At 33.1% G+C, this 56,162-nt stretch overlaps 6 protein-coding genes across 7 annotated transcripts; 4 read left to right on the top strand and 2 right to left on the bottom strand.

The window, feature by feature from the left end:
* Window positions 1–1,249: 1,249 nt before the first annotated feature.
* On the bottom strand, window positions 1,250–6,417 carry LOC129881019 (geranylgeranyl transferase type-1 subunit beta). Its single transcript, XM_055955330.1, has 11 exons — window positions 6,079–6,417; window positions 5,189–5,264; window positions 5,034–5,092; window positions 4,793–4,932; window positions 3,582–3,637; window positions 3,425–3,501; window positions 2,811–2,856; window positions 2,333–2,457; window positions 1,968–2,038; window positions 1,804–1,891; window positions 1,250–1,693 (listed from the first exon to the last, which is right to left on the bottom strand). Exons 1-11 carry the CDS (start codon window positions 6,295–6,297, stop codon window positions 1,544–1,546), a joined length of 1,107 nt encoding a protein of 368 aa, XP_055811305.1. The 5' UTR covers window positions 6,298–6,417; the 3' UTR covers window positions 1,250–1,543.
* Window positions 6,418–11,421: 5,004 nt separating this feature from the next.
* LOC129878586 (dof zinc finger protein DOF3.6) lies at window positions 11,422–13,141 on the top strand. The gene is made up of 2 exons (XM_055953470.1): window positions 11,422–11,588; window positions 11,773–13,141. The coding sequence occupies exons 1-2, from the start codon at window positions 11,538–11,540 to the stop codon at window positions 12,616–12,618; spliced, it is 897 nt and encodes a 298-aa protein (XP_055809445.1). The 5' UTR covers window positions 11,422–11,537; the 3' UTR covers window positions 12,619–13,141.
* A 15,239-nt stretch (window positions 13,142–28,380) lies between these two features.
* On the top strand, window positions 28,381–32,237 carry LOC129881018 (KIN17-like protein). The gene is made up of 2 exons (XM_055955329.1): window positions 28,381–28,535; window positions 30,876–32,237. Exon 2 carries the CDS (start codon window positions 30,919–30,921, stop codon window positions 32,110–32,112), a length of 1,194 nt encoding a protein of 397 aa, XP_055811304.1. The 5' UTR covers window positions 28,381–28,535; window positions 30,876–30,918; the 3' UTR covers window positions 32,113–32,237.
* A 636-nt stretch (window positions 32,238–32,873) lies between these two features.
* On the top strand, window positions 32,874–37,660 carry LOC129881017 (very-long-chain enoyl-CoA reductase). 2 transcript variants are annotated; one of them, XM_055955327.1, is made up of 5 exons: window positions 32,874–33,015; window positions 33,149–33,241; window positions 34,185–34,224; window positions 36,005–36,759; window positions 37,328–37,660. In XM_055955327.1, the coding sequence occupies exons 2-5, from the start codon at window positions 33,173–33,175 to the stop codon at window positions 37,394–37,396; spliced, it is 933 nt and encodes a 310-aa protein (XP_055811302.1). In that variant the 5' UTR covers window positions 32,874–33,015; window positions 33,149–33,172; the 3' UTR covers window positions 37,397–37,660. The 2 variants fall into 2 exon arrangements, with proteins under 2 accessions (XP_055811302.1, XP_055811303.1); XM_055955328.1 differs by having other exon boundaries at window positions 32,902–33,015; window positions 33,128–33,241.
* Window positions 37,661–39,730: 2,070 nt separating this feature from the next.
* Window positions 39,731–42,493, top strand: LOC129881016 (actin-58). Its single transcript, XM_055955326.1, has 5 exons — window positions 39,731–39,822; window positions 40,779–40,851; window positions 41,087–41,480; window positions 41,571–42,184; window positions 42,264–42,493. The coding sequence occupies exons 2-5, from the start codon at window positions 40,792–40,794 to the stop codon at window positions 42,327–42,329; spliced, it is 1,134 nt and encodes a 377-aa protein (XP_055811301.1). The 5' UTR covers window positions 39,731–39,822; window positions 40,779–40,791; the 3' UTR covers window positions 42,330–42,493.
* A 3,337-nt stretch (window positions 42,494–45,830) lies between these two features.
* LOC129881015 (uncharacterized) lies at window positions 45,831–51,646 on the bottom strand. Its single transcript, XM_055955325.1, has 10 exons — window positions 51,480–51,646; window positions 50,956–51,004; window positions 49,726–49,832; window positions 49,582–49,627; window positions 47,899–48,033; window positions 47,681–47,770; window positions 47,429–47,560; window positions 47,236–47,319; window positions 47,055–47,119; window positions 45,831–46,371 (listed from the first exon to the last, which is right to left on the bottom strand). The coding sequence occupies exons 1-10, from the start codon at window positions 51,590–51,592 to the stop codon at window positions 46,185–46,187; spliced, it is 1,008 nt and encodes a 335-aa protein (XP_055811300.1). The 5' UTR covers window positions 51,593–51,646; the 3' UTR covers window positions 45,831–46,184.
* Window positions 51,647–56,162: the final 4,516 nt, after the last annotated feature.

Below are 56,162 nucleotides of genomic sequence, written 5' to 3'. Positions count from 1 at the left end.
AATTTCAGAGTTCAAACTCAAAATCTTCGATGCTAAATAAGCATTCATTTCCTTTAGATCTGGAAAGTTCTTTTTACCTCCCCCAACCCCCACAACAAACCTCAATCAACAAACCTCAATATTGAGTTTCCGAAGTTGGTACCCAACCCGATTAATTTTTACTTATGTCGAACAACTTTATTTAGAGGTAAAATGTTCTTTATCAAAATATTCTCTATTTTTCGAACTCAAATTCAATATCTCTAGTTAAATATGAAAGGTAACTATCTCCATGGACATTTCCCATATTTTCCAATAATCCAGATATATTTCGAATGTTTGAAGCCCTACCAACATGAAGTGATTTTAGATAAATGATCACAATGTCCATATTTTGAATATTCTACTATTTTATTTTTGATTGTCGAGCCTGATCAACTCGACTCTTTTCATCACACCTCTAGATGAATTCATGTGTACCAAAATTTAGAATTGTCATTTCTTTTAAGTACCTTTTTTTAAAGTGATTATATAAAGCTGGGCCAAAGAAAAGGTACCAACTAAAACATAATGACAAAAGTAGAAGAGATGAAAAGAATAAATTTTGGAGTGTGATGAAATATTGGCATTTTCAGTAAAGAAACAAACATGTACACTTGCCCGTGATTATATCTCGTGTTGCAGGCCGAAAGGTAAAATTCACCTTAAAGAATCATTTGGTCCATTTGCCTTTACCAACTTTGTTCATCCTTTTTGTATTACTATATAGTATCAAATGAAAATTAAATAGACATCGCGAATAACAAAAGGTTGAGGAAATACGTTTGGTTATGGTGGAATGGATATTATCCCTCAGTCCATGATTGATCAGAAGTCTAAAATTCGTATCCTGGAAATGAAAAATACCAGGATAAAAAGTGTTTCCTCATTGCACAAGTTTCACGTGGTGGGGGAGGGGGTCACCAGACCCTGTTTACACCGCAAACCACGATACAACAATATATCCTGTATAATTTCACAAAGTGAAGTTCCACGACCCATGATCAAATTCATATTTTTTTTGGATAACCGAGAAATCCCCAGGGCCAATTGTGCAAGGTTCAAAACTCGTGGGATAATGAGTCCAGTCTTTTATTGTTCTCCACTTAAATACTAGGCTTTTGTTTACGGCAGGTTCCGAACCCGTGACATGCATCTAACCTACATGTCACGCATTAAGCTCTCAACACTAGACAAATCCATAAGTATACAGTCTGGATAAAGCGATTACTTATGAAAAAGCCACCATCATTAACATCTCGGAGCAGAATGTCAAAAATGCTACAAGCCTACAACAATTAGGCGATCACTTTCAAAGGTAACGAACATAGCAAGGTGAAAATAAAGTTGTATCATCAATGCCAAAAATTATCTTGAATCAAATATGATATATAGTTTAATAATACACAGAAAATACGAAAAGAAGTAGATAAAAAAGTATCAATACTTCTTAATTCTTATCTCCAAGCAACTTAATTGTACCCGGGCCTTGAAAATCCTTGTGATCATGAGTGCGGGGTGAGATTCATAGCAGCTGCACAGGTCCATTTGTTATACCCAGCTCAGTGCAGATTGAATTGAGGCCAGGTTCCTCTAACAGACTAAATGCACAAAATCCATAGTAGGCGTGATAAAGATCTGGCAGCTGCTCTGGAGTTTTACCAAAACCACCATACTGTAGAACCACAAAAAAAAAAGTGAGACTTTTAGCAGCTGAAAAAAAAGTCGGTGCTAATGTTCAAGCAATCATAGATGAGACAAAAGAAAGAGGAGTAGCCTTAGCACCTGGGATTGACAGGTGAAAAGAAATTTACGTAAGCCTTCATAGTTGATGAACTTGTGAGCCCCTAAGATCTTTAGAACTCCTCCCACCCTAATCAAGGACGTCAACTTGTCAGGCCAGAAGAAATAAAAGTGATATCTACTGAAGATGAGGAATTCGAACGCACCAGAAAGCATAACAGGTGTCAGTAGCTTTGTTTAGTCTACCTTGGAATCCACCATCAGTGGCTGCCTGTCTCTGCAAGAAGCAACATTGAGTCATACCAAATGCAAGACAGAAAGCTCGCATGGACCATTTCTCGGTCAAAGGACCAGATTTAAGGATTGAATTTGTACAAATAGTCATCACTGCTGGAGATATTTTCTCCTACTTCCTTACTTTGTTCTACATTACATTTACTTTTCTGTTTGTAATCTGGACCAGTCTCCACTATCTTTAAATCATTATGTTTATTCTTTGGAGAAATACTGAAAAGCATATTTAGCAGAGCAATATAAGAACCTGTTCACACAGTATTCGATGAAATTTTACCTGTAAGCTCCAGTCTAGAAGCAAGGGAACGTTTATAAAACAAGAGGATACATTCTTCGACAATATATCATCTTCAATTAATCCCATCAATCTGAGAGATGCAACCGCACAAAAAGTGGCACCACCTGTGATACTAAACAATCACCCTCTATGAGAACTATTATATTAATAGGAAAATGAACCATCTTTCACTCTACCACTTAAACTTTTGACCCAAGTTGATAAAAGGAGAAGATAATAAAAGAGATATGAAGAATAATTCTACCACCCATTTTTTTTCCAGATGAACTTGCAATAGTTTATTTGTCTCTCCAATCCCTACCCCCGCCCGCACCACAAAAAAGAAAAAAAGAAAGGGTCTTTCTAGTAATTAAAATCATCAAATTCTAATATGAGACATCAAAAGAGTGGACATCACTTGCAACAATGGTAAAAACTAGGGATCTAACAAGATGCATCAGTCGGAGTATTTACTCACCATGTGATTCTGAACTAGGAGTTAAACCAAAGCCACCATCGTATGACTGCATGAACCAGACAACAGTATTTGACATGAGAAGCATTACCAAGAATCAATGCAAAAGAAAACTCTAGTGATATGAAAACTAAAGCGATGAATCTATAACATTGACTCTTCTCACGAATAATCTGAGGAATGAGAGACTTATTAATCATAAGGGTGTCATTTATCATACTGAATCATTTCTAAGACCTTTAATCCTGAAAAGTTTCAAGTGGTTTTTCAGGTGGCAGCATTACATTGCAATGAGAAAGCACAAATATTGACCAAAACCCAAAAATTTAAAATAAGGATGTGAATGCTCAAATATTCTCTGTGAAAGTAAGAAAATTCCCTTATAACAGTCCTGTCTATGACGGCTTGTGCACCTTGACTATATAAACATAAATACTTAACTGGGTTTGTTTACAACCAATAAACTAAACATATTATTGTTGGTAATAGGAATGAATTTGTATACACCAAATATGAGATATCATTAATTCATTTAAGTTCACATCACCCGAGCGCTAACTATATCAAAGATACAGAACAAGAAATTTAGCGAAAACAGATGCTCATGCTCTGCATACCTGACAGTTTATTATGTACTCTGTGGCTTTCTCTTTGTCAATGCCACTCCAGTTTTCCAACATGGAAGAGATAGCCGCTGGTATACATGTCAGCAAAATCAATTTTCATTCTAAAGTATTTAAGTTCAATAAGCTCAATAGCATAGTATCTTCATACCTGCACAATATACAAAACGGAGGTCTGTCTCTGCCCTGCTATGAATGGGCATAAAGCTGGAAAATGAAGAAAAAAAAGTAGCAGTCAATAAAAAAGAACCTAAATAGGAATAAACTAACACCCATATCTTCTGAGATCAGGATTATGGAACACTCTTTTGCATGTCAAAGTTTTTCAATTTGTTGTGGAAAAGGAAATGGGAGTAAAAGAAACATGACATACTAATTTCACAGTTGGGACATGTGTACAGGAGCTTTATCAATATTTATATGTAAAAGATGCATCTAATTGTATAGCTCTCAAGACATGGCAGAATCAATGATGCATATAACAATCTGTATGTCCTAGCTTTCCAACAGCAATTGTTTAATGCCTCAATACATAACGAGATGTACAATTACCATGGCTTAAGTACTTTCAGCGCTTTCTTTTTTATTATTAAATTAGTATTCCTTTATCCTTTTTCTTTGCTGCCCTTCTTTTCCTTTTTATTCTTGTTTCTTTTCAGGGCACATACTCCAGGATAATTGAATTATTATTTAGTAAGCACAAAAAAAATCATTGACCTTCAGAAATAACAAAACAACAAAATCTGAAACCAGACATGCTGAGTAAGAAATATAAGCAATCCTTTTTGGCCATTACACAGTTGTTACCGAAAGATGTCTAACCAGTAGATGGTTCTGTCTGTTTTCTGTAATTCTAGGCTTCTAGCTAAATCAATATGAGGTTGCATAAGCAACGCCCACCAGCTGAAATGTGCTGCTCCACTTTGTGAATGCTATTATAACAGAAGTGGTGATCTGTAAAAGTTAGAAAGGGGTATACCATTTTCATGAGGTAGGAGCTCCGAATAGTATTATCCTTATTTGTCTCATTCATTTTTTTTCAACCTTTGCTGGAAAAAAGTTTACTAGTTACAGATTTTAAGAAAAGAAAATGATATCTCCAAATAGAGAACCAATGGGGTTGGTACCTGGGTGTAGAGTGCATTTAGCATTCTACATTCTACCATATGTGCTAGGAGAGTAAGCAAAAACAATGGTGTATAGACCCAACGGTATTTGAAGTTTAACAAAGAACCTTTTTTTTATGAAGTAACAAAGAACAAAGAACTTCGTTAGAGACAAAATAAGGAGGCTATGTTAGATATAGAATGTATCACTGATCAAAGAATTGAAAACAATAGAAAGAAAGGCCATAAAAAGTACCTCCCATCATGTTGCTGAAGATTTTTCATTGATTTGATGATTGACATGGAATCCAGTAGTGAAAAATCATAGCCAAGAGTCTTCAATATGGATAGTGCGCAGTAAGTACTTGCCAAATGACTGCAATTTGGGATTGCATCCTGTGTACGGACCATAAGACCAGTAAGTCCAGAGGAATAAGTTTTCTAGATCGGTTATCCTCAACAACAATTAACAGTTAATAATAACCACATTCTTGTACCCCATAGTCATTTGGTTGAAACTGAGAACTTCTAGAACCATGGAACCCATAAAATTGTCCTGCAAAAAAACAGAAGTCCCAATAAATTTCTCCTGTTTTCAACTTAAGGACTGCTTGCTAATCAAAGTCACTTCTCTACATTAACTGAACCATACCATTGCTCAGTTCAGCTTTGTCTTGCGGATGAGCTTGCAGTGATAAAACCCAATTAATCACCCCTTCTTTGTCAACCTGGCATCAATAAAAAGATCACTTTTGCTATCCAACTTTTCTAAACATTCAAAATTAGATAATTCTCGCTTTAGCCTTTTTCAGCAAACAGCTTCAAATTTGATTATGCCGCATTAAATTTTATTATTACACAATCTAAAATGTAGGGTGTAATGAGATGAGTCATAGCTTATTCAAACAACAGCATATAAAGAAGTAATTAGCACGGGGATTAACAGAAAGCTGGATTAATTCAAAAGTTAGTCAGTACGGGTGGATGGCTGAGATTAAACCTGTTATCGCATATAAAACCAATTTAATTCGAGAGAAGAGGCATGAATCTGGTATGATATTCTCTTCTCTCGTGTTCTTCTTCTCTCTCTCTATTTCCTCACAATCTTCTCAATCAATCTCGATTGTTATCCATGGAAACTTCCTAAAATGCTCACCTAATATCAGGTTCATCTTTTCAGGTATGGTGGTGATTTCATTATTGCGATTGAAGTGAAGAAATATTAGTTAGATCTGGATTTTTTCTCATTTAGCTGTTGTTTATTGCTTTCATTGTAATTCAACTCCTTGTCAGACTGTTTGTCTCGTATCTGTTATAATTCTATTGGTGGTTAGCACCGATGCAGTATATAACAAATTTTATAATTAGAATCATTTCAATAGATGATTGACAAGCAAATACAGACATGAATTGTGATTAAAAAAAGAGTATTAACTACACAATATAGACAAAATATATAAATATTCACTTCTGTGAGAGTAGCGAAAACATTGTTGATATCTAAAATCGACGGTGAACTGAAAAGTCGAGAGCAATACTTACGCGATCGAGAGAGCGAAGGATGTCGAGACCGCAGATGGCAAAGTAAGCAAGAGTAAGGCGATTGATCTCTTGCGATTGGTAAGGTGAAGGTAGTAGCTCAAGCATCATCTCTAAATAGCAAATATGGCGATTTCTATCGAAGAACATAGGGATAGGGATTGAATCTAGCTCAGATTCTAGATCGGATAAGCTCAGAAACGGATCATCTTTCTCCGCCATGGTAGCGATCTAGTCGGAAGACAGCCGGCGGCGAGAAATTCCGGCGACTCGGAGTTTTCACTATTTTTTTGCAATTGTTTGCATAACCCCTTTTTACTTTTTTAGTTTTTCCAAATTCGTTTTTTCTTTTTTAACTTTTAGCCGTTTGTCGGCTATTTATATTGGAGTCGAACTAATCGAAATTTACATGTATAGTGCTCATTCGGAGTAGCACTCTTTATCAAGGATTTTTTTTTCATATGATAGCTCGAAACGGAGATCTCTAGTTTACAGCTTGTTTGGATGGTGGTTTTTGTGGTATGGTTAGTGAGATAACTACGTTTGTTTTGATTGTTTTTTTAATTACATGGTATGATATGGTATGGTTTGGTTTCATAGTTTTGTAACGATAAAACCCTCACTTTTTAAAACCACCAATTTGGTGGTATTACATTGTTTTTTTTTTCCAATTATACCTTTACTTTATTTTAAATAATTCTAATTTATCCTTTATTTTTTATTAAACGTTACCCTAATATATCTATTGTTTTCACCGTCGTATTACTCATTCTCCTCCGCAATAATTTTTGAAGCTTCTAGAGATTTCAAATTGAAATTCTCTCTTCAATTGTGCTCGTTATCTATTCAATTGAAATTTTTAGGAATTTCAAATTAAAATTTTCTTTTCAATTATTATTAATATTTATAATAATTAAGGGTATTTTTGTAATTTTATCAGTTACGATACAGTGTCATACAGTCAAACCAAACGTAGTATTGTACCGTACAATACAGTACCATATCATACCATACCGTACATTATGAAATCATGGAAAATCACCATCCAAACGATGTTGGAAGGAGCTGTCACATCCACCGCATCACATTCATGATCGTTCGGACATAAAAGTTACAACTTTTTTCGTATTAATTTTTCACTTTAATGTTTTACTATGAAAAAATCAAAATAAATTATATTATAATTCAGATTTAAGTAATTGTTTATAACTTATTTTTCAATTCACTTTTCACTTCCAAGATTATATTTTAGTATAGTATATTCAAGTGTTCTTTGTAAGAAAATATACCTAATACAACTCAATTTTCAATTTCCATGGTATAAATACAAAAAAAGTACAAGATATTTAAAATTTATAACCAACGCTTACTTATTCTTTTGATTTTTCGCCTAAGTACTCGTTTTCGGAGCTTGACTAAGACTTCCTGTCATGTAAAATCCATTATAATGGAAGATTTTTTTTATTCATAAAGCTCAAAAATTGAATTTGCTTATTAACGATAAATAAATAAATCATAGGATGTCGACACTTTTCACCTATGATAAAAATTAGTCAAGTTCATTTTGGATTTTTTAAAATTAAACTAATTAAACATATGTATTGTAAAAGATATAATTTGAATCTTATCATATTAACATGTCTTATTATTCTTAATTTTCTTCCATAGAGTGTCAATAAAAGTGAATGAGAATATTGAAATTAAAAAGTTATTATTAAATATAAAAATATAAATATTTTTAAAAATAGATTAAAGTGGAATTAAGATATACAAATTGAAAGGACTTCTTATTGAGCAAAGAAAACATATGCATGTTCTTGGCCCAATTACTTAATTGTTGGGTTCCCCTATTTGGGCCTTTTGCTTAAATCCCAATAATACTAATAGCGGATTGACTTATAAGTTTCTTATAAACTGTTTTTAGCTTTTTTGAGTGTTTGACTGATTAATTTAAAATTATTTTATGCTTAAAATAAGCCTAAAAAAATAATTGGATCTGTTTGGCTCAGCTTATCTAAAGCACCTTATAAGCTAAAAACAACTTATGAGCTGCTTAAAATACGTTAAGCCAAACAAGCACTAAATCACTACTAAAATGCAGTAAATATTTATCGTGTTTAAATCAAATTATGTAAAAATAAATAATTTATAATTAAGTGATTTAATAAAATTAGAATACATGTCAATTACCTATAGTAATGTGCTAAATATTAACATAGAATCACACGTCATGCACCTATGTACATATGTCATTTTTCAATGCATTAGCCATTAGCAATATCACGATACCAATTTATTTAAATCCAATATTTTTGACGCGAAATATAACTTTTATATAAGATTCACTACTAAAGATCTAACGAATTAAATTCATAAGTTTTAAATTTTGAATATCCCCTCAAATCTAGCGGAATCAAATTAGTTGGTTGTCTATTCATTCCAACTAAGAATTTAATTATTTAATGCATTGTGTCTCTAAATAGAATTTAGAGATATTGTAATTTTTATTATTATGCCTTCATAATGAACAAATAATTTGGAATCTGCCTAAGAATAATTTCCATACATTAATCACGTGAGGTTTATTTAGAGGAACATGTTTCACCAACCAAAAGTAGATCTAAGATTTTAAACACATTTTATTTTTTCTCATTCCTCATCCGGTATCTAAAATATTCGCATTGAGGTTTGAATTAAATTCATATTCGCGTATTATATAACTCATTTCTGGGGTGATATTTTTAATATGATTTTTTTTATTGCCAAGAGCTCGAACTCAAAATTTTGATTAAAAGTGAAGTATTCCAACCATCCCATCACAATCCACGCGTTGATGAGTACTCGACATTTGTCACTTCTTAGTGTTAGTATATATATATCGAGTTGAAAGCAATAAATACATTATTTGTACTTGTATATCCTTCTTTGAGCAGATGGTCTATTAAAAATAATTTCTTTATCGCATGAAATTGCGAAGATAGAGATAAAATATGCGTATATCCTATCTTTTCAAACTCTACTTATAAAATTACACTGAATATGTTGTTGTAGTTATTGTTATTATTATTATTGTTGTTATGATAATACTTTTACCAAAATATAGATTCACACGTGTCAACAATTTAACAATCCCAATTTACAGCTCAAAAAGAAATTAGTTCCTTGTTATAGGCAATTAGTTTATATCTTTCCTTTTTAATAACGGTGGTGCTTGGAATCATCTAGATTTACATGGATTTTAATTATTTCATCAATTCTAAAATTTAAATCGAATTGAAACTATCTCTTACTTTTCTTACTGCATCCAAAAGTTTGAACGTTTTCTTTTTGAACTGCACCAAACAATTATGAAGATTTCTAAACGCGAGAAATGGTTCATTAATTATACATAATTGGTTCCGAATGTATTATATTGTCTTCAACTTCATCATCAACATTGTTTTCTCTTATGGTATCCAAAATTTCTTCTAAACTTTGGACTTCTGAACATATATTATTTTCACTCGGATAATCTAATAGACTATTGACATTCATTTTATTACGGTAACCGAAATTATTAATCACGACCTCAAATTCATGAATGTCGTTTTTACAAGAGGGTTCATTTAAATTCCTTGGAGCTTCATCTCCCAATGATGTAATCAAAATTAACATTTATTGAATATCGAGAATACTCTTTAAATTAATAAATATTAATTTATCGATTAAATAATAACTCTACAAAATAATAATATTTTATAATTTTGACAATATTAATTTAAATAGATTTTACTGTATTATCAAATTTTACTATATGTAACTTCAATGATAGATCGTCCCATGGAGCTATCCCAACTATGTGACAACCAATATAATTGAACAAATAATTGCATGGAAAAAAAAAGCTGCACAAAGGTTATTGCCTTACTTTACAACTAATAAATAGTAATAATGTAATGCATGGCAATGGCATAGAAAATTGCTTTTTGCATGAAAATAAACTCAAAAGACATAATATTCCCTTGAAGAGATTTGTTACATTTATTATATTGTACATTAATATAAATTAATTAAAGCAAGGAATTAGATTCTTAATTTTTTTTTTCTCTCTGTCCATTTCTTCTAAGTTTTGATCCACAACATGTTGCCATGCACAAAAAAACATCAAAATCTAAATTAATGGAGGCCAGTAATTTATGGAAGTCGTGATTAATTATTTGGTTAATTAAAACTTAGAAAATTATACTACTAAAAACGCATAGTTTCGATAGAATTCACTGAGAATTAGGTATTTTAAACATGTTTTTGAAGGAAATGTCCGTCAAAAATTCATATTTTTTAGTAGTGTTATATGTGTAATGTACATAAAAAAGCATAGGAGACCGGGAGAAAAGAAGAAAGACACTTTTGATGGTGACATCCCACCAACGTTTGCCTTTTCATTTTTAAAATTAAACGTTTATATTATTTTCGATTCGATATTCGGTATCTGTATTGAAGTTCGATTCAATTTAAATTCGTGTATTGCAGACTCAATTTTGAAAGGGGCGCTCCCAATAGGTTTGTTTCCATTTCTATAGGTCGAACTTGAAATCTCTGATAAAAGATAGAAGAATCTCAACCCATAACCCACCATAATTCATATTAGTAAATGTTAGAATTTAGGATTTCTTGTTTGAATGTAAGCATTTTAGCTTGATCTAATTAATAAGCATGGTGTACTAATTCTCTCCACCTTTTAAAAGTATTTTGTATTCACGATTGATCACTAGCTATGATTCTATTAGTTCTGATTCGTGTTGCACAGAATCAATTATGACGAAACGTTTTTTTATTAGGAATTTCTTATGTGTTGAAGTTGTATTAGAGAATGTACAAATATAGAGTTTAACCTCACGATCACGCATTATCAAAAGAAATTTCTACATACTTGGTTCATAAAAGAATTAGTTTAAGATATATATACATTGGTAGTACAAGTCATATTTGATCACCTTACCTGTTTTAATTAGCAGGTAATCTGTCTCATTTTCAATATGACGAATATAACATTCTTTAGAAGACTTAATTACCAAAATCCTTTATGTTAGGTGACCTGTTAATGCATGCATATATAACATACTCTACAGTAATGATGTATATAACTTAAATTTTAAAAAAAATTGTTTGTCTGTTTCATGATTGAAACAAGATATCATAAAAGGATGTAATAGGCTAATAGCTTACAAAAAAGAAAACATTATATCCTTGTTCAAACCCTAATATTTACAAGCTAATTAAGTAAAGCAAAAAGAGAAAAAATGCTCTTCCTTTATATTTCTTTACATCTCTCCTCTCTTTTGTTCTTTCTTCTTTACTCAACTTTATTTCTTAATTTCCCTCTTTTCTATCCTCTTTGGTGTATATAGTGTGATATTCTCCACCATATATCAAACTTTTACAAAAGAGAAAAAATAATATTTGAAGCACTTGCTAGTACAATAATGGCTTTCTCATCTATTCCTTTCTATCTAGATCCTCCCAATTGGCAAGAGGTAAATAAGAATTTGTATTCATCTATAGCTTCTTCACTAAAAAAAATAACTAAGAAAAACTAGTAATTTGGGGAAAAAGATAAATGTTCCCACTTTCTTTAATTTTCCAAAATCCTTAATTTGAATATACTAAATACCATATAGTAGTATTTGATTTTTCTTCTCTTTTTGCAAAATTTTGTAGCAAGCAAATCATCATCAACAACAACAACTCGGAGTTACTAATTATGAGAACTCCTCTCAGCTCTCGCCAGCTGTGTTGCCACCTCCAGTAACAACAACAGGAGGAAGAGGTGGTGGTCCAGCTGGCTTAATTAGGTTTGGCTCGAGTACAGAACGAGCCAGGCTAGCAAAAATAACACAGCCAGGGACGGCCTTAAAATGTCCACGTTGTGAGTCGATAAACACTAAGTTTTGTTACTTCAACAACTACAACCTTTCTCAACCGCGCCATTTTTGCAAGACTTGTCGGAGGTATTGGACTAGAGGTGGCGCGCTGAGGAATGTCCCCGTTGGAGGTGGTTGTCGGAGGAAGAACAAGAGAATTGGTAAAAGAACTAGATCATCAAAATCCCCAATTAGAAGTGAAAGATCCAGAAATGGTCCAATTATTACTTCTAATTATAATACTACTACTATTTCTTTCCCTAGCCATTTGCCTACTCCAAGTACACATTTGTCATTCTTGAATACCCCTTATCATAATTTCAATGACTTCAATTCTACACAAAATGGTTTGAATTTTGGAGAAATTCAACCTCATGAGGGTGATGCAACATTTGTTGACCAATTTAGACTTCAACAAATGCAACAATTTTCCTTCTCCTCCCCCTTGGAACAACCTAGTAATTTTTATCCAAATTATAGTGAATTTGGGATTAGTCATGATCTGGAAAATGTGAAGGTGGAAGTGGATAAAAGTAGTACCAATAGCCAAGGGATGAATTTACAAAGAAATAACAACTTGGGGGTAAACCAATTTTGGACAGATTATAATATTTCTAGTACTTCCACTAGCCAACTATTGTGATTTTCTTGATCCATCTTCAAGAGAAAACCATATGATCAAGCTGCTTGAGTTCTTATTTTCTTTGGATAATGGTGACGTCCTGGCCAACTTCTGCATACATTATTTCACATGCGTACCTACTGTCTCTCAACAGCACATGCAGTATTTCAGATTATTCTGCCTACCAAAACTATACAACAAACTTGAGCTTTTTGTTTACTAACTACTCTACAGGTTTCTGTTTACCGGATAACTCTGCTCATCCAGGCTAGGAAGCAAGTATGGAATTCCTTTCGATTTGCTTTTATAAAAAAGTCTCAAAGCTTCAATGGTAGGTTTTCTAGTTCTCATTTTTTGGTTCTTTAGTATTGTGTTATGAATGTGTTTAAAAAATGTAATTTTTATTTTTATTTTTTAAATCCATTGAAGATCTTCAAACATCATCTAACAATCATGAAGATGATGATTTTGATTCTAAGAGATGTAATCCAATGTCCTGTACTAAGTATGACTTGATTATATAGTGAGTGATCTTCTTCTTCAAGGGAATTTATTAACTTATATATAAGTAAAAAAAAACATTTTTTATGAATCAAAACGGATTTAATTAAACCCCTTGACTTTATATAACTCAGACCCCTTGGCTAGTAGCCAGAAGTAAATAGATGAGCTAAATGATCTTATTATTATACATTAGTCGAATGAAAATAATGGATTCAATTAAACTCATAAATTTACTTTAAATTCATGTTTTTGATAAAAAAATTTTATTTACTGGAATCGAATAATATAATATAATATTACTTGCACTTATTTCGTGAATATTCTAACACGTATATACATAACATGAATCAACTCATTATATTAACATTACACTTTCTCTTTATATAGTTTGAGTCAAAAGTAACGAATTTAATTGAATTAAATAGTACCCCTCTTAAATTTGCTTATACCTGTAACTCAATAACAACAACAACATAATAATATATTAAAGTATAATCCCATAATTGTAAAATTTGGGGAAAAAGTACAATATATGCTGCTTTTATTCATACCTTTGTAATTGTAGGATATATTGTCAGTGATGATTGCTTAGCCAAGCATAGCAAAAGAAACATAGTTCATTAAATGATACAAACTCACCCCATATATTTTTTTTTTCATTCGATGTCTATATTCATATTAATTTGAATTCATATCGTATAGAACTTATTTGAAGAAGCGTTTTCTATATATCAAGAATTTTTCATATCAAAGCTTAAAATTAAAGTTTTTGATTTACTAAAAAATATAGTCTCATCCCCTACACCATATCTTTCTGTTTTCATTAAAAAAAAATATTATTTTTCCATTTCTCTTGTTATACACTATAACTACTAGCTGTAGTACTTGTTTGTTTGTTGTATATATTGAATAGAGAGATGAACAAATAGGGGAACTAAATAAAACGCCAAATTGTGCACTCAAAACAATGCTAATAGAAAAAGTTGTAGCCTCATTATTGATACTCCTTCCACTATAATTTTAATTCATAAATAATAATATATTCAGTATAATTTTATAATTGAAATTTACAAAAAATAAAATATCATATTCTTTCTTTTAGTAGTATATGCCAAGCAAGAAATAAATTATAATTTATAAACTTCTAATATTATACTTATGAAATAATTTATAATAATATTATACTCGTTTTAGATTATAAGTTTTTTTAATTAAAAAAACTCCTTTTTTTAAATAAAAATTTAAAATGTTTATTTAATTATTTTTTTAAGGAAGGAATCTGAATGGAATTTGCTTTTGCAATAACCAAGACTAATAAATTTTACTAAGAATAAAGCTTCACAAAGCAACAGTCAAAGAAGCATCTTCCCCTCCAGCCCCACTCCTCCTCAACAAAGGCACAAAAAGATGACCAACAGAGGGAAAATATGGTAATATTTTCATATGAAAAAATCAACAAATTTTTTCACTATTTTAGTGAGAATATATTTTAACCACGTATTTTTTGAAATCCCAGTAAACTGGTTTGGTAAAAATGAGTAAAAAATTATTATCTATCGATATTATAATTTTTTTCAATTTGCTGTGAAAAAATCTTTGTTTCTAATAGTGATAAAATTAAAGAATATTTTGACATACTATATATACGGTTTAAGATGACAAAATTCAAAAGTGTCATTTACTTTCTTAAATTTCATGTGTCTAGTCAAATTAAAATAAATAAATTAAAACGAGAGGGATCAGAGTAATTAATTAATAAAAATCCTAGAGTGATGATGACGGTGAAGTGAGGTACGGTACAGTGGAAAACCAAGAGAAATGGCAAAGGAGAAGGCCCCATGTATAGAGGCTACGTTTTGTCATGTGGGTTTCGAAAAAAATAGAGTGTTCACGTATTTTATTTTCATCTCGTAAAAATAAAATAATAAGTATGAAGCATCGATAATGACGATGATAATGGTGATGCGTGAAAATACTCGAAAGGCAAAAGCGGAGCCGATGGAATAGTATCTTCAGTAGTTGACCATGGTGATGGTGTCTGGATTAGTCACTTTTTATCATTTGATAATTTGAACATTTTTGGAACCATGTCCTTCCTTAAGGCTTACGTAAACACGAGATATTTTGTACACCTAATTAAAAATTGATACCCTTAAAATTTTTACAAAGTGATAATATTTTCACAACGATGAACGAACTTTACAAAGTAGTTACAGAGAATGACCAATAATCTGTTCAACACGCTATTGAATTATATATGTTTGTGTAACGACCCATTAGGTCATTTTGAGTACTAGGGTCTTTTTATTTCATAAAAAACTCACTCCGTAAATTTTTAATAGATATTTTGGACTATTTGATAACTATAATTATTTAGTTGAGGGATAAATTTAAATAACTAATTTAATTAGTGGCTAAGTTGATAATTTATTTAATACTTTATACCAATTATTAAAACAAAAGGATAGGGTTTATAAATTATAATTACATAAAGAAATTTAGAAAAGAAAAGTTCGTAGGCGGTTGGCGTGAATACAGAACAAACTAAAGAGATATCGAGTTTTCTGGTGAGAGATTCTTTACTTTGTACACTATTTATGCCTATAATTAATTGTTATCAGGATAGATAGTAATCTCTATTTGGTAAAAATAGAAGAGAGAGGAATAAGTGAATTGATATGGGTTGAAAATTGAGAGAAGTAGCAGGCACGAGGAACAAGGGTAATAATGATGTCTATGCTTATGTGAAAATGAGATAATGATGGATAGATAAGAATTGCATTGATCATTGGAAGATTGGCATAAAATTTTATGTTTACTTTTATTTTATTTTATTTTCGTTCTTTTTCAGAAGTGCATATCATTTGTATTGGAATTCTTGAATTGTGATTATTGGATAGTTTGGCAGTAACGTTTCTTGTGTCTAGCTTCTAGTATGCATATTTCGTATATTAATTATCACATTATAATTCAAGTTTTGATATATTAAGATAAGTAATTAAATAATAGGTATATTATAGTATATGATTATAATGAGATTTATGTTATTGAAAGAAATTGAGGCTTAACCCTAAGCTTGAGATTGATGAAATTAAGTATAGATTCGAGTAAGTTTTGGGTTTAAGCTAGATATATATAGTAATATGAGTGTCTATGGACTCATTTAATTACGAATATTATATACTTGTTAGATTGAAAACGTTCTAAGGCATTGAGAAAAGGAAAGGCGTTGGAGGATTAGCTTGTTTGACTTCGGTTCTTCGATTGAAATAGGTTATGATTTATTCTATATCATAGATAGACTCTTAATAGTGATTGATATTCATTGAGTAATGTGTGAAGTTTACTATGCATTTAATTATTGTGGTTTGGATGATTGATATGTTATTGTGATTGGTTTGAAATCCCGAGGCCATGTTAGCCATAATCTTAAACTTTTCCTATCAAAAATGGTGCCTTCAATAAAAAGGCTGAAGAGGAATGTAATCATGAAGAATGATAAATTAATTATATTTGGATCGAATGTCACATTCCGACACGGTATATTTGGATCGGATGTCACGTTCCGACACGCTATATTTGGATCGGGTGTCACGTTCCGACACGGTAATATTAAGGGAAAATAAATTAAAATAACTTAATACTACACAATCTCCAATAACTCATTTTCCAAAAGAGTCTGATGTGGAGGTTTGAGTCCTCATGTGTGATCTTGATGTTGTTGACTGGTTATGTAATGGTTCATTGGTTGCCACCTGTTAAGTGTTGTTGTTGATTTTCCGCTATTACTTTATGTATATTGATTTCTATTTTGAGTCGGTCGATGATACCTACTCAGTACATGTTGTCTTGTACTGACCCCTACTTGTATCTTTTCTTATTTTATTTTGTAGAGTGCAGCGAGTGTTCCACCGACTTCGACTCGACCTCAGCTCTAGTCAGTCTCAAGATCATTGGATTTCATGGTGAGCTATCCTTCTAGCTCGTGATAGATTTTCTCGGTTATGTCATAGTGTCTTTAGTTTTCGGGCATATTTTGTTATTTATTTATTTTGGTGTTTGATATTTCCAGACTTAGTTTTAGAAATTAGATGTCCTTCATGTGATACTTTCAGATTTTGGGAAAACATATGTAATTGAGCTTCCGTGTTATTATCATATTTATTAGTTGGGGTTTGTATCGTTGGTTCTCCCACCTAGGAGGTTAAGTGTGGGTGCCACTCATGGCCCATTTTGGATCGTGACAGTTTGAATCTATCCCAGCTTACGTTTAGGTCATCATTTGATAGATTCTTATTTCTTGTTTAAATTCAGAAACTTCCCTTACACTTGCTTGATCTAAAGCTCGATATTATGGTTGTTACCTGTTGTCAAGCTCTAATATATTTTTACTGGTTTAGCTAGGTGCTTATGCTCATGTAGTGTCATCTTTAATGGGTAATATTGTTGGGCTAGGGCCCATGTTCCAGCCAAAGGCACATGACCTAATCCTATTTGTAAACGGATTGGAATAATTCTCCTAATTTGATTCTCAATTCTATTTGGAAAATGATTGGAATTATAATTCTATTTGGAGTTGGTTTTGGCTTTAGGAAAAAATACCACTTTATAAATAGGATGATTTGAGAAAATTATACAATTGCTCATTGGTAGTGTCTTTGAGAGACATTAGGCACATATGAGAGGTTTTTGAGAGAGCTTTCAACAAGAGAGAAGAGAGAAGAGAGAAGAAAAGAGTGTTTTCCGCATTAGTTTTGCCTCTCTGTCCATCAACCTTCAAATTGCGTTTGCCGATTCATTAACCGTTGGATTGGGCTGAAATTTTTACTAAGTGTTACTAATATATTAGTGTTTGATTTGTACGTGATTTGGAGGTCCGAAACTTCCCGTTTTAGATCCTGAACAGTAGCTCTGTTTTGGGTGGTTTTTCTTCCTATTACTTTTTGTTGGTGTAACTATTGCTTCTCCTTGCTTGACAATTATTGTGTAGTAATTTATGAGAATATTTGTAACCCTATTATTGTTATAGTAGAGCAATTCAGATCTCGAAGATCTTGTGATTGTTACCTTTAATTTGAAGGGTTTTTTCACGTTAAATTTGGTGTTGTTTATTTTCTCTGTTTTCAGATTTGTGTCCTTCCATCTTAACAAATATGTGTTGTCTCTGCCTATCTAAGTTTAATTGTTTAACATGTTCTGATTGATGTTTCTGCTTTGTCTAAAGCACTTGAATGTTATGTCTTATTCTTGGCTTATCGTTGGAAAAATACGGACTAACACAAAAATATATATTGTCAAAATAGTAAAAATAAAATGAAAAAATAATGACACCAAGAATTTTACATGAAAATCCTTTTAAATAAGGGAAAAACCACGGGCCAAGAGGAGCAACTGATATCACTTTAGTAAGAAATTTTACACTCGATAGTACCAAGTACAATACTCAAAATGACTACCTTACACTAAAAAAACACTCTTTTGATCTCTATCTTATTAAAAATATCGCTCACACTCTATTTTTTTCACATACTATTTTCTTATAGTCCACGGTATTTCTCACAACTTTCTAAATATTTTTTTCTTTGTCTGTGAATTTAATATATCAAATGAGGAGCTGAAGAGATCTTTTTATAGGAGCTCTTCCTACCTACCATCGCCCACTTTGTTTGATAAACATCAGCAATTTACAATTGCAAATTTGTTGAAAAAGTGGGTAGCCATTTTGGACTGAAATATCGGTTGTTCTTTTGAAAAACAATTGCAGCAACTGTTGACAAAAGGAAAAAGGGTCCATGGGATGGACCCCACAAATCTCCCCCTCCAGTCCCATGCACTAGAATAAAGTAACTTCATTTTCTCAGAAAGAGCTCATGCCAATAAGTTCTTTGCACAAATCGAACTTGTCTCTTGTTACCACCTTGGTTAGCATATCTGCGGGATTTTCATTTGTAGAGATCCTGTCAACTTGCATAGATTCGTCTTCTATCTTTTCTCGAATCCAGTGATATCTCACATCTATGTGTTTAGTCCTTGCATGGTACATTGAGTTCTTGCTCAAGTCTATCGCACTTTGACTGTCACAATAAACGACATACTCTTTCTGATGCAAGCCAAACTTTTGAAAAAGTTGTTTGAGCCATATCATCTCCTTGCCAGCCTCAGTAGCTACAATATACTCAACTTCAGTTGTAGACAGTGCAATGCACTTCTGCAACTTCGATTGCCATGATATAGCTTCTTCTAAAAAAGTAAACAAATATCCAATAGTGGATTTTCTGTTATCAAGGTCACCTGCCATATCAACATCTGTATAGCCCTTCAAGATTGGATTTGATCCTTCAAAACATAAGCATTTATCTGAGCTTCCTCTTAGATACTTGAGTATCCACTTTACAACTTCCCAATGATGTTTTCTTGGGTTGTTGAGAAACTTGCTGACAACACCAACTGCGTGAGCAATATCAGGTCTAGTGCATACCATTACATACATTAAACTTTCGACAACGGAGGAATATGAAACCTTGGCCATGCTCTCTTTTTCCTTCCTAACTGTAAGACACATCTTCTTGTTCAACTTCATATGACCAACAAGAGGTATGCTAACAGGCTTAGTGTTTTTCATGTTGAAGCGCTCCAGTACACATTCAATGTACTTTTCTTATGACAGATAAATCTTCCTTTCATACCTCAGATGAGTAATTCTCATGTCTAAAATTTATTTGGCATGACCCAAGTCTTTCATAGCAAAAGACTTACACAATTCTTTCTTCAGCTTGTCAATCTTGAAAGTATTCCTGCCCACAATCAACATATTATCCACAAATTGCATGAGCATGATAAAATCATCGTCATAAATTTTTTGTACAAATACATAAGAATCTGAAGAAGTCTTTTTGTAGCCTTGCTCCCTCATAACATATTCAAATTTTTTGTACCACTGTCTAGGAGTTTTCTTTAGTCCGTAGAGACTTTTTTTGAGTTCACACACAAAATTTTCTCTACTATTTACTTTGAAGCCCTCAAGTTGTTCCATATAAATCTTCTCTTCTAGGTCACAGTGAAGAAAGGTCGTATTCACATCTATCTACTCAATCTTTAAATTTAGACTAGCAGATAAATCAAGAACTATACGAATGGAGGACATTTTCATAATAGGAGAAAATATTTCATCAAAGTCAATACCCTTTCTTTGACTAAATCCCTTAACAACCAATCTATCTTTGTACCTGAGCTTTAAGCTGTGTTCTTCAACTTTTACTTTGAACACCCACTTATTCTTCAAAACTCCCATGCCCTTAGGCAATTTTACTAACTCATAATCGTGATTCTCATACAAAAATTTCATCTCATTTTGCATTGCTTCAATTCATTGATTCTTATGCTCATCGTCCATGGCCTCCTCATAACACTCAGGTTCACCTCCGTCAGTGAGTAACACATACTCATTAGGTAAATAACGAGATGAGGGAATACGTTGTCTTGTGGACCTCTTAAGAGGATTATTTGCTTCTTCCACAACTTCATGAGTAAGGGCATCATCAATAACAGCATCATTGTTATTATCAATATCAATATGTTGATCTAGGACTTAATTCTGAGCGTTACCATGATCATCAAGCCCACCAATATCATTCACACTTGTATGAGGAACTTGATCAAGATGGACTACTCCATCCGAAGTTGAAGATTTTAGCTTCTCCGCTTTGTCAATATCTTCAATGGTTTGATTTTCCATGAAGACGACATCGCGACTTCTCACAAGCTTCTTCTCAATTAGATCATATAGTATATAACCAAATTTATCAAGGTCATATCCAACAATGATACACTGGCTTGTCTTGGCATCTAACTTTGACCTCTTATATTTCGACATATGTACAAAGACTTTGCAGCCAAATACTTTCAAATGGTCATAGGAAATATTTTTTCCATATCAAATTCTTTTTGGAACATCACTTTGCAAAGAAAAAACAGGAGATTAGTTAATAACATGTGTAGCGGTCAATAAGGCCCACCCCAAAAGGAGTTCGACAACTTTGCTTCAGAAAGTAAATATCTAACTCTTTCCATCAAAGTCTTGTTCATCCTCTCAGCCAACCTGTTAAGCTTATGAAGAGTCTTTTGGTGTCTAATACTTTGATGCTAGCAGTATTCGTCAAATGGTCCACAATATTCACCACTATTATCAGTACAAATACATTTTAATTTTCTTTCAGTTTCTCTTTCAACTGAAGCCTGAAACTCCTTAAAGACACTTAACATATTACATTCCGTATTTTTGCATCTTGGATTATTCGTAAGCTAACGGTTATAAATTCAAGGACTTTTAATTTTGAATTTTAAAAGGACATGATTTGTTGTAGATGTCAAGTTATATGAATAATTTATGTGAAGTAAAATACATCTCAAGAAGGACCCTTGGGCCAAATTAAAATAGAAGCCATCAGATATGTTTTTCTTAAAGTCATGTTTCAGATAAGCTGACTTCGGGAGGCCATAACCTCTTTAGAATTTGGGAATTTGGGAAAACTCTCAAAATGAAAGTTGTAGATAATGAAAATATCTTTCCAACCATAGGTCGTGGGATGATATACGATATCGGAGTAATAAGATATAGACATTTTAAGTCTGATAGGCCAAACTAAATAGTGGATTCGGCCCAACCCAATTCTAATTCGGGTCAGGCCCAATGCCCACGAAATTAAATCTGATTTTTTGTATCTATTCCTTCATACTTTAGACCAACACAATTCTGGAAATTTCCAGAGAGAGAGAGAAAGGGAGTTCTTGAGAGAAATACCAAATCCGACCAAAATTCGAGTCCCAAAATCCAAAGCTCACGAAGAGAAAATTGTTGTACATCGTGTTAGCTTCAATTTGAGGTAGATATCAATCAATAAAGAGAATATTCAATGTGGTCTCTGCAAATTTAAGGTAATATGAAAGTCTTCTTTTCAATGTTAACAAGTTTAGTTAGAGTTTTAACGGATTAGAACGGAGAAAATAGTGTTATAAACTCGTTTGGTGATTTGTTGAGATTTATGGGTTAAAGGGTTGTTTTAGGTAGCTTAAATGGATGAAATTAGCTTGGTGATGACGTATAATAATGGTTGATATTGTTTTGATGTTGTTGATGAGTTGTTGTTCTTGAATTTGGAGGGATAAGGTGTATGAAGATTATGAATGTTCAAATCCGTTTTTGGAATTGTGTAGCTGGTAGTAATTCTAGAATATCTCATTGTCTAGACCTCCGATTTTAGATATTAAATATGTTTTGGAAATCTAATACACGTACCTACAACTCTTATGTTTATGTTGTAGTCTATATCTGCTGTTATTATATCGAAAAATAAGAATGAATCATAAGCAAAATTCTGTCCAGATTCTGGATTGAAAAATCCCTCATGTATAGCTGTTAGTGTTTTGATGATATCTCTTTGTAGAAAATGAGTTTTGAGTTGATTTCTTTTGCATTGGAAACTTAAGTCAGAGATCTAAACATTTCACGAAGGTCATAAAGTCCAGTTTTGCTGTTTTCATTTTCAAAATATAGATACATCTTGAGGTACTCGGCTTTCCGAATTTACTGCTTTGGTAACATGAGTCGGGTGGAAACATTCTAGGCTTATTGTCAATAATAAATCTTATTTTGTGTCAATATTTTGGATTGTTGATTTTGCTTGATGATTATATGACTGGTTTGAAAGTGGGAAAAGTGAGCGGTATAGGGGAGGTGCTGTCCAATGTTTTTTGAAATAACCTACTAACGATAGAGTACGTTTTATTCTTGTTCATAGCTTAACCATAGTGCTTAACGTTTTAATATAGGTTGAGACAATATTGGACAGCATATACATATAAACACTAAAGGTATGTAAAGTTAATATTTTCTTCTTTTGGCATGATCCATGTGAAACGAACGAATGACGTATGCTTAAATCCCAAAGAAACTCTTATTCGTAGATACACTCGGATGGCTAACGTTCTTGATTTTCAGAATTTATATTGTTATGTCTTGACTCATGTGTATGATTCCATCCATCCTAGTTAGTATAACTCATGTTGTGGTATAATTCATATTTTAGTATAATCCATAATTGGTGTGATTCATAATGACTATTGTCTTGGTTGTCAAATGATGGATTGTTTTGGTTATTCCATTAAGTCTTCGATAATGATCAAATTACACAAGGTTGCTAATGATATTCTATTCGTGCATATTGTTATGGTATTATTCACCGAGTCCTACAATAGGCCGGGTATGTTATCATGTATGGATTCCACTACATTATTCACCGAGTTCCTTACTAGAGGGCCGGGTACGTGATATGATAATATGATGTTAGGATGATATGACAATATAATTATGGCACCGAGTCACATAATGGGTCGGGTACGATATCAGTGTAACCTACTCTATTAACCGAGCCCCTTGCTAAAAAGCCGGGTATGGTATATATATACATATAACGATATATTGATATAATTGTGACACCGAGTCCCCTAACGGGCCGGGTATGATATATGATGATGATATGCATGTATTCATTTCATAAGACACAGGTATAGTGAATAGCTCCTGAATCTTTATTGCATATGTGATCTCCTTTACGGTATTTTATGCTTTACATACTCGGTACATAGTTCGTACTGGCCCCCTTTATTCGGGGGGCTGCATTTCATGCCCGCAGGTACAGATACTCATTTTGGAGAGCCGCCAGCTTAAGATTCTACTCAACGGGTTTGAAGTGCTCCATTGTCTCGGAGCCCGAACTTTGGGTACTAATCCTTATAATGTATATATTTGTGTATTTAGGGGTACGACGGGGCCCTGTCCCGTCATATGCTATTGATAATCCTCTTAGAGGTCTGTAGACACATGAGTGGATTGTATATAGATGATGTCCGGTGTACTAGTATGACTTATGTTTTTGGACGTTTACATTCGGAGTGGAAGCCTTGTCAGCTTACATATTATGTTATCTTATTTTTGACAATTAAGACTCCCTAAGAAATAGGTGATTTTGGTATATATATAAGTAACAGTTTGAGACGACGTGCTACCCATATAAATCCTATATCATGTTTAATTGCCGATTAACTATAGATAATAGGTGTGTATACGAGGGTCCAATTCGGACACTAGTCACGGGGCTAGGTCATGACATAACACTTGGTCTTTAGTCTTCAAGATATAGATCCAAAGCTTTCTTGAGCAGTCATCAATGAAAGTGGCAAAGTAGAGTGCACCATCCAAAGTCTTTGTCTTCATTGGACCGCATAAATTAGAGTGCACCAACTCAAGCAACTCTGTCTTTCTTGAAGGAGGGTTAGACTTAAAGGAGACCTAATTTTATTTTTCCACCAAGCAGTGCTCACACTTTTCTAATTTAGCACTTTGAAAATCAGACAACAATTTCTTCTTGGCCAAAACATTGAGTCCTTTCTTACTGATGTGGCTAAGCCTCTTGTGCCATAACGTTGAAGAGTTATCGCTCTTAACTGCATTTACCATATTTGCACAAGTGGAAGCCATAGTCTAATATAGACCACGATGTTTGTTACCACGAGCCACAACCAAGGAACCCTTGATGAGTTTCCATTTTTCACCGCCATTGGTACTAACATATCCTTCATTATCTAGAACACCAACAGAAATTAAGTGTAGACGAACGTCAAGTGCATGTTTTACATTGTTCAAAACTAGTTTAGTTCCAATACTAGTTTCCAAACAGATTGTACCAACACCAACCACCCTAGATACAGTCTCATTACCCATACTCAGGGTTCCAAAGTCACCAGGAGTATAGGAAGAGAAAAATTCCTTCCTTGATGTCACTTGAGATACGACACTAGTGTCCACAACCCAGCTTAACTCATCACAAGCACTATTTATCAGATCTGCATCAAGGACTGTAACAAGATCTTTGGTGGAAATGGTGGTTAAATAATTTTCATTGCCATCTTCTTTATTTTCCTCTTTTTATTTGTTCTCCCTCTTTAATTTTTGGCAGAAACTCTTTGTGTGCCCTTTCATGCCACAATAATAACACTCAATATCCCTAAGTCTGCCTCTGTATTTGGTTCTGCTATGTTCTCTATTTTGAGAACTATAATTTTTATTTCTCCCCTGAGAGCTAGTTACCAGGACATCTAATGAAGAAGAAGAACCTTGGGATTTTCTTCTTATTTCTTCGTTCAAGATACTACTCTTGGCGGAATTCATAGAGATCACACTATGCGGAGCAGAATTTGACAATGAAGTTCTAAATATTTTCCAAGAATCTGGTAGGGAACCAAGTAGAAACAAGCCTTGAATTTCTTCGTCAAATTTAATGCCCATAGCAGACAATTGGTTCATGATTTCCTGGAAATTATTGAGATGATCATGATATTTTAAACTTAACATTTGCTTTGTTAAGAACATTTTATTATTCCAGTCTTCCAAACATATAAGCTTTCAAGATGCCCCATAGGGTACGAGCGTTTGTCTTCCCAGAAATATGATTCAACACATAATCGTCAATCCATTGCCTAATAAATTCACACACATGTCTGTGCAACATATTTCACTCTTCATCTGTTTTATTATCAGGCTTTACAGTGGTAAACACTGGTTAATAAAAATTCTTAACATAAAACAAGTCTTTCATTTTTCCCTTCGAAATGTCATAATTAATACCATTCAAGGTAACCATTCTATTAGTGTTGGTTTCCATCGTTATCCCTAAAAAAATATATATTAAATCAAAGTAAATCTTTTCTGATGTGAAAGTTTAGATTATGCTGCAACCACAGAGCATACTCAGATAAAATCTTGTTCTGATACCAGTTTGTTGGGAAAATGCGGACTAACACAAAATATATATAGTCAAAATAGTAGAAATAAAATGAAAAAAATAATGACACCAAGAATTTTACGTGGAAATCCTTTTAAATAAGGAAAAAACCACGGGCTAAGAGGAGCAACTGATATCACTATAGTAAAAAATTTTACACTGGGTAGTACCGAGTACAACACTCAAAAAAAGACTACCACACACTCAAAAGAAATAACACTCTTTTGATTTACCACCTTATAAAAAATATCGCTCACACTCTAATTTTCTTCACAGACTATTTTCTTATAGTCTATGGAATCCCCACAGCTCTCTAAATATTTTTCTCTCTGTGAATTGGTGTCTGAAATGAAGAACTGAAGAGCTCCTTTTATAGGTGAAATTTGTATTTCACCGTTCACCATTCGTTAACAAAATGGTGGTATTTTTCTAGTATGAGTAGCTAAACCCATTAACTGGGTTGTCGACTCTTATGACTTTTATAAGATTAAAAATTAGTTTATCTTGCTTATTATTATTTGCATTGTGATTATCTATTTGTTTACATGATTTTTATTTGTGAATTTGATGGTTGCAAACACAAGATTATAAGTCCTACATATCCATTTCTTGCTTGGAAGGGTGGAAGTTGCATTGAGTTCTTAACAAGTAGCAAGGAATCGAGTATATTAAAGAATTAATTGTGCTTGATTAATGAAATCGAATTAGGAATAGGGAGATTCTTACTTGGTTGGGTCTATTAATTGGTCTTAATATTTTCCTTTTAGGTTTGGGAGAACTTTTGGGAAACGCAGAGTTATTTGAAAAGATGTACTTTTCTACCCTAACAACAAGTGTAATCCTAGTAGGAATGTTCATTTAGATAAAAAATGGATCCAAATTGAAAATTTCTGTTAAATAAATCGATTTTATTTATATTTGGTTTAGTTTGATTTTACATTTTTAAAAATTAATAATATTTGGTTTGATTTTTAAAAATCTGAAGAAATAATTAAAATCGAACCAATAAATTATATACATATATATTTTATTTATGAAAATAAAAACACCCAAACACAAGAGCATTTATTTGTTGGTTTCATGTATATAAGTATCTAGGGCTGAACACGAAAAATCAAAAAACCGAACCAAACCGATAACCAAACCAAACCGGAAAAAAAACCCGACATTTATTTGGTTTGATTTGGTTTGGTTTTTAAATTTAAAAACCGACTATATTTGGTTTGGTTTTGGTTTCAAGTCTAAAAAAAACCAAAAAAAACGAACCAAACCGACTTTATATATACATATTTTAAAAATTAAATTTGTATATATATGTGTGTGTTTAAATTTTTTTATGAAAAAAATACAATTTATATTGAGTTTTTATATTTTTGATCTTGGGCCATTCTTTTGAATTATACTAAATAAAGTAAAAATAAATAAAATATAGACTTCATACGCAGAAAAGCTACTCACAATTACAAATAGTAAAACTTTAGGTGAGTCATTCTCTATTATTAAATATGTATGCGTCAATCTTGACTACTAGCTACTAGCTACAATGAAATTTATAATAAGAAAATACTTTTGAAATTTATTTTCTGTTTATTCAAATAGTGACTACAAGGTATTTTAAAAACCGACAAAAACCGATAAAAACCGACAAAAACCGAATAGTAAAAACCGATATAGTTTGGTTTGGTTTGATTTGACAATTTGAAAAACCGACTCAATTGGTTTGGTTATTTTTTAAATAAAAACCAATCCAAACCGAACCGTGAGCACCCCTATAAGTATCTATGACAGTTTTGGTGGGACTACGAATGTCACTTGTCTCTTTTTTTTCTAGGTCAACGCGGTAAATTTTGTAAATTCAGTGTTCGAAATTTTGGTATATCATTTGTTCTAATTATTTTTATTTTTGAATGAATTGTTGCCTTTTTTTTCCTTTTAAATAAATCACTTTTTTTTTAATTTTTATGTATGGTTATAACCAAATAACCAAATCAAAATCGATGAATGCATATTATATTTGATTTTAATAATTTAAAATTTGATTATATTGGTTTGTTTTTATTTTGTCCAATAATCGACCGAAACCAATCTCTAAACACCCTTACCATTGGAATAAAGAAGGATATAAGTACAAATATTGTATTTTATACTTGTACAGATTTATATTCGACATTCCTTTTTTATATAAATGCTTAGAAAATCATCGCAAAAAATAATGTTTATGTATTTTATTTTTTCTTAAATTAATTAAATTATAAACTAGTAATTTAATTAATCTTTTATTTCAAGTAAGAAAGCTAATATTTTACTTTATTACAATTAAGAAGTTCAATTAATTAATTTTAATTTATCTCATCGAATTTAAATTATCGATGAAAATATCTAAAGGAACTGGTCCCTTAAAACTTCGAGTCTAATTAGACCAACCGTATTATTTCAGACTCCAATTTCTCATATAACCCGGCCCACACCCCTCATTTCCTTTATCTTCTTCTCGCCAAAACGCAGGGCGAAGAACCCTAATCTCGACGTAGATTAACCGTTCCTCCTTCGAATTCGTACAATCCAGCGAGAATCTTCCAGAATTCGCCGGCAACGGTAACAATCCTATATCGATTTCTCGTTTCAAATCCGTTCGAAATCGTACGATTTAGTTCTATGTTTGCTTAGAATTTCTTGTTAGTTTTAGTTTTTCTGTTAGAGTGATACGACCTGAAATTTAGAATATGAAATTGAAAGAAAGAATCGAGATTACCTAAAGAACAAATTGAACAGTTTACTCTAGAGCCTTAATTGGATTCAGCAGTTACAGAAATAGGGAAATTGAATCCAAAAGTTAGTTACAACTGGCAACGTGCGTATCACGTGACTTCTAAATGGCTAATCCTATTGCTAAAATAGGACTCGACAGATTAAGATCGTATCATAGAGTCCAGTTATTATTGATTGAATATTTTATGATAGTATATGTGTTAAACTGTTAATGATGTAGTCTGCTTGTATTTGATGAGAATCTGCTTCAATTTATTTAAGGCTCATGGTTATAAGAATAATTTCGTCATGGCTTAATTTAGGTTCTAGATTATAGTATGTTTAAACTCTTGGCTGTTGAATGTTTATACTCATTTATCTACATGTTCGATAATCCATCTGTGATTTGCTTTTGTTTAATTCGAGCTCTTTTCAATCTACTTCGATCATCAGTGTTTGATGTTTTATTTCCTTATATACTCGTCTGTTCAAATCCTATTGAATTTTTTTTTGATGAAGTAAGAGGTGTGTTAATAACAAAGCATCCAGAGGATGCAAGATTTTCAAAAGCAGGTATAGTCAGCTCTACAAAGGGCAAAAATAAAACCTATCATAATACCAGAGAGCTGACAAAATCCAAGAATTGTTCAGGGTTATACAAAGGACTGAGGTTAACCCAACTAAAAAGTAACACTAAGCATCTGCCCTTGAAATTGAAGCTCTTAGTTGAGACGCTTTTGAAACATCTTTGATTTCTGTCAATAAGCCCCACACAGCAACAGCTGGAACCATAGAACATAATCTCCTGATAGACCAGCTGACAAAACTTCTCTTAGACTATTAGGTTCTACATGCTATTGAATTATACATGTTTGAATCTGTCCCAGCTTAGGTCTAGCTCATCATTTGATAGAACTGGGTAGACTCCTATTTCTTGTTTTCAGAAACTTCCTTACAATTGTTTGATCTAAAGCCTCGATATTATGGCTGTTACCTGCTGTCAAGCACTAATTTTACTGTTTTCGGTGCTACTGCTCATGTAGTGTCATCTTCAATGGGTAATATGTGTTGTCTCTGCCTATATAAGCTTAATTGTTTAACATGTTTTGATTGATGTTGCTGCTCTGTCTAAAGCACTTGAATATTGTGTTGTCTTCTTCCTTGCTTACAATGCGTCTCCAGTTTGTTTTTGAGTTTTGCTTAGAGTTATTGTCTGCTGAATTTAGTGCTGGTTTAGCATGAGAGTTTTTGACAAGATTTCTTCAGAATCCTTATTAGTATTTTGTTTTGACAAGAATATGATCTCGTGAATGCTAAATCTATGATTTGATATTAATTGCTTATCACTTACATGTAATCTGGTAGTTCAAAGTAATTTCTGTTGCATATTACATCAAGCATGAATTGTATTTCTCATCAACAATATTCTATTTCATTCAGTTCTTAGGTATGTGCCAGATGGCCACTGTTTTAACTTAGAATCTCGAGTGTTGTTCAAACTCTTCCTGTTAGTTTACTTACCGGCCAAGATGAAGAAATCAGTTAAGCCTTTCATCGAATTATCTTGAAGGCTGCTCTTTTTTTTTGTGGGGGGGGGGGGGGAGTTGAGATTAGTTTTCTGCTGACTTGTAGCTACTGGTTGCCCATCGTGATAAAAATTAAATCAGCCTGTTACAATCTATCTTTGCTTGACTGATTTTTGAGTGTATCACTGGGGTGATCTCGTATGATTAAGGCTCTAGATGAACATCTAAAGAATTGAGGAATTTGCTACAGTATGCCTCTTTCCTAAAATCTGCTCATTCACTTCTTTTGTGTGATGTCTTGTCCTCCTGTTAATTGATTTAGGTTCTCTAGTTTACTCCTTAGTGATGTTGGCTTCTTTGTGAATCTGTTACCATTCCTTACTAACTCATGAGGTGAATTTAACTTGCTACATTAGTGACTGATCCTAGACTAGCTAAAGCTTTATTGAGATTCATGCGTAATATGTTGGATTTTATATTTCTATGTTAACCTTTCTTTGATAGCTATTGTGTTGGAGCTTAATGATCTGAATATATTTTCGTTTATCAATATTTTAATAATTGGAGAGTAGATTATAATTGACCCCTAATGCCCAACTAACTCTTTCCTCAAACAAGTTGGATATATTTAAGAACTGATGTTGAGTTGTGATTTTTTCAGGTAATTGTTAAGAAGTCCACCGATTTGAACTTCCCAAATTCATATGGGGAAAAATGATTTCTTGACCCCGAAGGCAATTGCCAACAGAATCAAAGCAAAGGGCCTGCAGAAGCTGCGATGGTACTGCCAAATGTGCCAGAAGCAATGTCGAGATGAAAATGGATTCAAGTGCCACTGCATGAGCGAGTCCCATCAACGTCAAATGGAAATCTTTGGTCAGAATCCTAATCGCATTGTTGGTGGCTATTCTGAGGAATTTGAGAGCTTATTTCTTGAGCATATGAAGCGTAGTCACCGCTTTAGTCGTGTTGCTGCAACTGTTGTGTACAATGAGTATATCGCTGATCGCCACCATGTCCATATGAATTCCACTCAATGGGCAACATTAACTGAGTTTATCAAGTACTTGGGGAAAACAGGAAAGTGTAAAGTTGAAGAGACCCCGAAAGGTTGGTTTATTACCTATATTGATCGAGATTCCGAGACTCTTTTCAAAGAAAAAATGAAAAACAAGAGAATTAGGGCCGACCTAGCAGATGAAGAGAAGCAGGAAAGGGATATTAAGAAGCAAAGAGAGCGTGCTGAGCAGTTGATGGGTGGGGGAAATATGGATGGTGTTGTGGAGGTGATGGAGTTGCATCCTAATCTCATGGCGAAATTGGAGGCTGAGAAGAAGATCAAGTTAACATTAGGCTCGACATCAAAATCTGTTGTGAAAGAGAGAGCAGGAAGCTCAAAATCCGTGTTTGATGAGATAGATAATGAGAAGAGGGAAAGAGGTAACAAGGACAGTCGTAAGACTGGTAAACGTGAAAGTTGCCCAGTGTTGGATGAGATAATGAGAGAGGAAGAGGAAGAAAGGGATCGGAATAATAGGAAAGATTACTGGTTATGCGTGGGGATAATTGTGAAGGTAATGAGCAAGGCTTTGGCTGACAAGGGTTACTATAAGCAAAAGGGTATTGTTCGCAAGGTTATTGATAAGTATGTTGGGGAGATTGAGATGATTGAAACTAAGCATGTTCTAAGGGTTGATCAGGAAGAGCTTGAGACTGTAATTCCTCAACTTGGAGGTCTTGTGAGGATCGTTAACGGTGCTTATCGTGCATCAAATGCCAGACTGTTAGCAGTTAATACAAGGAACTTTAGTGCTAAAGTACAAATTGACAAGGGAATATATGATGGAAAGGTTCTCAAGGATATTGATTACGAAGATATATCAAAAATTGCAGAATAAACAGGGATACAAGAACTTGTTAGTACTTATTGATGTTTTTTGTTTTGGTAAGTCATCAATCGTTTGTGCTGCTCTTATGTGGATGTTGATTCTTGTATTTTTGGGAACAATAGTCATCCAAGTTTTAGAAGAAGCTGCCCATCATTTCTCACTAGATGTTTGCTTTTTTATTGAATTAAAAGTGAGATAAATAATAGTTTTATAAAGACAAAACTCCTATTTTCAATGGTAAAAATGACTTTCGTAAACGTTTTCCGGGAAAAGTTTCGTAAAAGGAAATCTGTTGTCATTTGTTATTTTATCCCAGATAATTAATAACACGATTATTATTCCACTCAGCGTTATATAAAAATGATACTATAATTCCAATATAAATAATTCGAAGATTTCTCCCATTGGAATCAAAAGTTCAATCAACACACGATAAAATAATTTTATATTTTATTTTGAGGTTATTATCCCACATTGTGGTATAAAAATAATATTACAAAACACCCACATACTCAATATAATTTAATTCTATAAGTGAAATCTGAAGACGCAAGTGTTCACACATCTTTACTCCTATCATGTGGAGATAGAGAGATTATTTTTAATAGTAATTCGGCTCAAGTAAAAATATAATACTACAATTGTGGTATAAATAATCTTGAAATTGCTTATGTCGAAATCAAAAGTTCAAAATGGCAACAACAACAACATATAATTTTTACCTCATAAAAATAAAAAGATTGAAAGTCAAAATAAAATAATCTCACGTTTTATCCCGAGATGTTCCGGACCAAGTACCTTAAAGGATCTGGGTCATGGGCATAGTGAAGTGGACCCTCTTCCCAATAAACTGAGATTCATAGTTTGAACATTGAATTTGAAGGAGGTGGTGGTTCATCCAACACGAAATTGGTTCGTTCAGCTACTTTCTACCCAACTACTATACCGCCATTAATTGCTTACTTGTACTACTTATCCAGAGCCATCAAAGGTCTCAAACTCGTCACATTCTTTCATTTCTCAGAAAATAGTTGTTTTTTCGTAGATCCCAAAGTTTTGGAGAGCAAAAATGAAGGTTTTGGTGGTTACACGTAGCGGCAAAGAACTCATCAAGGGTGGACTTGAACTCACTGATTCTGTATGTTTCCTCATCTGGGTTTGTTTTTGTTTATTGAAATTCAGCTTAATTTTGCTATTTTATGTTTTATTTGTTTGGTATGTAATTCTACTTGTTTTTGTCACTGATTCTGTGTGGTTTTCCATATTTACTCATCTAGGTTTGACTTTGTTTAATGAAATTCAGCTTGATTCATGCTTAATTTTGCTAAATGAACGCGTAGTGATCGATTTGTTTTTAAAAAGTATGTATATAGATGCGTGATTTTATTCTTTATTGGTTTGGTTTTGTAATTATACTTGTTGTTGTCACTGATTCTCTATGTTTCCCATCTTTCTTCATTCGGGTTTGTTTTTGTTTAGTGAAATTAAGCTTGATTCATGTTTAATTTTGCTACATGAACGCGTATTTTATGTTTTATTTGTTTGGTATGTAACTCTACTTCTTGTTGTCACTGATTCTATATGGTTTTCCATATTTACTCATCTGGGTTTGTTTTTGTTTAGTGAAATTCAGCTTGATTAAATGACGCGTATTTTATGTTTTATTTGTTTGGTATGTAATTCTGCTTGCTGTTGTCACTGATTCTGTATGTTTTTCCATACTTCCTCATCTGGATTTGTTTTTGTTTAGTGAAATTCAGCTTGATTGATGCTTAATTTTGCTAAATGAACGCGTAGTGATCGATTTGTTTTTAAAAAAATTATGTTTTATTGGTTTGGTTATGTAATTCTGCTTGTTGTTGTCACTGATTCTGACTGTTTCACACCTTTCCTCATCTGGGTTTGTTTTTGTTTAGTGAAATTCAGCTTGATTGAGACTCAATTATGCTACATGAATGTGTATTTTAAGCAGAATAGTGGTCGATTTGTTAAAAAAGATGATGGATTTAGATGGGTAATTTTTGTATTTTATTGGTTTGTTTATGTAACTCTGGTTGTTTTTGTTGTTGTCGTCATTTCAGGCTACAGTTGCTGATCTGCAGGAGGCAATTCATAAACGAAGTTAGTGGCTACTGTATTTTTTTTAATTGCTACGTAATATAGAACTGTGTTATTCTGAGTCAGCTATTTCAGAGAGTTAAACATTCTCAAGGATATTCAGTTTGACTCTGTTATTTTGTACGAAAATGGTATTCTAATCGTATTCTTTTTTTTTTTTTTTAATATTTGGATTATTATACTAGTTAACCGTTATCTCCCACCAGCACAGATATGGGGTAACCCTCCCCATCAAATATATGAAAAATCCAGCTAGCGTGTTTTGCCTTTGATGTCCTAAGTCGTAGCTTAGTTTTGCTAGTTCATACTTCACACATCTCCACAGAAGATAGAAGATCCGTCCCTAGGGAAGTTCCATGATAGTTGAATCATTTATTTTGCTTGACATTTGCAAGAGAAAATATATATCATATCTGCCTTGAGGGCTGAGGCATTGACTAAATGAAAAGGCAAAGTAGTTTGAGGGGAAGGTGTAAAAGCTTTTACCATGCATTTTTTACTTAGATTGATTTGTCTGGAACCATTTACCAAGAACTTTAGGTGCTATACTGATTGATCATGTCAGGGATTAATTAATTTATGGTTTCAATTTTTAAGTTGTGATTCTACTCTCTAATGATTTTTTTCGATTTGATTTCTTCATCAGAAATTAGAAAATTCTCTCTTTGTGTGTGTATGTCTTTGTTTTGTGTACATATATAGAGTGATTTTGGAGATTCAAAGCAAGTTGATAAGTTCTCCATGTTTTTATGTTAATTGTTTGTTTTCATCGTGCTTTCTTTGTACATTATAATGACAATTTGAAAATATAGTCATCAATTTAACTGGGATTTATAAAACGATTTTTCATCGTACAAGTATCATTGTCAAATTTTGAACTAATTGGTACTGATCTCAATTCTGTATTGAGAAGTTCAACGTAAATGTGTAAAAGTTGTTCAACTTAAAGTGGCAGGAAAGGTGTACATTTCATGATCTTCTTGAAGTTTTATGTTGCCAAGTTTTAGAACCTAACATGTGCAATAAAAGAGTAAAGGGAAGAAGCACTGTTTGACTTCATTGAAACAATTGACACTCGCTCAATTGCATTGTATGGATGAATGATGACTGATATGATGACAATTGTGTAGCATCTGAACAATTTTTGCATAAACTCAACCGAAAGCAGATATTCTTAGATTTTTGTCCAGATAGGCGATCATAAGTTGTGTAAGAAGTGAGGATGCTTTTCTAAGCTGTTTCGCTTCAAAGTAATTGGTACTTGTTACTCAATCCACTTGACCCGTGGTTAAAGAGTCTGTGTTAATCTAGCATCTGCAAAGGTTTGTATCAAACTGAATATTCTTTATCTGCCAAATTTCAATGATGTTATGGTGCATTTCTTGCTTTAAATTCATCATATACAGTTTTGCTTTTTTAGTGAATGCTGGGGTGATGAATTACGTACATGCAAGATTTTAGCTCCATGCCAACATGTCATTCCCACTATTTCCAGTTGTGCAGCTTACAATCGAACATTTTCTTTGTTGCATCCATTTATCATTTCTACATCTGTGCTTGACATTGTCATGGGATCTTTATGAGGTGTAATATTTAAAACATTAATGATTACTATCTAGCACTTCATGCAGTTCGAAATTGAACGCAAAGTGGCAAGGATCAATCCATTAGATAAATTGCGGACTGCTAGTTGTCTTTTGTTGATGCCAGTTTCTTATTTCTCGAAGTTGCATTATTATGATTTTGACTTCATTAAAATATTGTTTACTTCTGACCTCAACAGCCAGAAAATACTATCCTTCTAGACAACGACTCACTCTGCCTGTTCAACCTGGCTCAAAAGAGAGGCCAACTGTTCTTCACTACCAGAAGAGCCTCAGTGAGTATACTAAGGGGAGCACAGGCGAATTAACTGTAGTTTTCAAGGATCTGGGTGCACAAGTCAAGTATAGCACACTTTTCTTCTTTGAGTATCTGGGGCCTCTGCTACTCTATCCTATCTTTTACTACTTCCCTGTCTACAAGTATTTTGGCTACAAAGAAGAGCGTGTTATCCACCCTGCGCAGACTTATGCCTTGTATTACTGGTGTTTCCACTACTTCAAACGGATCATGGAGACCTTCTTTGTGCACCGCTTCAGCCACGCCACTTCTCCAATCTCCAATGTTTTTCGGAACTGTGCCTATTATTGGTCTTTTGGAGCGTTCATTGCTTACTTCGTAAATCATCCTCTTTATACTCCTGTTAGCGATCTCCAGATGAAGATTGGATTTGGATTTGGGATAGTTTGTCAAGTGGCAAACTTCTATTGCCATTTATTGTTGAGAAATCTCCGAAGTCCCAGTGGTAATGGAGGTTACCAAATACCCCATGGCTTCTTGTTCAATATTGTCACTTGTGCAAATTACACAACAGAGATCTACCAGTGGTTGGGCTTCAACATTGCTACTCAGACTGTTGCAGGCTATATCTTCATGGTTGTTGCTGCTAGCATTATGACTAACTGGGCTCTTGGAAAGCATCGTCGTTTGAAGAAGGTAAACTATGGTTTATTTGACCTTTTCTTCTTTTTGAAAAAAAGGGACAAAGAAGGTTTTTACGAATATAAATAACAGCGTGCATTCCTTAGGATTTACATGAGGTGTTACCAGACCAAGTCTTCATTTATCAGTAGACTTCAAAATTGGATGTGTGTGATTCTATTTCGAACAGATATTATCTTTTCTATTCTATCAGCTTCTTTCTGCTGATGCACTGCACTTCACAGGGGGGAAAAAGGGTTAACCTAAGGAAAAAAAATACAAACTTAGTCTTCCAAAACATACAAATTTATCATCTAGAGAGAACTTACATATATGAAACACTGTTATTCTATTTTGAAAGCTCTCTACAATTTCCTTATTGTCACAGTAGACAGTTCAGACTTGACACGGTCCATTTTGGTGCCATAAGCAAATATTCGTTTGTGCTTCTAGACAAATTAACAGAACCCCTAACTAACAATATTATGTGCCATAAGCAAATATTCGTTTGTGCTTATCAGGAAGCTTCTATCTTATTGTGTCATTACTTCTGGATCTTAACTTTGGCAACTTTTGTTTGCAGCTCTTTGATGGAAAGGAAGGAAGACCAAAGTATCCTCGACGATGGGTGATATTGCCTCCTTTCCTGTAGACCATTTCTTCGTCAATGTGAGAAAGCCCGAGAGTTATTTATTTAGTTGATCATTTTCCGTGAACCTGCAACTTTTGAAGGTTTATGTTTCTCATTAAAAGATGAAATACTCAGATTATTACTGGTCCATGTCTTAGCTCTTTTTAGACCAGATGATCTTTGAATTCATTGATATTTGTAGTTCTCACTTCTTTGTGATAGCTTCAAGAACCATCTTTGTTACCCTTAATAGTTGCATTAATCTATTGTTTATGAGTTATGAAAGTGATTTTATAATATTTAAGTCTGCAAGAAACTCTCATGCATCATACAGGCACAGCCGCAGAGGCGGGTTGTAGCCTATCTACAGTAGGTTCAACTGAACTTAGTATTGTCGACTCAGAACACAGGTGTGAAGAAAGCACCAATTTTTCATCAAGTATTTAGTAGTTTTGTAACCATAATCTTTAAAGTACAACGAGTATTGTCTCAAAATTTATAGGTTGAATATATCAAGTTTAAATCGATTGATGTAGCTCTGCAGATACAGTATTTACTGTTGCAGTGTTATTAGGAAAGCATCTGGTTTTATACTGGTAGGACAAAGCCATTTCTCTCTGTTGTCCTACTGTAAAGATCCACCAAATAATGGATCTAGTTGTCTCTAGATGGTAAAACATAGGATGACAACCGTATGATGTTTAAGTCTTGGTGGACAGAGTTATGTGCTATTTATGTTGGTGGGATGAAGAGAGTTATTTGGTACTTGTGCTGGTGGGAGGTAGTAGGCATCTCGTGGAATTAGTCGAGTTGCATGCAAGTTGGTCCGAACACCATAATTATATAAAAATTATATAAAGGTTCAACTTGTCTACCCATGCATTCAAAAGTTAAAAATCTTTTGGTTGAACATTCCAGCCCAAAGTGTTAGAGATGACAAGTGTATAATGCTAAAAAAGTATTGAGTCTCTAAGTTGGATTGGCATGTGCTAAAGGGTGCAATTGCTGTATTAAGTGCTTTAATCATCAGAAGAGAAAAAGGCAAATGTCTTTAAGACAATCACACATGGTTTTTGAATCTTTAGAAGTCTTTACAAAAAGCTGGAGTGGCTATGGAGTATGACCCCCACACTCTCCTTTTCTTTTCCTACTTTATAGAAGGATGGAGTTAGGTAGTCATATGGTAGAAATATTTGAATCTCGAATCAGCTTGTGTGTACCTTAACTATTATTTTCGATGTTTATTATTTCCTATAAATATAAGTATCAAATAACACTATCCGCAAGGCTAAGGACAAGTGAGAAAAAGTTGTTTAACATTTTCTTTTTTATCTTTACTAGAATTTGAACCTCGATCGAAACATGACTTCATTAACAACTAAATCATAACTTTGGGTCGACCTCCTTACAAATTTGTGTGCACTAAAGGTATGACTTAATAGTTAATGAAGTAGGTTGAAAACTTTAAGATCAAAAGTTCAAAGTCTGGTATAGGCAAAACACTTAAGTGATTTCATTCCACCTGTTTAATCCACGATTGACTGAATTATTCAGTAATACAAATAAAAAGTAGTAGATATCCGATGAAATTAATTAAAGCTGATCGGACACCAACATTATATGGTCTAGAAACTTGGTGCTGACCCCCACTCTCTCTTTGTTAACTAGCTTTCCAACTAATGAGTCTATGACTTGTGTACTTGAAAGGAAATGAGATTTTGTAGACACACCTCATGATCATAGGGGTTAAAGAAGATTTTCAAGATCCAATATCCCTTTATTATATTAATTGAGATTTGGTATGATTAGAGGCAACCCAAACATGGTCAATGATAGATAGATCAAAAATTTACTTGATTCTTGTGTGCTTGCGTTGTACAAAATTCGAAGTTGCAAAGAGGCTAATACGATTGTTTAACTATCAACTCTTGATTAGCTTTTACATTTGAGGACTAATTTTTTTAATCAAGTAGGGTATATTGAGAGAAGATAATATATATATAACTATGTTTAAATTATTTTGTTAATTAAGTATAATAATAACAACATATTCAATATAATCTCTTAATTGAGATCCGAAAGTATAACATATACACAATCTTACTTCTACCTAATAAAAGTAGATAAATTATTTTCGATAAAGAAAGAACTTTTTTTTCTTTCTCTTCAAATCTATTTTTTTGAATAATAAATAAAGAGGAAAAGAAAAAAAGAGAGAAAAAGCGAAATAAGTGGGGGCAGTAGGGACCACTTAATGAAACAAAATGATAACCCTCCACGATGTATCACTAATGTCCGTCGGATCAATGCTGTTATTCAATCAAACGGCTGATATTTATTCTCCATTTTCAATATAACCCCTCCAATTTTTCTTCTATTTCCTCCAATAAGGAATACACAAAAAAAGAAGAAGAAAAAAAAGTCTCTAAGATTCCAATCTCCCAAAGGTACAATTTCATTGTTATATTTCATGTTTCACTCTATGAATTGTTGTGTTGTGAAATTGGATTTAATATATAAAAGCAGAGGCGGAGTTAGGATTTTGAGTTTATGAATTATGGTAAATTATTTATTTGTATATATATATATATATATATGAATAAAAAGATGTTTCAAGCTTGATGGACAAAGTTATATGTTGCCGGTGGGAGTTGAAAGGTATCCGTATGGAATAATCCAAGTGCTTATAAGTTGGCACAGACACCACGATTATAAAAGAAAATGTATAATTTTTTTTTCAAATGTGTGTATGGATGTAGAGGTAGGTGCACATGTTTCAAATCGGATTATGTAGTAACCTTCTATTGTACGCAGTCTTACCTTACCTTGCATTTCTAAGAGAGTTTGTTTTCACATTACGAATCTGCGATCTCCTAGTCACATGACAGCAAAAGGCCGAAAACTTCTCCTTTTGATTTATGTGATGTATGTTTGTGTGATTAGCTAGGTTGATGAACATGAATAATTGTGTAAGATTTGTACTTTGCTCACTTCTTCTTTTTAGGGTTGATAATTTCTTCTAGGATCAATTGCTATTTAGAAATTAATGTTGATTATAGGTTAAGAAATGGACATTAGTCTAACTCAACCGTAAAATCTAGTTCATGAGATGATGAGGTGAGGATTGCCCAACTATATTAGGAGATCAATTTTCCATCCAACAACCACAATTAATGTGGGACTTGTAACCCCTGCACACCCGAGCCTGTCAATTATAGCGTAGACACCATGTTAAGAAATGGAGGTTAGACCTAACTCAACCCCAAAACTAGTTCGTAGGAGTAGGTTGCCCAAAGCCATCTCACAACCGATGTGGAACTTTTAACGTTATGTCTTTGAAACACAAAACAAAGAAGGTCTTTGAAGCTGTATAGTTTTACTAAAGATTCAGTTTTCGATGCAGGAAGTAACATAAGATGGCAGAAGGCGAGGATATTCAACCACTCGTCTGTGACAATGGAACAGGAATGGTCAAGGTAAGCTGAAAATTATATATACAACAGAGCTCATCCTATGTTGCTCGGACTCTCCAGGATGTTGTTGAATTAGTGTCGGATCCTCCAAGAATGTACTACTTTTAGAGGATCTGACACACACTTGTTCACATTTTTTGAAGAGACCGGGCGACATAGATTTGATAATACTTAATAACTTCTGAGATAATGTCCCTTAAGAAAGTTAAATAGATTCTGATGTTGTTTCAATATCTAGGCTGGGTTCGCGGGAGATGATGCTCCACGAGCTGTATTCCCTAGTATTGTTGGTCGTCCTCGTCATACTGGTGTGATGGTTGGTATGGGTCAAAAAGATGCTTATGTAGGAGACGAAGCTCAATCAAAGCGAGGTATCTTAACCTTGAAGTATCCAATTGAGCATGGTATTGTTAGCAATTGGGATGATATGGAGAAGATATGGCATCATACATTCTATAACGAGCTTCGTGTTGCACCAGAGGAGCATCCTGTTCTTCTAACTGAAGCTCCTCTTAACCCGAAAGCTAATCGTGAAAAAATGACACAGATTATGTTTGAGACTTTTAATACTCCAGCTATGTATGTTGCTATACAAGCTGTTCTCTCTCTGTATGCCAGTGGTCGTACCACCGGTAAGCCAATCTTTGTTTTTCATCAATTCACCTTTGTTTGGAGGACGTTGAATTAACTTCATTTTTGCTAATTTCATTATGTTTGGACAGGTATTGTGTTGGACTCTGGTGATGGTGTGAGCCACACTGTCCCAATTTACGAGGGGTATGCCCTTCCACATGCCATTCTTCGTCTTGATTTGGCAGGTCGTGACCTGACTGATCATTTGATGAAGATCCTAACGGAACGTGGTTACTCATTCACCACGACAGCTGAGCGAGAAATTGTGAGGGATGTAAAAGAAAAACTGTCTTACATAGCCTTAGACTACGAACAAGAACTAGATACTTCAAAGACTAGCTCTTCTGTTGAGAAGAGCTATGAGCTTCCTGATGGTCAAGTTATTACCATTGGTGCTGAACGTTTCCGTTGCCCTGAGGTCTTATTCCAACCTTCACTGATCGGAATGGAAGCAGCTGGAATCCACGAGACCACATACAACTCGATCATGAAATGTGACGTTGATATTAGAAAGGACCTTTACGGTAACATAGTGCTGAGTGGTGGTACTACCATGTTCCCAGGTATTGCTGATAGAATGAGTAAAGAATTAACTGCATTAGCTCCAAGCAGCATGAAGATTAAGGTTGTTGCACCACCAGAGAGGAAATATAGTGTATGGATTGGAGGTTCTATTTTGGCTTCCCTCAGCACCTTCCAACAGGTTTATTTAAATTTACATGTTTGAAAACTATAACAAAAAAATACAATATTCTCATATTCTGTTTTTTTCTTGTCTGCAGATGTGGATTGCAAAGGCAGAGTACGACGAATCAGGTCCATCAATTGTCCACAGAAAATGCTTTTGATTTTCCTGAAGACAACAACATTGACAAGACTGGAGCGGAATGCAGCTTGTGATATTATTTTCTGTATTTGTTCTTCTCATTTTCTATGGCAAAAAAGTTGATTGTTTCATCATCTTAATTCTTTTATATTTATTCAATTACTAAGTTTCAACTGTTCCATAATACTTCCTTTCTGTGTATCCCGCTGCGGTCTACTTGAGATGGTGATAAAAAGTTTTGTATTACTTCATTATACTTGTGAAAAGACTTGTTAAACTCGTATTCATCTTCACATCATAATGAGATTTTTAGGAAAAATTGAAAAATCCCAAGGATCATTTAATTTGTCTGCTTCAAATATGGATCTAAATCTTGTGTTGAAACCAAAAGTTTCATTTATAGGATTTAAAGAATTTGGTGGCTGTCTACTAATATTTAACTTTATCGTATCGATTCTTCTATATATTTGATATTTTAGAGTAAACTAATATACAGCGATCGTACGTACAATCCTCGCTCATGAATTCATGTTGCTATTGTTTGCAGGCCATTTATTTACTAGCAGATATTCCAATTTTTTGCATTATTAGGCTAGCTTTTCGATTTCGAATCGCATCTAGTTTCAAATCATTGCTACTTAATTTTTCTCTATATTCATGTCTGATCATTGTTCGATTTTGCATTATTAGACTAGTTTTTCAATTTTGATTTCGAATCGTATCTAGTAATTCACACCTCTTCTTAGTAAATAGGCTAAGACCTACAGGTTGTGGAAATATATAAATCGTCACTAGATAGAATAAGACATAAAGTAAACAACCAACAAAATCATTACTCTAGTCATGATTTCGACGGAAAGTTGATTTTTTTTCAAAGATCAGAAAGAAAGAAATAGAGCAGAAGAGAATAGGAAAATAAGAGGAAAAAAAGCTTTAGGTTACCTCTTGTGTAGTGAACTCTGATGAAATATCATATAGATATAACAAATTATTTGTTTTGAAACTTTGTTGATAAAATATCATATATGGTTGAAACTTTGCACAATTAAGCAAAATGTGTCATGGTTGATTGTCGTGAAACCTCGCCGTCCACATTTTTTAGATCCTCGACCACTTTGATTAAATCGGGTTGTGCGGACACCGTGGCCGAATCAGGCCAGATTTTCTTCATAAAACATGGTTGAATCATAGTAGATACTAAATCAAACATAAACTCATTTTCTCCCCATATCAAACGGTTTATCATATCCAATAAAAATATCTATATCTGATGGTATAATTAAATTAACAACAATAAAAGAGAAATCAACATAAATGTAGCTATCACGACATGCATTTTGAACCCATGTAGCCACACCCTGCCTTAGTAAATAGCTAAGATTCCTAGAGATTGTGGAAATATATAGATTGCCATTTGATAGAATAAGACATAAAGTAAACAACTAACAAAATTATCGTAAAATGTTTATTGATGGTTGCGCTTCTATTGAAAATGAAGTTGTGCTTGATGCATTAAGGCAACATCTTATTATTGGGTGTATCTCTTATAGAAGTATCAAAAACATCACTTCTCTCAATCTCAACTTCTCAATTATGTTGTTGGGCTTTAGTGTGAGCTCTTGTGTAGTGAACTCTCAAAAAATATCATATAGATATAACAAATTTTCTTTTTTGGCTTTTTTACAAGTATTATTATTTCAGTATTACAGTCTACGGTCATTAGTCACTGTGCTTGCATTTTTCTGTTATTGAATATATGTAGCATCCGGATTCCACACCGTTAAAAGCAGTTTGAATTTGATACACCTATTAAAAATATTTTATCATTATATCTCTCGTAATTGATCTTTAGTATAGATATTAAGAAATAATTTGAGAAATAAGTAACTAATACTAAAAATAAAATATGAAAAAAGAAAAGAACATTTGAATTTGATACACTATTATATTTCTTGATATATACTGTTGTATTGTATTATAATATTAGTTTAGATACATTTGAATGATTACCATTATGCATTTAACCACCCACAGCATTCGAGATGAGAGGAATGAAAATCTCTAACAAAGAAAAAAAAAGATACAATGTTTCGAACATGCGTCCTAACTCCTATGTATAACTAAATTAAAGCACTTTTTCACAATATTCCTCACCAACGTATCATTTCTTAGAGTAAATATACAGGTCCATAAAGATAACAATGATAAGAAAAATGTTTGATATAAAAATAACTAGGATTGAGCCAGATTTTCTTTATAAAATATGATTGAATCACAGTAGATACTAAATCAAACACAAACTCATTTTCTCTCCATATCAAACGATTTCTCATATCCGCTACAAAATTTCTATATCTAATGATATAATTAAATTAACAACAACAAAGGAGGAATCAACATAAATATAAGTATCATGTAAATAGGCTAAGAATCCTAGAGGTTGTGGAAATATATAAATCGTCACTTGATAGAATAAGACATAAAGTAAATAACCAACAAAATTATTGCTCTGGTCGATTTCGACACAAAGTTGAAAGTTTTTTTTTCCAAAGGTTGGGAAGAAAGAAATAGAGCAAAAGAGAATAGGAGAGTAAGTGAACTCAGAAAAAATATCATATAGATATAACAATTTTTTCTTTTTGGCTTTTATACAGGTACAATTATTTCAGTATTACGGTCTACGGTCATTGGTTACTGTGCCTACATTTTTCTGTAACTAAATATATGCAGCAGGTGGATTCCACACTGTCAAAAGTAGATTGAATTTGATACATTTATTAAAAAAATATTTCATCATTCTATCTAGGGTAATTGATATTTCGTATTAGATTTTGAAAAATAAGTAACTAATACTAAAAATAAATTATAAAAAAAAATGAATTTGATACACCATTTTATTGTATCGTGTTATTTAAATTCATTTTTAGGTGATGACAAAAAATCTCACTTTATATAACGATTGATTTGGCGTCGTTATCTTAATATTCTCTTCTTATTTTGTCTTTACTTATTATTTAATAATCTTATTTTATCTTTTATCCTTACTTTCTCATATTAGCTCTATCATGTGCCTTATTTTTCTTGTGGGTTTATTATTCAAATTGTTAATGTGTGACAATATATATCGATGAATAACGATACAATTTATCCAAACATTATATTCATTAAAATAAGAGAAACTTACATAAATCACATTGTAAAAGGCTAATTACCATTTTTTCCTACCCTTTTTCAATTTACAAAAAATCCTTAAAAAACATGGTAATCCAGATACAATAATTAGAGTTTTATGTATCAGTAGATAACATTTAAAGTATGATACATTGAACAAATAGATAATTTATGAATCAGAATTAATGTATTCGAATGGAAAAAAGAGATTTTTGAAATTTTTTTAGAAATGAATGAGAGTAATGAAAAATATGATAAATAAAGGAGTATAATTAATAATTTTTCCTTAAAATAATACAATACGCTAAAAGAGAAAACAATGTGTAACAACCATCCAAACAAAGTGTCAACGTGTTATTTAATTTGTCAAGTTCCTTTTCGAAAATCAAATAAAACCAATTTCAAAAGATTATTTAAACTATATGGTAAGAAGTAAGAAAAGATGTCATTTCAGACTAATGCATATAGATAGATTTGTCAAGTAAAAAGAAAAAAACGTTAACCTTGTTATAAAATTACATCCAAGGAACAAATCAATAACCATGTTCATTCAAAGAAACTCAGCTACTACCAGTTCGATCAACTGGCAGCGCGTAAGGTGTGGTAGTGCAAGAATAGGTTAAATGTCCCGGACCAAGTAGGTCAGGTCGCGAAGCATTACATGTGTTAAGAGCGAGTTCCAAGTACAACGTACGAGCTGCAAAACTCAGCTGTAGATTTTCCAGATGCCAGTTCTATAACCCAAAGACATGATCGCCATCTCCCACAACATGTTTGGGATGCTTAACAGATTGACTTTTGATCCTGGTATTTCTGTCCAGTTAACGGATATTTCATTCATTGGAACCCGAAACCATTTGCATAGGTAGACTAGTTCGACATCAAAACACCACCTGTGAAAAAGGATTCTCAGTAAGTTCCTATGAACAAAGTCTGACATCTTGAGGTAAAGCAAAAAAATTGACAAACAAAAACATACAAAGAACATGGAGTGGCAGATAGCATTAGGAGACAAATACTAGGCATACAGATAGAGAGATCAGGACATAAAGTTGTCGATCTCCATGAAGAAACCAAGAGAAATAGACGAATTTCTCAAGAGATCCCAATATGAATCTAGTTTTCACAACCATTACGAAGTAGTTGAACTTTGGAAACAGCATATAAAGAAGAGACCACACGATTAACTACCACAGTGAATTTAGAGTGGGGGGAAATTATACTAAATTAAATCTATGGACAAACATTCTCATGAAAGAAAATTATAAAGACGATCCCCATAAATGAATCGGGAATTCAATGGCTTTGTAGGTGGTCTAATAAATGGACAAACAGCCTTCTGTGCAAGTTCAGCAGAAACTTCATTATACGAGGAAAAGATAAACTTTAAGAATATATTTTCTTAAGGAAAAGATCTTCAAGAAGTAAAAAGGAGATAGCAAAATATACCAGCTGATTGAAATGCTCATAATGCTCCTAAAAAGACTATGTAGTCACAGGACAAATAAAAGAATCTGTGAAAATATAGAAACTGTTAAACACAGTGGTTCGGAAGAGGAGGCGCTTGAACAAATACCTTTTCAAACGGATATTTAGAAAAAGTCTCCTGGCAGCAGATCTGGTAAACATCTTGAATCCACACTGCATAAACCAAGCAATTTTCAATCAAGTAAAAGTAAAAGACCTAGCTGAGGCCTTCTATATAGGAACTTAATCCAGACGAGAGATTTGAGCTACTCTATAGATTACAAGATTACCTGAGTGTCACGAATTCCACTACCAGCGGCCAAGAGAACCACAATATGGAAACCTTTCATCAGGAAATTGCGATACCATTTTCTCTGAAACATGGTACAGATATCAAACCATAAGAAGGTTTCAGGATATATGCAGAAGTAAGAAGGAATAATTCAACATATACACAACAAACAAGAGCAGTCAAAACTAAACTGTTGCTAGAGCCTTCTCCTCAAGGTGAGCACGAGAACCAAATGCAGCTGCGGGTACATCTGATATTCTTATAGTTGAATCTCTAACAGCAGACTCTTCAGATTGTTGTCCCTTTTTAGCAACTGCATGAATCTGGCTGGAAAATAATTAACTACAAAGAAAGTAGGCACAATTTCCACTAGCAAAAAGTTTGATGGATGCAATTAAAGATGTATGAAATCAGCAGGAAATCAGCAGTGAAGAGCCACAAACCTGGTTTTCAAGCTTTTCCATATCACCTATTCTGGTTGCCCCATCAGCATCAAGCATTAAAAGCAGTTCACCACGTGAGTGAAGCATTCCCTGTTTTTACAATGCTTTCGCAGAAGCAAATGGCTTTAATCAATTGCCACAGAGTAACAATGAATTCGTAAACACATAATACAGAGGACTTTCTGAATTAGTTCATCAGATGTTGAGTTTGGACTCACTTTCCTTATAGCTTCCCCTTTCCCATGGTTCTTCCCGAGAAGGATGACTCGCACGTTGTCTACAGAGTGTCTCTTCACAAATTCAAAAGCCACTCTTTTTGTTCCATCAGCACTCCCGTCATCAACAATAATAACCTATTCAAGAATCAATCAGTTAAGAATGTAGAAAGGCATAAATTCCATCTCCAGGCTTCACCAAAATAAACAACAGCAATAGCGAGGATAACCAAGTTTTCGAAGTTCTGAGTTCCAACTTCTATGCATTAGCCAGTGTCTTTATACATTTCGTGTCATGCCTATGGTCAAACATTCATCTCTATTTCAGATTTGTATAGGCTTGTCTCTAAGAGATTTGCCTACTCATCAATAATACCAATAAAACTTGAACTGCTCGACTAGGGGCACTGTACTCTTATCTTTCTTACTTATCTTTCTTCCTTCAAAAACCAACTCACAATCCTTTCTGCTTCCTATCTTCGATAAATAAAATGATGGAAAGATATAAGGTATAAACAACACAAAACAAAGACCATTTTTTTCTTCTGCATCCTGTCTTTTTGGTTAGCAGGCAGGCAGGCTCAAATTGCTAGAAGAAGATGAGAATTCCCACCATACAAACACACCCAAAAAAAGATAGAACAACCACCAGATCCTAACAGTGTAGAGTATTACCCCACTTTTTTCTGTTAAGAAAAGAAACTCTTTAAGGCTAAGCACTGGAGACGATGAGTAGTTGGCATGCAAGGGTGAACAAGAAGTATGGACAAACTAGGACTAGTGGCCAAGTAAGAAGTCATTCGAGGAATAACCCGCAGAATGGGTGATGCAATATCAAAGTGCGGAAAATGAAAGAAACCCTAAAAATCTAAGAACAAGGAAGTAAAGATAGAAGCTAGACACAAGAATGGAACTAATAGGCAACAATGACTATATTAAAGTGCATCAATTGGTTTCAGCAAAGGAGCCATCATGTGGCCAAAGTTCCCAAGGCTTAGTAAAGTAAAAATCATGTAATGTCAATATAAAAGGTACAGTAGCACACACTCATTTCCAGTAATGAACAGACATTTATTTCCAGTAGCAGGAAACATATAATTTGTTAAATCACTTATTTATTTATTTATTTTGATAGGTTAATTTGTTGATACATTTATTGAAATCATTGGGTTCACTTCCTGTGTATTTCTTAAGAGATCGTGTTCTCTACCTGTGTATTTTTTTTTCCGGTGCCTCATCCTAGATTAAAAAGGGAGTCAGAAACACAGTCTTTTGTTTGGAAAACCTAAATCTCAAGAACTGAAAAACTGGAATCCTATTATCTCTAGGAAAAAAGTTAAAAGAAAAAACGTACCAAATCCATGTAATAACAACATAACTATTCTAGATTGATATCAAAGCCGCCAGGGATAGTTTGTCTATTAGAAATATCAGCAGCCTAAAATTCATCAGACATAACCGTGAAAGATCAGCCCTGAAAAATTGTCATAAAGTCTACATGAACCGTACTGTATTATTGTATATTCTTAACTTTAAACATTTCGTCTTCTCTAGTCAGCTTCCTTATGAGACTTTAGGGAAAGAATCTATTTTTCTCAGATTTACATGTGGGAGGGGTAGTATGGGTCACAACTTTTGAAAATTCAATCTAAAGGAAATGAAAACATATCACATCTTAACTCATACCTCATATGTAAATGTGCTGTCATTGGCTGCACGTCGTTGAAGATAACTGCAAATTTCAAAACCAATTTTTTTATAGAAGATCATGGAATGGACATCACAGGAATGTAAACAGTAGAGACAGAAGATCAACTTTGATTCACTTACTTCAAAGTTTCATCAAGGGCTCCAGGAAGCCTGTGCTCTTCATTGTATGCAGGTACGACCAAGGATATGTACTTCTCAGCAGGATCAAATATATGAGGACAAGGAACCTGAATTATATGCTTGCAAGGTTAACTCAAAAGAGCAACTGAAGCATAAATGTCACGTCAAACCATCAAGGAGTTTCAAGATAGTAAAGTGGCTCTGAGACTAAGATCAATAATATATGATCAACGGCTAGAGATTGTTTCAGTATGCAGTCCAATAAAAAGCATTGGAGATCAAATTCAAATACTGAAGCGTCCGCAGAACTGATCCAAATATTTAAGACGGCGAATTGGTAAGCTCAAGTATTTAGGAAAGTCACAATTTCATGAAAGTGCAACTGCGCATACCTAATAAACACATTGCTTAAAATACACCTTAGTGAATCACTTTGACGTGTCCACTTCAGCTATAGGACATAAGCTTGATCCTACTTACCCTCCCCATTCATTCCTATACCGGATCTATTTAAATCATCTATGTCATTCTTAGTCGATCGCCTATGTCATACCCAATTCAATCACCCATGTTTCTAATTGTGATACACATAAGCTTTACAACTTTGATACTCAAGTTACGCAATTAATCAGATTACACAGCAGATCAAGAAACTGTTAAATCTGAAAGATACATTGAATTGTCAAGATCAATTCATTGTCATAAACGCGAGATTCCCCAAGTCTACGACAAAAAAGACAGCTTCTCAATCCCACAGTTTCCAAAATAAAATCTAATATAAATTCTCCTTAACCAAATTTCACAGCTCAAGAGTTAACCACATTTCCACAACTAAGCACTTTGGAAAAGAATCACACTTTGTTTTTGTTCCTTCTTTCTAACCGCATGCCAAATGACACAATTCAAATTAGCATCGTATCCCACTATCAATCAGCAACTACTTTGGTTGCCTATATGAATCTATGGGCAACAATAAGAATCTAAATATTGAACCCGTCAAATGTAAATCATGTATCCACCTCTGATTCGGACACCATTTCATTCGAATAGTAAACAACATATTACATATGTACTGCCCGCATAAACAATCCAAACAACCAGAAAAAAACGAAACATGCTCCGGATTTACATATTCAAAACAATAAAGACAAAAACTTTCTACTCTCTTTTTTTCAGGGGAAACTTAACAAAAGAAAAAGATTCAACTTTTGGAGGTGTTTTTGTACGTACCTGCTTAAACGAACTCGGATCTTCAAAGACGGGAGGAGCTTCCACATGTCTGCAAAGTGCAAAATCAAAATCCAAAAAATTCAAACAACAATAATTCAGAAGAATGCAAAATTGCTAGAAGGGGTTCTTACATACATACATGCGATCAAATCTTCTTCCGAATTTTCGAATTCAAAGTGCAAAATCAAAACCGAAAATTCGTACACCAAAAATCTAGAAAAATTGCAAAATAGAGCTTTTTGCCAAAATGGGTTATTATAAACATACCTATGATTCAATCTTCTCCTCAATTTTCCAATTCAAAGTACAAAATCAAAACCGAAAATCAATACACCAAAAATACAGAAAAATTGCATAATAGAGCATTTTGCTAAAAGGTGTTATTATAAACATACATATGATTCAATCTTCTTCTGAATTTTCGAATTCAAAATGAAAATCGAGATCGGAAATCCATACAATAACTATTCAGAAGAATTGCAAATAGGGTTTTTTTGTTAGAAGGGGTTATTGTAAATACATACGTATGATTGAATCTTCTTCTGAATGTTTCGAATACAATGGCAGCAGCTAATCCAAATGCAAGAACGATAGCTGAGATTAGTAGTAACTCCAAAATCGCCCAAATTGATCCCATTTTTTTAGGGTTAAATCGAACAAATTGAGTGAAGTATAAAGGTTAACAGATATGTAAAAAGTGACCCGAGTGACCCGAGGTCAACAATTTTAACATTTAGTTCAGTACACATAATATCTCGCCTTATTAAAATTTAAAATTTAAGAATTACGTTCGAAAATGTGACATAACAAATCAGATTATGTTTATAATCCAAAATCAACTATAAGTTGATCATCTCTAATTTATAATTTTATAGCGTATACTAACTTTTAATTAAATCAAATAGTTTATAATTTTACTTTTAATATATTTTTTTATAATCTTCATAATACTCTTCGTAAAACATAACTTTAGTTATTGTTTCATGTGCTTCTTTAATTCGTTTTATTATGCAAAAAAAAAAAAAATCTTATAAATATTTTCTTTTATCTTTTGGTGAAACACACATTTGGTTGGTCAATTTTTTAAAAAATGTCATCAGTAAGGAATATGTTCTCAAACACAAAAAAAAATATTTTTCTAATAAAAATATGAAAACACGTTATATATAGATGGCGTCAATATTGATTATCTCTTTTTTATCCTACAACACATCTTACCCTAGCCTCCATAGCCCTCATCTGCACTACCTCTACCCTAAGTCCCCAACTCCCATTTCCATAATATTTACGTGAACTACCTATATACAAAGAGTTCGGAGTCAAAGGGCAACAGACTTTTCAAAAATTTTAAAACGGCATGTCAATTTGAATGATACTAAAACGGTAGATGCGGTGCCATGGTATATGCTTTTCGCGGATGACATAGTCCTGATCGATGAGACTCGCCGTGGAGTTAACGCTAAGCTGGAGGATTGGAGACATACCTTGGAGTCTAAAGGGTTTAAGTTGAGTAGGACAAAGACAGAGTACTTAGAGTGCAAGTTCAGTGAGACACCTCAGGAGGTTGGCGTTGAAGTTAGGCTTGGTGCTCAGGCCATCCAAAAGAGAAGTAGTTGCAAGTATCTTGGGTCTATCATGCAAGGCAGCGGGGAGATTGACGATGATGTCACACATCGTATTGGGGTAGGGTGGATGAAATGGAGGCTCGCTTCCGGAGTGCTGTGTGACAAGAATGTGCCACCAAAACTTAAGGGCAAGTTCTATAAAGTGGTGGTTAGACCGGCTATGCTGTATGGGGCGGAGTGTTGGCCAGTTAAGACTTCTCACATTCAAAAGATGAAAGTTGCTGAGATGAGAATGCTGAGATGGATGTGTGGGCACACCAGGAGCGACAGGATTAGAAATGAGGCTATTCGGGACAAGGTAGGAGTGGCCTCGGTGGAAGACAAGATGCGGGAAATGCGACTGAGATGGTATGAACATGTGAAGAGGAGAGACACAGATGCCCCAGTGCGGAGGTGTGAGAGGCTGGCCATGGATGGTTACAGAAGAGGTAGGGGTAGGCCGAAAAAGTATTGGGGAGAGGTGATTAGACAGGACATGGCACAGTTACAGCTTACGGAGGACATGACCTTAGATAGGAGGGTGTGGAGGACCCACATTAGGGTAGAATGCTAGTTCATAGTCTTGTTTTTCTTCTCTATTCATAGGCGTAGTAGTGCATTAAGATCTCTTGCGCTGTGAATTCTGATTTATGTTATTTATGTTATTATTTATTACTTTTTATGCTTTGATTACTCTATTGAACCTGTGACGCTATCATTATTTATTTAATCGTTATTTGTTATTTGTATTTATTTATTTGTATTTATTTGTTATCTATTCGTTATTTGTTTGTTGTTTTTCTCATAAAGCTTTTAATTTCCTATTCTAATGCATTTATGCATTTATGCTTTTACTGAGCCGAGGGTCTCTAGGAAACAGCCGTCCTACCTTGGTAGGAGTAAGGTCTGCGTACATTCTACCCTCCCCAGACCCCATGTTGTGGGATTTCACTGGGTTGTTGTTGTTGTTGTTGTTGTTGTTGTAAAACGGTAGAGGCATAAGATGATTTGCGTCTTATCATTCACGCCGTTAAAAATCTGTTGCCCTTTTGACTTCGTACTTTATATACAAATGTTTTTATCATAATATTTTCTACTTACTTACCAAAACATAAAAATAAGTAAAGAAAACACTTTGTTTCATACCAAACAGTTCTTGTTAGTTATTATCAATTTCTACACTTTTACTACAAGTACAAAATTACTTACTTATAATATCACGCTCATTACCTAAAAAAATCTTTTTAAACACTCGATAATTATCTGCTACTTTTAATATTGTGTCGATGATTAATTAATATTGAAGACTCCAAATCAACAATAAAGCCCTTCTAGCGTTTTTTTGTTTTTTATTTTTTAGAATTTTTCTATCAATTCAGTCCATTAATGTTTGGGAAACTTACATAGATATACTATATTAAGAAAATATTTATCATTTATTGTAATAACACTTTTATTTTTTGCTGAACATTTATAATACAGTTTTAATATATATTACAAAAAACAATTTATAAAACACCTATAATATAAATTTTATTGATAGGTAATATATTTATCACACACTTTAATACAATCATAATACACCGTTTCGATTTCTTACTAAGCAAGCATAATATATTTTTAAAACAATTATAATACGTTTATATTACATATATAATTCACTTTTAATACATAGTGCAGATTTATTATAGTATTACTATTTATTGTTATAAATGATAATAAATAAAAAATATCGCTAAAATTAATAATTATTTATTTAAAAAGTACTCTTTTAAGTAATTTTCACTTTATGTTTTTCCCGGGTCTTCTATCCATCATGTCAACAACTCTCTTCTGGGCCAAAAAAAAACTTGATTGCTTTGGAGTTTGGGCTTATATGTTTTCTTCTCAGGTCAATTTTACGCTTCGCGAGAAAAAAATTACATTTTCATATCAATTATCACATAAGTTATGTCCTACGCTCTTAAAGAACTTATATTCTGTTACACATAAATTAGATTGCAAAGGGCGAAAATTAAAGACTGATCAAGTTGAAGGGTGAATCGTGTAATTAAAAAAAAATCTCCTCTTTTGTTATGTACGCTTTTTAAGTTTTTTTTTGGTAAACAGGAGATATTCCCTTTTTAAGTTTTAATATTAAATATTATGGTTGTGTTTCTTATATATTTATTAAATATTAGATTAATCTTTCTTATTTGACTTTGCTAGGGAGATATTGCACCTCATTAGCTAATTGGAGTCAAATATATAAATCATCATGATATATTCTATTCCATTTGAATTCATGTCATTCGATAATAATGCACGATTGATTTTCAATATAGATTAATAATTTTTACCTTGATTTTTTTTTATTTTTAATACTCTAAATGTTGTTAAAATCATTAGTTATCAAGTGCTAAAAATATTAATTTTTGTATTCAAAAACAAAATTATGTCTAGTCAATTGTATGGATTAAAGTTTAGGATCATAGGTGCACCAGCCATTGTGATCTAAGCATTAGCCTTTTTTATATTTGCTTTTCTAGCATTTGCAGTTTGTTGGAAGTTAGAACCACCTTATTTATTTATAATATAATAAAATATAGATTGAAATTGGGACCAATAAAAGAATGAAATAAGTTTGTTTAAATCTACAACATACAAGGTCATTTATTTAGAGACTTTCAATCCACGAGAAGTAACAAATTTGAGTCGCAGAAACAATCATTAATATTTGTATAAGGATAGACTGTCCACATCACATTCCTTTAAAGTTCAGTTCAGAAAATTATATCGGTCTTACTTTCATTATTTATTGAAAATAATCTCTCTGCACCATAAAAATAAAAATAAAGTCTACGTATATCATGTCTTCTTCATATATCCCACTTTTAAAATTATACATGATATATTATTATTGTTATTATATCATCATTATTTATTTCTTATAGTAGCATTCATTGATTCCACCAAATAGCTTCAAAAGAAATAACAAATTGAAAATCAGGATTGTAGATTTTCCATCCCCTTGTGGAGTCCCACACCTATGAAACATCCCAATTGATATACAACTAACAGAAGAAAAAAAAAAGTTGGTTTCTATTGGAGGGGCCTTCTCAAGAAATGATTAAAGATAAAGGTAGTGAACAATAGAAAGAAAAAAAAAATTGAAGTTGGGAACTTTTAAAATTCATTTTCTTTCTTTACACTTTAGTGTTTGTGGGTACAACATAAAGTTGTGAAGAGTTGGCATATGTTGGCCTTTTTACATGGTTCATTCTTTAACACTTTTTTTTTCCTGTCTCCCCCATGATTCATTATCTCCTTCTAGTTAACTTTTCCTCACTATCTAATTATTCATTTTCATCATCAAGGTCATCCCTTTCATCAATCTATTACTTGGATTTTTTTATTCTATAGTTATAAAATGAGGTAACAATTTGGATTGAGATGGCAAAATTCATTTATAATAATTTTATGTAAACGATTGAATTATGATCTATATCTGTTTGACTGAATTCAATAGGTTAAATCTAAAACGATCAATTAAATTATTAGATCAAAATATATCAAAATAATGTAACTCGACAGATCAAAGTGCTTATGTATATAAGTTCACCT

Source organism: Solanum dulcamara, chromosome 2 (genome assembly GCF_947179165.1).
Source record: "Solanum dulcamara chromosome 2, daSolDulc1.2, whole genome shotgun sequence".
NCBI lineage: Eukaryota > Viridiplantae > Streptophyta > Magnoliopsida > Solanales > Solanaceae > Solanum > Solanum dulcamara.
The sequence above is the reverse complement of the archived record's forward strand: the minus strand, read 5'-3'. Positions and strand labels throughout refer to the sequence as shown.

Bases quoted from the DNA above. Each gene is read 5' to 3' on its own strand.
- LOC129881019 (XM_055955330.1), bottom strand. From the start codon at position 6,297: ATGGCGGAGAAAGATGATCCGTTTCTGAGCTTATCCGATCTAGAATCT. The intron at 2,458-2,810 runs GTGAGTAAATAC...TTAGTATCACAG, and splicing joins TCCTAGTTCAGAATCACATG to GTGGTGCCACTTTTTGTGCG. The intron at 2,039-2,332 runs GTAAAATTTCAT...TGCTTCTTGCAG, and splicing joins TTCTAGACTGGAGCTTACAG to AGACAGGCAGCCACTGATGG.
- LOC129878586 (XM_055953470.1), top strand. From the start codon at position 11,538: ATGGCTTTCTCATCTATTCCTTTCTATCTAGATCCTCCCAATTGGCAA. The intron at 11,589-11,772 runs GTAAATAAGAAT...AAAATTTTGTAG, and splicing joins ATCCTCCCAATTGGCAAGAG to CAAGCAAATCATCATCAACA.
- LOC129881018 (XM_055955329.1), top strand. From the start codon at position 30,919: ATGGGGAAAAATGATTTCTTGACCCCGAAGGCAATTGCCAACAGAATC.
- LOC129881017 (XM_055955327.1), top strand. From the start codon at position 33,173: ATGAAGGTTTTGGTGGTTACACGTAGCGGCAAAGAACTCATCAAGGGT. The intron at 33,242-34,184 runs GTATGTTTCCTC...TCGTCATTTCAG, and splicing joins GACTTGAACTCACTGATTCT to GCTACAGTTGCTGATCTGCA. The intron at 34,225-36,004 runs GTTAGTGGCTAC...TGACCTCAACAG, and splicing joins GGAGGCAATTCATAAACGAA to CCAGAAAATACTATCCTTCT.
- LOC129881016 (XM_055955326.1), top strand. From the start codon at position 40,792: ATGGCAGAAGGCGAGGATATTCAACCACTCGTCTGTGACAATGGAACA. The intron at 40,852-41,086 runs GTAAGCTGAAAA...TTCAATATCTAG, and splicing joins ATGGAACAGGAATGGTCAAG to GCTGGGTTCGCGGGAGATGA. The intron at 42,185-42,263 runs GTTTATTTAAAT...TCTTGTCTGCAG, and splicing joins CCCTCAGCACCTTCCAACAG to ATGTGGATTGCAAAGGCAGA.
- LOC129881015 (XM_055955325.1), bottom strand. From the start codon at position 51,592: ATGGGATCAATTTGGGCGATTTTGGAGTTACTACTAATCTCAGCTATC. The intron at 51,005-51,479 runs GTATGTATTTAC...TGCACTTTGCAG, and splicing joins AGAAGAAGATTCAATCATAC to ACATGTGGAAGCTCCTCCCG. The intron at 48,034-49,581 runs GTATGAGTTAAG...ATTCTTGAATAG, and splicing joins ACAGCACATTTACATATGAG to GTTATTATTGTTGATGACGG.